Here is a 71,915-nt window from a genome sequence, read left to right on the forward strand (position 1 = left end):
CCCAGTGTTCTCTCATCCTTATTTCTGTTTCCTCATTTTTTTGTTCATCCCAATTATAAAATATACAGTATGATCTTTTTCCCTGAAGGCAAACTGTCTTGAGTCTCACTGAAAACAAAATATGGGAAGTACCGCTCATCATTATTGGATTTCATGCATGCAGCCTCTAGGAATATGATAGCCATTTTGATTTAGAGCACTGTGGTTTTAGCCTTCCTGAAAGGCGTAATAGCTGATAGCCATTTTGAGTTAGCAGAAAATTTGCATGTTTATAACCAAGGTTTATGGGACATTTGCAATATCCCATGTCACAGAAATAATGATAAAATCATGACAACTGACAATGTCTGCTCTTTTATCCTTCTCTTAGGTTGACCTCTCTCCGCGTGATCATTCTGCTTGAAATGTTAATCTAGTTTATATTTTACTACCATATAAAAGTGTGCCTGGATCAGGGAAACCTAAAATGCAATAACCACAATAGTGCGTGTCCCTAAATTGAGCATCCTTCCTTGCTGCTACAGTGCAACTTCATCTGGGGATTTCTGCACTGGATAACTACATGACTGCACAAAAGAAGGTAAAACAGAGCATATGGCTTCTTTGGGATTTAGTTCTAACACTTTCTAAGGAATTACTGTAGCATTTCTTTTAAAGGAAAAAAGTTCTCTTCCTATCACACAACGAAACTGCTGAGAGATTTGTGTAAGCTTATTGCGACTGTCCCCACCTTATTGATCCTGTGGCTGTTCTGTAAGGCAATTGCAAACAGTAAGTCATCATTGCATGTTAGGCACAAGAAAAGAAAGGGGAAGTGAGAGTGCAATCTGAATACAGATTTTGACCTGCTTTCCGTGCCTCTGAACATCAGGATAAATTTAAGTATCACCAGCCCAAACTTTGAGCTCTACACAGTGGAAGAACTATACAGAGATTCAGTTTACTGCCTCATCTTTAATTCTGCTGCATATAGTAAAGCTGTTGCATTATAGTGCTGATGTATTGGAAATGCTGCTGTTTGAAATGCCGGTAATGCTAGGAGTGTAATACAGGACTATGCTTCTACTGTAACAACAAGCAGATTACGTATCAAAGAGAAAGCTTTTTTAAGAAAAGTATGTATGGATAATGACAAATAGAAGCACAGAAGATACTCAAATTTAGGCTGTAAGAGTTTTTCTTTTGCAAAGTATTAGTGTTTTTTGCTCATTAACATTAAGCAAACAATGGGGATATCTGATGTCTTTGCTTGAGCCACCAACGAAGATATTGAAGAATATTGATGTCTGTGTGAAAACAGATCCAAGTATCAGCAGTACTTTAAAAAATCCCAAAGAATCATTCATCGTTTTAACTGATTTCTTTTATACAACAAAACTAGAATAGCTAATGCTATTAAGCACGTTGCATTAGACATTAAGTGATAAGCAAGAGCAAGAATAAAGCACTATCCAAACTTATTCCTGAAAGAGAAGCATGTACAAATACGTGACCTTATCGCAATATTGAGTCTCCTGTTAAAAGCTAGTATATGAGAACCAGAGACCTGTGTTTTACTGCAATTAGAACAGATTTACATTAAAATCATTAAAAACCCAACTGAGTTAGAAAGGACCTGAAGAAGCTTCATCATCTCTCCTTTCATGCTGAGTGAAATCGAGAGATTTGTGTAACTTGTTCCTAAAGACACCCAGTGATGGAAACTCTGCAGCTTCCCCAGGCAATCTCTTCCAATGTTTCTCTAGCTTCAGTGAATACGAGAACAGAAGTAAGTCAGAAGATACTTTCTGGGCACCCACACATGACATGAAATATATTTAACGCAAGAAAGACTTTATATGGTAATATGTTTTAATGAATGTAAATTTTTCCAGTCTCTAGCTACTTCCTTTAGCATGAAATGCAGCTGTTTCAAGAACTCTTTGCCGTAGGAACTAATTAGCACTCTGAAATTTGAACTGCTTAAACGCATGGTTATTTGTATTATTCACATTTTTGCTCCTCCACTACTCCTTTTTGAAAGAAATTCTACCATCGTCACCAACTGCCATGAAATAAGATTTACTGATCGTGTTTCTGGGTTCTCAAGGCTGAACTGTTTCTTTAATTCATATAAAATAAACCATATTATTTGATACAAACCTTATTTGTATTTAAATACCGTTAGATTTTGTAAGAAAGAAGAAATCATTTCAAGCATAATTTGGATAGCTTGTTAGAGTTACGAAGGGCTGTTGATGATACATTAAAGAAAGGTAATTAAAGGAACTGGTGAAGTACTAGGTATGAATGTTTAAATTCTTTATACAGTAAACTCATTTGGGGTTGTAATAAACTTTGTCTTTACAAATGAAATACACCACCTAGTTCAATTACGCTGTATATGTACTACGTACCTATTCGCTGTATGCTCCTGTTTGTTGCTTGAGTACCTTGGAGAGCCAGAGGATAAGGTTATATATGGAGGAAAAGCTGCTCAGAAGAGCTGTGAGAGGGGTCGCCCTCACCGAGGTCTCCACAGTGAGGTGATTTCTGGAAGAGAGACCAGAACTGCTTTTGGAGCGCGCTGAACTGGCTGAGGAGTCCCCCTGGGTCAGCTTTTAAGCAGCTGCAGCGCCCCATGGACCCACAAATAGCTCCCGAGCTGGGGACAGCCGGTGCCGGAGGGGAAGGCGGAGGGCGAATCCCCGCAGGGTGAGATGGATGGAAAAGCCGGACGGTGGAGCTGCTGACAGCAAGAGTCTTCAAGAAGAGGCGAGATGCCGAGGCAGCCAAGCTCGCCGCTGGTCCTGCCCTGTGCCAGGGCCGGGCTGGGCTACGTCCCGGTGTTTCTGTGACAGCAGAGCGATGGGCCTAGGAACGGCTTGAATTTTCAGCAAAACACTATTATTAATATTAATTATTAATTATGTATTACTAATAATAATTATGAATAATTAATTATTAAATCGTGCTTTGGGGGCACCCTTCCCCACCCACGCTGACGCCTGTGCGGAGCTGCAAGCGGGGCGTCCCCGCGGGGGCCAGTCCGCAGGGGCAGCCGGGAGCTGCGGCTGCAGCTTCGGGGCAGGACGTGCAGCTCGGAGGAGACGAAGGCACGCGACTTTCTGGCTGTGCCTGTGGCCGGGCATGAAAGCAAGGTCTGCCATGGCGGACAGTGACATCGCGAGCTGCTGTTGGGACTTACAGGTGGTAACAAGTGAAGCCGTCACGGAAGGTGCGTGAATTTTGGAACCTCCGTATGCGTTTTTGTCATCTGTTGTTGGTGAGAATACCTAACAAGAAAAGGTAAAGTACAGAGTTTCACAGGTATTCAGCAGAGCTAGCAGCACTGGTGGAACTGTAACTTTCATACTCTGTTGGCTGCACAGGTTTTATGGTGCTATTAAAATAGAGTTTTGTATTGAATGGACTTTTTTTTCAGAAGAGACTGTGCGCTGTGTATTGTACCAAGTGGCATTTGAAGTTCCCGCTCACAGACAGAGTGGGTTGCCTCCTCCTGCTGCTGTTGCTGTTTTTGGGACCAGGTTACCAGAGCCACAGCGTGGAAGAGCACATAGCACAGCTCGATCTGGCCTGCGCAGAAGGAATTGCAAACCTTCCTTTCCTCTCCACCATGGCTGCATTAAACTTCCCTTATTTTATTTTTATAAAAAGATTTTTAGAGCATAGGGATTGTAAGCAGCCCTGACATGCTCAAGGATTTCTCTAACCTTTCTTTTCTTTTAATGCCTGTGAGGGAATACTCTCCTGGGCAAGAGAAATCTCTGCTTTTCTCCAGATTTTCTTGCATCTTGCTGTGAGACGCCTGACACTAACCCTCTGGAGACGGCGCACCAGACGGCATGGGCAGGCCTGGGCATCCTGCGCCGACGTCCCCTCAGCTAAGAGGGCAGGAGTCGCCCTGCGTTTGCTGCTAAAACCTCCCGGAGTGCCGCTGGCGAAGCGGGACAGCGGCAGTGCGGGAGGGCCAAGGGCTGCGGGCCGGGAGCGACCACGACCCCTTCTGTATTTTACCAGGCGCACTACGGGGCTTCTTAAACCCGCTCGATGCATTTTAAAGGCTGCTGCCGCCGCCGCCGCCCTGCCGGGACGCCCCAGGCCGGGAGCGGCTCCGCGCCGCGGCTGCCCCCGCTCCGCTCCGCGCCGCGCAGCTCCCGCGGGCGCGGGGCGCTGGGCGGCGGGCGCGGGGGGCGGGGCCGGCGGCGCGGGGGGCGGGGCAGGCGGCGCGGGAGCCCCGCCCCGCGCGGCGCCCATTGGCCGCGGCGCGCCGGCCCCGCCCCTCGGCCCGCCCCCGCGGCGCGGAGGGGGGTGCCGCCGCCGCCGCCGCCGCCGCCGCGATCGCAGCGGGGCCGGGCCGGAGCCGGAGCTGGAGCGCGGCCGCGCAGCGCAGCGCAGCGCAGCGCAGCGCAGGCAGCGCGCGGCGCAAGCGGTGCCGCCGCGCGAGGCGGGGAGGGAGCCGCCGGCCCTGCCCGTGGGGAGCGCAGGGAAGCGGGCAAAGCAAGCCCAACTCAGCCGCGGCACGGCGCGCGCCGCCGCCCGCCCGCGCCCCGCTCTCTGTATTTTGTTTTATTTTATTCGCGGTTATTGCGGTGCCTGCGCGCGTGTGCGCGGCGCGGCGCGGGGAGCGCCCGGCAGACAAAGGGAAGGGGCGGGGGCCGCGCCCCGCAGGAGACATGCGCTCCGTGCGGAAGCGCTGGACGGCGTGCACCATCAGCATCCTCCTCATCGTCTACAAGACCAAGGAGATCGCGCGCCCCGAGGAGCGCCGCGAGGCCCCGCCGCACGGGTGAGCTCGGGCGCGCGCCGCGGGGCGGGGGGGGGGGGGGCCGCGCGCAGCCTGCGCGCCCGCGGGGCGCCCCCGTCTCGCCCGGCGGGGAAGCGCTGGGGTGGGTGGGGTGGGGGAGAAGTGCGGGTCGGCGCCGCGGGCAGCGGCCGCGCGTGTTGCGCGGGGCGCGGTGGGTGCGCGGTGCTGCGCGGCCGCGCGAAGTTTGCCTGGGAGCCGCTCGCAACTTCGGGGCCCCTCGGGGCCGGGCGTGTGCGCGGCCGCGGAGCGGGGCTCCCCTTGCGCTGGGCTGCCGCCGTTGTTGCTCCGCTCCTTTGTTCGGCGGGGCGGGAGGCGGAGAGCGCGTCGCCCTCTCCTGTGCGGGTCCCGGGTTTCCCCCGCGTGGTAGCACGTCGGGCGTGTGTGCGCCTCTCCGTGCGCGCCTCTGCTTCTCCCTTTTCTGTTCCCCCCCCCCCCAAGTTGTAGGTATCCTGGGAAGAAGTTGGGTTTTCAGCCAAGCCCGTTTTCCGCCCGACGGGGACGATCTTTGCGCTTTGCCGCGAGTGCGCTTGGAGGGGCGCGCAAATTCCCCGCGCGCTCGGGAAAGGGGCGGGGGGCGCCCGGCGCTCTCGGCTGCGGGCCAGCGCCTCGGGGGCGCCGGGCCGAGCCGGGCCGAGCCGGGCCGTCACGGCGGGTTTTCACCCTTCTGCCATAAGCCCTCTGCTTGGCTGAGGCGGGGGGAAAGAGGAGGTTGTAGGCGCCCCCTCTCCCCCCCGGCGCCCCCTTCCGCGGGCGCCGGGAGCGGGGCGGGGCGGGGGCGCAGCTGCAGGGCGGCGGGTCGCGCCGCTGTCGGGGCTGTCGGGCGGCTCCGGAGCGGGTCCGGCGCTCCGGGCTGTTCTGCTGCCGCCGGCCCCGCAGCCGCGCTCCTTTCCCCGGGCGCGGGTTGCGGCGTGGCGCTCGCTGCCCGCTGCGCTGCAGGTGCTCGCAACTTGGCCGTAACTTTCCTTCGCGCCGAAACTCGGGGTAAGCGCAGGTTTCGCAGCCGCGCTGCAGTGTCTGTGTGCGTGCACCTGAAGTTCGGACTTTACGTTGACAGGTGCAGGAAAAGGCACGTGAGAGCTAGCGTGTCAGGGGGAATCGGCGTTAACTAAAGGCACTCGTGGCTGTAACGCGCAGTCCTGCGTCGCAGACGAGAGGTAGTCGCTGAAATGACTCAGAAATTAGTCACTAGGTGTAGTCGGTGCATACTTGCAAAGAAAACCCCCTCCTCCAGCTTATGATTTGGTGTATTTGACATTATTTAAATGGTACTAAAATGAACTGAAGCTTTAATATTACACGCAGCAAAATAAGCATATCTACTCATAGCTGCGTATCTCTCTGACACCACTTAAAAACACAAGCACAGTGTACTTCAGCAAGGTCATTTAGAGATATCCGGACGTCTGGTGTCAGCGAAACTTCTAATGCAGTACAGTGCTATGCTCTTTGGCTAAGGATGTGAGAATACTGTTTCTTTTCCCAGGCTTTCTGTCCTATCCCTCAGCAGAAAGAATCAGGAAACGGGAAGATAGAGTCAACTATTACCCTCTGCCACCACTTAGGACTCTAGTCTTTCTTCTGACAGAAGGGCTCACTCGAATGAGTGGCTATTTTTGACAAGCTACATGGGAGAGCGGGGAGACAGCTTTTTGTGGAATGTTTTACTTCCAGAAGTATCAGTAATCTCGAATTCTGAATACACAAGGTGGCCATTTTTGTATTTATTAGTGATACTGCCAGTAAATTTCCGGTTTTCTAGAACAGCTTACTGTATAAGAATCTGTGCCATTTCAAAGCATGTGTTGCACCTTAAATCCCTTATGTTTTCACAGCAAAATCTCTAGGACAATAATTGTAAAAGCCTGCCATTCTTTAACTAGACTATAATGCCCCTTTAAAGGTTATTCAAGTAATGAAACACATGCATTATATAGCATGTAGTCTTAAACTGCATTATCTTCTACTGATAGAAAATACGCTTTTTAAAGTTCTAAGACATTTTTTTTAGTGTTTAATGAACCGTATTCAAGATGGTCTTATTATGTTGTTCTGGTTGGTCACCAGAGCAAAAAGTGATTCAGAGTTCAGGTTGACACTTGCAAGCCACAAGTTGTTGTCACTTTTAATGGCTATCGCTTTATTAACATGAGGGGGGATTTGCTACAATTCTACAAGATGCAAGGTGGTCCCAATTTATTTCACACTGACTTGCAGAATTTTTGGTGTAAATTGAGCTTTTTATGCATCACTTTATTTAATATTATTTTAGGTGAAAATTAGACTACTCATAAAAGGGAAAGGAGTGTGCAATCAAACACCTTTATGTTTGTGGTAGAGCTTTAACACAGAATGCTTAGGACCTTCTTTCAGCTCATGAGAGCATAACTTAAGATTGTTTTTCTGTACCATGTACATAGTTCATTGCAGATGTAAATTGTGAGTACTTGAGACAATTACATTTCCAGTGCTCAAGTACTTTAGCTGTTTGGAACATAATTTGTTGCTAAATTTTGTCACCCGTTTCACTGTTAAAGTGTCGAATGGGTAACTTTTTACTCAGCCTAAACTAGAGACATCTCTGAAATACTCCTATACTGTATACTTTGCCTGATGCACTTCACTTTAGATGCATACACTCTGTCTTGTTGCAGGACAGCGTATGCAATAAATACGCTCGTAACAGTTGTGCAGAAGAGAACGACAGTAAACCTGCTTGCTGAATACCTAAAATTAAAAGCACGGAGAAGCGCGCAGTGAGCACGCTGCGGCGACTCCGCATAGCGGCGCGGGCCGCCGGCGGAGCGGCTGCGCGCCCAGGTGATGCACCTGCGCGAGGCTGCCGGCGTCTCAGTAGGTGGCACTCGGAGCTCTGAGTGCGCGCGGGGTCCCCGCCGCAGCCGGCGGGCGGGGGGCGATGAGGCAGGGACAGCGGCCCCAGTGGCACTGGGGGGGCGGAGGGGAGGGGGGAAAGGCTTTTGTGTGGAGGTCCCCACCCCCTCTTTTTTTTTTTTTTGCGTGAAGCTTGAAATATTCTTTACTACTAACAGGAGCTTTTTGCAATCATGGCACTTCTTGCAAATGAACCACAGGAAGCAGTTTTGTTAATTTAGCCTAGTTAATGTCCCCTTGCAGGTTAGTTCTAGTTTAATCTGCTGTATAATTTACCAAATGCTAATACTTAGATGTACTGTAATAATGTTGCAGTAGCTCTTATAATGGAGCAGGATCCCATTGTTTTAAGCACTTAGAGAGACAGGGAAACAAAGATCAGCATTTCCTTGGAAAGCCGGCGGTCTCTTTCAGAGACTGTAGTGAAACATCTTTTATGCTCCATTGTGTTGGTCAGATATCTGCTGGTCAGAATTCCTTTATGCAAGCCAAGCAGAATTATTATTAGTAATAGTGTTCCAGAGAAGACTTCCTTTCTTAACAGATAAAGAGATTTTTGTGCTATGTATTCCTTCTCAGATATAAGACATTCTGCAATGTTAGAATGTTATACCCAAAGAGTTTGATATATTAAACAATTATGGATTAAAGAGCTATGTTTGAACTCAGAGAGCTGAATGTTGCTCTGGTGTATAAATGGAAACAGTATGGTTGCACATATGGAGATAAAAACAAATTTTAGACCTAAGACATAAGTGCTGCTTGCAGAGTTTTAGCCTTCCTATTACGCTTGTGCGGCCTTATTGGTTGATACGGTTGTGGCTGGTGGCTTTATGGTACTTCATCAGATGTTCAGTGATCATCAGCCACTGCTAACAGCAGTTTTCATTTTTTTAAAGTTACCCTGCCAAAATGTAGGGCTACAATGAGATTGGTGACTAGGATTAGACAAGTGAGCATACACTGTGCATACAAACCTTTCCCTAAAGTCTCAGGGAAACATTGTGCTTTGTATATCCTGAAACTCCAGAGTTCCTGGTGTGAAAGTCTCCTTGGTACCAGTAGGAGGCAAACAGAGTTAATCAGGGCATTACTGTTTAACATGAGAAGTGGCTGGAGGAAGGAGTTAAGTGTTAATTCTTAGCTTAATACTGGAAGTCTGGGACATAGGAGGGCAGAATCTGCCTCACACCCATACTGAGGCAAACCAGGTTCAGCTTCACAATTTGGAGTTTATTGTAATTTTTGTTTTGTTTATTGCAATAAAACCAAAAATACATTTAAGCTTTTAAATTAAGCATGAAAGCATTAGCTGTAGATCTCCTATAGATTTCTCTTAGGTGTAGTTTATTTTATTTAGTGAGTAGAGTGGGTGAGAAAGCAACGTGCTACATTTTGTTGTGGATAAAAAGAAAATATCACTGGTGCTTGTGGTCTAAATTCCTTCAACTAGAACTCGCCTTAACATAATTGTGTCTTTTCTGTGTTGCATTGCAGAGATGGTGAGCTGAGTTTGAGTAGATCAATGATCAATAGCTCTGATAAAATAATTCGAAAGGGTGGCTCCTCGATCTTCCAGCACTCTGTAGAAGGTTGGAAAATCAATTCCTCATTGGTACTGGAGATAAGGTGAGTATCTTAAAGTTCATTTCATATTACTATTGCCTATTATTTTTTTGGCCGAGAAGACTTACCATAATCATTTGATTCACTGTTGCAGGAGGGTGTTTTATAACTTTTTACTTGCCTAGGTGCAATGCTAAATGCAGCTGAATGACCTCAGGCTCCGAAGTAAAGTTGCCCTTCACAGGATACACATACGTAATGTGTTTTCATCTAGTTATGTCAGTCAGACCCTTGAGAACAAGGTCTACATTATGCATGTCTCCATTGAGCTGGTTGTCTCGCGTTTCCTCCAGTCGGTGGTGAGAAATTGGCGCTTTTAGGACATGATCTTGTCTCATCCTAATGTAGCTGCTTAAAATAGGACAGATGAAAATACCCTAAAAGTACCTATATTTGTCTCCTCTCTACGAAGAGATCTTAGACGAATTAGATCTAGGGGTTGAGAGAGGCTGTTGGGTGATAGACTCCTGCCATGAACGTCTGTGACCAGCTCAAGTGGCATTGGTGCCACCGCCACCTGGTGCAGTTCTCTGTCCCTTGGAGGTGGAGGCCAGAAGGTGTTTCGGGTCCATGTGGAGGTGGTCCCAAGGGCACAGAGTTAAGCGGAGCAACATCAAAATTTTATTTTGATGTTTCCTAACAATTACATCAGGGCAACTGTTGCTGCCCTGTTGTCGACCTGCCTCCTCCATTTAGGAGGGTGGCCAGGGCGAGACGGGTGTAGAGCTCGGCTTAGGGGAACGGAGGGCTGAGCCCGTCGTGCTCTGTGCAAGGTGATAGTAAAGAGGTATTTTTCAGCAGCAAAGGCGTAGCGGAGTGGGTTTTTGATCTGAATCTGAGCATTCTTTTACAGCTGAGTAAGAATTCGATCTAATTAAAATGTGGTTTCTATGTCACTTCTCTTCCTTCGATTTTGTATTAACTAAAGGGCAGCTTACGAAACCCTGGAAGAGGCAATGCTTCTGTATATGAGAGACATGGCTTTCTGGAAGAGGGACTTCTGGGTTTATGGCTGCTGTTCTTATGTTCTTCATTCTGGAACAAGTAGAAGATATTAATAGCTCAGAAAGGATTCATGTGTACAAAGTTGTAGTAAAAAATAATCCACGGAGCAGTTATAATTCTTGAAGTTCCTGAGCTATGATGGACCTAGGGCAGCCCCACTGCAACAGGGATAAGGAGAGCAGGAGATTTTGGGTAGCAGCAATAACTGCTCCTGCTGGTACTCTGGAGCCTGTGGCTGCGTCTCAGTGCTGCGTTGGGCTGTGTGATGCACTGCGTTGTCCCGAACCCCTGCTGAGGGACCTGGGGCTGGGTCTAGCTGCGCCCCTTGCACCTGGGTTTCGCACCAGTGAACACCTGGCTCTCACCATAAAATGCAGCTGAGGAGTGCTCCCAGGCCCTGAGGCTGGGGTTTCTCCCAAGACCCTCGATGCAGATGTCACCTGTTCAGTGACACTGTTCAGTACAGTGTTGTGTAAAAGCTCCAAGTAATCTAGGGAAAATAAGCAGAGTTCCTATATCAATAACAATATTTAAGGTTTATGTGGATATTAACTTATATATTTAAGCTGGAGAGATAGTAACTTGAATAGTGCTGAAATTTCAAATCGTGGGGTATAGCTCTGATGAGAGAAAAACCAGCACACAGTTTTGCTTGTGATGTAAATTGATTTATTTTGGAAGTTGTTGAGAGACTATAAACAGGTACCTATAACAACTCTTTTTAGTCATCCCATTTTGGTGAAGAATTAAGTTTAATATTTCAGAACCATTTAAAACCAATATATTCTGCTGCTCAAGCCAAACAGTAAACACATGAGATAGATAGCATCATGATGACTCTTAGGTGAAGTTAAGAGAGAAACCGGAGTTTGGGATACTTCTGAGGTATTCATTTTCTGCTATTTCAAAAGCAAACTGTATCATTCAGTCAAAGAAGTCAGAGAGCTTTACATGCATATTTTTTAGCTTCTTACTACACATATATCATCTCACTCTACCAAAAACCTGAGTTTCAAGAATACTTTTTTTTTTTTTTTTTTTTTTTTTTTTTTTGTTACTATTGGGGCATGCGAAAACTCTCTCTCTTTATAGAGGTACTCCTAAGAAACATCATGAGGTCATTACTTGGTTTTAAAAAACTTAACAGTGAAGGATATTTTTTGGCTCAGTGATACAGTGAAGAAAAACAAGTATCCAGTAAACAGTAAAGATCCCATTTGGTTAAGCATAGAGGTTTTTTTGTAAAGCAGAGTGCATAAAGTTGAGGTTATTCAGATGTCTGCTTTGGTCTCATTTTGAGGTGAAATAGCTACTGTCACGAATGGCAGGTCAGAGGAGCAGATGTTTTCACTGAACTGGTACAAGATTTTAGATTAATGTGAGTTAGGGCCAAAATTTGGTGCCCACTAGGAAGGGAACCAGGGCTACTAGCCAGTGTGCGTCCTTCCCAGAAATCCTCTTGCTAACGTGTGTAGCACACTCAGGTACGCTCCTCAGCAGTGAGGGAGAGAAATTGGGCACGTTTTTTCCTTGCGGAAACCACAAACAACCCCTTGTAATGCCTGTCCCACTCCTGATGCTGACTAAACCCGTGTTCTTCTTTCGCTTTTGCAGGAGGTTTGCTATACATCTTTCTTCCCTCTCGGAGCAGTAAGAAGCAGCTTAGCCATAAATATTTTTGTACTTATAGAACAACCTCGACTATCTTTAAATATATGTAGCAATCTCCTAGAGCGTTCTCATGGTTCGACTAACTGTTGGGTCCTCCAAAGTACATCATATGTGCTGTGTAGACCATGAAGATGATTCATGCTCTGTTACTGCAAGTGTTAATGTGAATAATGTTTGACTTGTGGTGTGAGGTTTGCCATAGCAAATAATGGCAAGAGAGAAATGTGTAAAAAAAAAAAAAAAAAAAAAAAAAAAAAAAAAAAAATCCTGTTGAATGATGTATAAAAAGTTGTCGGTTCTTAGGAGTGGAGAAGCAATTTGTGAAACCGTTGATGTGCAGCATACAGACATTTTGTAAAACTTACAATCATCCTAAAATGGCAGCTACTGTTGTGTCTTGCATCAGCTTGGCACTCACAGTAAAAATTCGAAAATGTGGAAAAAATGTGATAGAGGGTTTTGCTTTCTGCAAGGACAACGTGTTTTGTGCTGTGTCTGGACTTCACAGGTTGGCAGCTGGAACACTGTGCTTTGCTGTTTGCTCTGTTGGCCATGGGTGTCCTCTCCTGCCATTTCATATTTGCTCGGGCTAATGACCGCTTTCTATCAACTGCAGAGGTTTTTGCTATTGGAAATGAATTCTTGAGCAGATAATAGGAATTGAAAGTGGAGAAGCTCGATAACCAGGACCCCATGGGAAGAGGAAGAACATCCACTGGGTGTCTGGTGTCCTGAGATGGTCTCCTGGACTTTGTGACCGGAAGAGGCAGTTGAGGGTGTCTAGCAGCCCCTTTGAGGGTGCCTGCTTGGAAGAAAGAGCGAGGCTTTGCGTGATTGAGGTGGGGATGGTGGGTATCGCTAGCTTATTACTGGAGACTGCAGCAGATTTGCTGCCTTGCCAATCATGACTGCGCCAGTGGGAGAGTGATGTTTTAAATGCACGGTACCTTCTGATCGCTGACAACTTCTTTTAAGGATAATGAGTAATTCGGCTGCCTAAGGAAAGACAAATACTTGCTTGATCCCTGACTGTCTGAGTGGGTCAGTCAGGTGGGAACGGGAGAGAGAGGATCCACCTTCCGTGGGGTTTGGTGTCTGCATCCTTCCTATTGTCTGTGGCAGGCTGAAGATTTTCCAGTTACGGAAACTGAGAAATTTCAGTTCCATTAAAGGCCGTGCTTTCAGAACGGAGAGGTGTGCTGAGGCGGTGTCCACCTGGGAAAGCCAGCTTAGGCAGCACTGGTGCTGTGCCGGCACCTCCGGGGTCTGTGTGAAGTGAAATACAGTCGAGGCTCGAGTGTGTGATTTTCCTTTTCCACTTCTTTTGATTAAGTGGAGATATGTGTTTGCGTTGGAAGGAACCAGCAAAGGTTTTGAATCGCAGGAAGGCAAAATGAAGAAAAAAAAAATGACGTGTGTCTAAGATGTACTTATCTGTTTGTGATGTGGGTGAGAACTTGATGAGTGGAAATTTCCTGTCAGAGAAGTGTGAGAACTTGTAATATGTTAACAGCTTCATTTAGAGGAGAAAAAAAAAAAAAAAAGAGTGAGAGAGAGGAAGAGACTTCTCCCGTAGAAGAGCTCAGACTGTTATCGCTGTTTGTCTTGCAAGATGATACGAAGCAGCCCTGGTACGTCCTTGAAGCGCACGCAGTAAACGCGGAGCTGGCGCTGGGGCAGCTTTGGAGCGACCTGCCGCGCCGGCCAGGCCGTGCCCTCCCGAACCCGCGCGTCTCCGAGACACGCGGATCGGGACTTTCCAGGCCGACTCCGGCGTAATAAACCTTAAAGTTTTCCCAGAAATTTGCAAAGTGTTTTTGCTTCCTTTTGGAGTCTTACCTCAACGAGAAGTTGATGTTCGCTCGTGGTTGGGGGCGGTTAACGCCGCTGACTCTGCCCGTTGCGCTCCAACTTGCTCGAACTCGTTAAAAGCCGCTGTACGCCTGACCTTGAGGTGCTGAGCAGGGGCCAGGCTCGCGGTGTTTCAAAGCCCTCTTTCCCCTTTTGCATGCCCGCTGCAGGCTTGAGGCAGGGTCGGCGACGTCCCCAGCGAGGAGGGAGCCGGGGCAGGCGGCACCCGCTCCGCCGGCCCGGACGGGCGCTGGGAGCACTGGGGAGCCTTCCCCGCTTCATCGCGGCTCTGCGTGTTTTTAACAAATTGACTCCAAATCTTAGCGAATTTTCAAAGTTTAAGTGAGAAGAAGTCAGTGGGAATCTGCACGGGCTTGGGGCCACCGCTGCGGAGGGTGGGATGTTGGTGCGCCCTTCGAAGGAAAGGAACACGCGCTCGGCGATCTCGCCGCGGTGGGAAGCGGAGACCTGCGTGCGACGTTCAGCAAGGTTACTCAGTAACTCCTTAATATTCGCCTGGAAGAGCGCTTGGTAATGCTGGATGTTCCCTGGTTCTGTATTGGAAAGATTTTGTATGTTTGTCTTGCACACAAAAAAAGCAGATAAAGCAAAAAATCCGAAAGTTGAAAAGCAGGGGTTCAGTTTAAGAGTGATCTAAAGTCAGTGCTTAAACTGTTTAGCTACTATCAAAATGATCAACACAGTGTTTTGAAACTGAAATACTTGTGGTAAGTTGCCTTACAGAGCAAATAAAAATATTTGGATATGAGTAACCGTTGGCCTTTCAGTAATCAGCCCTTCTTTAGAAAAACAAAACGTCAATCTCCAGTTCTGGTAGCACGCAAAAGCCCCTGCCTGCAGTCACGTAACACACACGTAGAAACGTAGAGCTGGGGCTGTTAAAGACCGTGGTTAGAAGTCCTAACCGGTCGTAATTTGCCGAAAGCCTTCGGTGGGGCAGGGTGCGGACTAGGTGGCCGTGGAGCCGGCCCTGTTCCCACGCTCGTAGCGGCGTTAAGGCTCGGCGCCCGAGGAGCTCCCTGGCGCTGAGGAGCCCTTCAGTGGGTTCGCTCCACGGCTTGGGCTCCTTGTCTTTAAAAATATTTGCAGTCCTAAAAGTCAAATACTTAAGTGTTTCCCCCCTCCTTAATCTGAACAGTTCTGTGGCAGATATGGGAGAGGTTGCTGCAGGATGATACCGTTGCGTAGTACAACGGCTATTGTACCAAATAAAAAGTGCACAGAAACAGAAAAAAAAAACGTCACCACGTTGCCCCAGGACAATACATCTTTGTATCTTTTGGGAAGCTGCGCAAAGGCAGTGATATCTGTTATGTGTACTTCATCAGAGAGCCAGGAGTTGCGCTTCGCATTTAAGTATTTTGAGCATCTGTTTCTGGTTATCAGGACAAAACCAAGTCAACCACAGATTTTTGGCGTTGCATTTCCGAGGGTCATGTGAGCATGTTGCAAACAGCTGCTGGGCTCCAGCTAACCCCCCAGTGGCCCCTGGAGCCTCACCTGCTCGGGAAGGGCTCCGGCCACCCTGAGATGCTTTCATTCATCAAAACAAAGCTTGAAGCCCACCTCTGAAAAACAGTTTCATCACACCTTCTAGCTTGCGCTTGCAGACGTCCCATCCATTCAGCACCTTAGATTCAAGGTTTAGTGAAAATCATCCTTCTCCCTACATGCACTTCTCTAATTGAGCTATGAGGTTTCTGAATGTGAATTAACATGTCTTTTAAATTATTTTTAATCCACATCAAGACCGACCGAGAAACCCGTGTATGTTTTGGGGTTAGTTTTTGTCATATCCCGTAGTATATTTTTTCCTCTTAGCACCCGTGTGAAAATGGGAAGTACCGTTATCCCCCCCGTGCAGATGAGTCAGTGGTGCAGAGGAACTTAAAACAATGGCTTGAACATCTGCATGCTTAATCACATCTCTTCCCATATTAAAAATATTTGGACACAGTCAAATGAATCAATTAAGAATATTTGAATGCTGGCGTTATTACACATCTCACATAGACATAGGGATTCTTACACATGCTCTAACATCTGCTCATACATTTACCATTTGAGTGTGCTACTCACAACTTCAGATAAAAATATACTGTTAAACATGCGAGAATATACTAAGATTCAGTGACTTTTGTGCATCTCAAAGTTTTAATGAAAAACAAATTCCTTAGGCATTTTTGAAATTTCAGCTGTGTTAATTATTGATTGATTACCTGAGTCTAATTGGTTTGAAGCCCATTGGAAGACTTCTCTGAGCCTGTGTAGACACATAAGCAAGCCCTGCCTGCAGGTTACCCATTCCAAATTAGCGCAGGAAGCCAAGGCCCTAGCTTATTTTTTTTGTCACAGTTTCCATGAATGCACTGCAGTTTGTCATGTATTTAATAATTTCACTTGTTTCTAATGCCGCTGGATCAGACAGTCCTTCTTTCACCCTCTTTTTCATTTTCTAGCCATTTACATATCTGTTGCACAGATCTGGTGCCCACAAAATGAGGCTTATCAAGCCCACAGGGCTTCTAAGGCCGTTTGAACTTGCAGGCTGAGGAAGAGGCTTTATCGCACTTTACAGAAATGCCTTGCCTGGCCTTTTATACCACGTAGCGAAAGCTGTAGGCCTCAAGGTTTTAATATCCTCTACCTTGCTTCATTATTTGGAGACCTTCGCCTGCCTCAGCACAAGACCTCTTTGCCCTGCTGCCGCTCCCTCCGTACGCCGTGGCTGTGGAAGGGAACCTCGGACACCCTTCTCTCTTATTCTTTCTCCTCTTGGTATAAGGAGCAAGAGGAAACGCTTGAAAGCAGTATTTTTATCACATTTCACTTCCCCTCTGGCATGCAAGGTCGATCCCAGGGTGACCATTTTGGATGAGGGGCTGCAAGGGGCCGGGGCTCCTGCTGCTTGTCGATCTTCGCCTCCGGGACAGTTTCCTCGTCACGGTGCTCCGTGGGGCCGCGACTGCTTTTCCTGCTTTGCCCTGAGCTAGGGAAGCTCTGCTCAGAAAACTGATTATGTAAAAACAGCACCCTCTTACTCAACAAAACACTGTGTTTTACATTATCCCCTACCTGCTGGCACCAGTGGAAAATATCAACGTGCCACACGAGGCTGGGCATGTTTGTGGTTCTGGGGGACTGGGGCGATGGCCGGGGTTGTTCCCAGCTTGGTATCACAAGGACAAACATTGACCAGAGGCTGCACGAGGCGCTGGTCCATGCAGAACCATCCTCCTTAAAGGTGTCTAATCTAAAGAGCCTTAGTTTAGGGTTTTTTTTCCTCCTTCCTGGACCTCACAAGCAGGTACAAATTACCATGGCTTAGCTTCCTCAGCTGACATTTAAGCAGACATACTTCACCTGCTACTTGTTGTGGTCTGGGAGCGTGCAAATGCTTAATTACCCCCGTTCCCTGGGCTTGTGCTATCTGATAGCTTGATCGTGAGTGGCTAAACCCCTGTAAACAGTATAAATGCTTAATTGCAGAGATGCAAGCTGAAGGATTGGACTAAACTGATTTAAAGGGATGATAAGAGTTCCCAAGAAGTGTTTCTTTGAGTTCAGCTAACAGCAAGGCTGCATGCTAAGCTGCAGTCACTCAGTTTGCAGTGTAGTTTTAAGCTGATTTTCCCAAATTGCTACAAAAGACTGAGGATTTTGTTATTTCAAGTTAATTAGGATAACTTTGGCTGAGTCTTCAGTTAATTAGGAGCAAGTTAAAGCTAAACTAAATATGTTATTCTTACAGTGAAATAAGACTAAAGGAAAATGTGGTGATTTCTGAACCAAGCTGATTTTTGAGACATGAGAGTGTAATGAAGCATTTATTTCCTAGCTCATAAGCATCTCGTCTTTTAACCAACATATTTTTAGGAAAAACAGCTGCTCTGTTTTTTTTTTTTTTTTTTTTTTTTTTTTTTTTTTTTTAATCTGTGCATATAGATTTGCATCTGTGCAAAGGTTTGTAAAGTATTAATCAAAAATAGTGCTCCTGCTAAGTTTTACAGTCATCTTCTGGTGGTCTTTCAGTGCCTTTAGCTGTATAAAGCGAATGAGCCCTATCACTGGAATATTTGCATGTAATACTGTGATCAAGCCTTTGAATTCTGCCCTAGCAACTTTGCTTTAGCTCTGTTCCTGAGCATGGGAAATGACCTTAGACGGTCTGAAGCTGTCTGCTCTGTACAGCCGGTGCTACTGCCGAATAAACTCAGGGCGAGAGGTGAGCGCTGGGTCTGATCTCTGCCTTTTTGCCGATTGACAGGAAGAACATTCTTCGGTTCTTGGATGCCGAAAGAGATGTCTCGGTGGTCAAAAGCAGCTTCAAGCCAGGAGACGTAATCCATTACGTGCTGGACAGGCGTCGCACCCTAAACATCTCGCGGGATTTGCACAGCCTCCTCCCTGAGGTTTCCCCGATGAAGAACCGGCGATTTAAAACCTGTGCAGTTGTTGGAAATTCTGGCATCCTTCTGGAGAGCGGATGTGGAAAGGAGATCGATAGCCATGACTTTGTAATAAGGTGAGCTCGCGCCTGCTGTTGCCGATTATAATCTGCTATCTGTTTCTTGGACAAAAGCTATGAGAAATATTTTAATCTGAGACACAAACTTCAGGGATTATTTGAAATTACTGAGGAATTTATCCATCTGAAAAGGTACCTTTCCCTGTGAAATTCCCCATATTAAGTATATTCCCATGTGGTTGACAAGAAGAGTCTTTTTTTGCAGTGAAAGTAAAAGAAGGGGCGTGCACGGAGAGAGCAGAGAGATTGAGGTTACTTGTTTTTTTCTGTTTGTTTTTGTTCAACATGCAGTAATTATTCTGACGGAAGAGTTGGTAGGATAAATGCAAAGCCTTTTTCCAAAATATCCCTTCTTAGCTTTCTTGGCCAATAGACATGGCCTGTTGTAAATTACTGTATTATTTAAGTGCAATATGAGATAAAATTTCAGTGCGATGCATTGGGATTGAACCAGATGGCTACCATTAAGGTAACTGGAGGTCAGGCATCTAAATCCCTTCACATTGCTCTAAAAGTGTATCCCTGGAGTTTGGGCAAAAGTGTTCATATGCTTCACCTTTTATTCGTTCTTCACTCAAACATGCGCAATATAATATGTTTGGGTTTCACAGATCAATATGAAATAGCAAGAAATAGCTGGCTCATTTGACAGGCTGACATTACATGGATAGAGCAAACTTTAGACAAGAGATATGTCCTTTTGCTTTTGAAGCAGAAGTTGCAGTTGGTTTGGCTTGAGAAGGGTGAAACGGTGGTGATGGGAAACCATATAGATTTAGTTGTCAATGCAGATTCCTCACTTCTCCTTTCCTCGCCTGGAGGAGAGATAGTGATGAAAAAATATCAAAAGGATATGTAAAAGGAAAATTATAGTCCTTCAATTCATAAATCAAAAGAGGATACACGGCTAAAAGTTGTATTTTGTTTGAAAGGCATACCAGAAATTGGCTACCACGTCAATAATGCACCACTCTTTCATTTTTCTTACTTGTGCTGCTTGTGTCACAGCCAGTCTTTCTAATTAGCACGCTTACTGCAGAAGGAGTCCAACATAAATACTACGTGCTTCAACCATGTTTAGCTATGGGCACGCTTTCATCCTTTCTCATAGGTTAAACGTATTCCACTTAAAGTACAGAAAAATCTAGATAGTGGATTTTATAGATGAAAATTTTCTTTTAGAAGGTAAAGTCAGGACTGCCATTCAAAAAGGTGCAGTGCAGCAAAGCACGTACTTTCACTTAAACCATGTGCTGAATTCCTTTTGAAGTCATCTCCAAACCATCCCCCGTGTTTTAACTAGTAGTGAAACTAGACAGTGAGACCTGATAGGATTGCTTAACTCATTTGAGCCATGAGGAGTAAAGATATATTTCTTAAGAGACTTGTATATGAATAGGAGATGAATGATGTAGCTTAATAGGAACGTCAGGACGTTAAACCTGCTAATCAGCTATTCAGACTGCAGAGACACCTCTCACATGGTGCATGGCTGCCTATAATAATCAATATAACAGTTAATTTGAGGATATTCTGCATAATAGCACATTTCTCATGAGGTTCCAGGAGTAGAGTACCGGACCCTACAGTGTATATGGACAGTTTAATACAGTGAGATTTTTGAATTTACAAAACAAACTTTAAACATTATAGAAGTTCACAGATTCTGTGTAGTTAGACAACATGGTATTTACCTACATATGTATGGGTGGGAGATGTGTAAATGCATTCATTCCACTCAACACCTGATGTGCTTCTGGAAAGCGGTTTCCATACGTATAAACTGAGTGCTGCTGGCTGTGTAGACTGATGAACAAAATTTTCATGATGCTGAATGCATTATACTCAAGTGCTGTGATAAATATGTTGTAGTATTTTGGTTAGATGTATAATTTAGTTGATTTTGATGGTACTATGTGTTCTTTTCCTCTTATGAAAACTGAAACAAAATTGTACGTGTTTGAGAGATTTCTTGGAACAGGAGCATCCTGTGTATGCTAGCTGTAACACTAAAGATATCATTAATTTAATGATAAAGTTGATACTGAAGATCTGCTACAGTGAAGAGGATGTGATGGACATCTGCAAGTATTTGCATTATACTACAATGTATGGAATATCCTGAATTTTGAAGCTTCTTTAAAAGTGATCTGAACATGTTAGCAGTAACTGATAAAGACTCAGAATATATGCTTTACCAAGGATGCAAGAAGATGGTCAATACCTGACACTTTAATTGATTTAAACCTGGTAACATCTAGCAGTCTCTGTGAAAGTCATGCAAAATTACTAATAACTGGCCTTTCCTTGAGATACTGAACATATTCGGTGCCTCTCCTGGACCACCTACAACAGAAAATAATTAGAAGACTTCTATTAAGAAAAATATTTTAAAATAGGCACCTACACTAGAGGCACATAATAAGCAAGTCAACATATAACTGTGGCAGCAAATTTTACAGGGAAAAGAATGCAATTCCTCTCTTTCGACAACACTGAACGTGCTTATATGAGTCATTTTTGCAAACAAGGTTATGTTTGCAAAGCTTAACCAGATTTACTGTATTTACTGAACATTAAAGTAGCTTTTTTGTAAATTACTTCATCACACAAGGCCTTATTTTGTTCTCGTGGATCAGAAATCAAGAGTCTAGGGACATATCTTCTGCTAGGATAAAATGGATTAGTTCCGCAACTTTAGTGAAATCATTCCTCTTTCTTCCAATGGAAAATTGACCCAGTCTAGTTAAACTGGAAAGCAAGGAGAATCTCTTTTCTATTAAAAAGAACTGTGCTGGCTGTAAACTCTTCTTCTCATATCACTTTTCTTTCTACCTTTCGAAGTTTTTACACCCTGTTACGTGACTGCTGATCCAGGCACCCCTAGTACTTCCGTGGGGGTGAGCCAAAGCATGCTACGTTTTGACACAATGTCCAGAAAAGGTTCCTGTAGCATTCCAATAATAAATTAGAAGTGCAAAACAGGAGATAAATAAGTTGATTACGCACAAGTTCTGTAAACGGCCCGACTCTAGGGCAGGAGCTGCTTTCTCCACAGTGCTGCTCTTCTGCTGTCTCTGCAGCTGGTGGGTCAGCTATGTGGTGCTGCTTCCAGCTGAGATGGAGCAGTGATAACGTCTTACGCTCCCGTTGCCGACGCTTTCTCATGGTAGCGCTGTGTGAGCAGTGTTGCCTATATCAGAGAACAGATGAACTAGTTAGAGGAAGTGGTAATTTTTGCAATACACTAGTTATGTAGGGCTTCCTGAAATATTTATAATGTTTTTCTGAGATGTTTTGTGAAATAGTAATAGTAAACATTACTAAGAAATGAGTTTGGGATTCTTGGATTCCCAGTAAGTACTGGAGAAAATTCAGTTCAACTTTAGGTTCAGAGTCTGAAAGGTGCTGAAAATCAGTGGAAATCCTGATTATTTTTAATAGAATTCAGTATACTTGTGGGGAACGTTTCAAAAGCAGCATCAAATAGAGTTTGGGAGTTTTTTAGTAAAAAGAAAATCGGTAAATAAGTAGGAGATTTTTTGTGGTTTACTCACAGTAACATTATTTTTGGAAAAGTCCCATTCGTTTCAGTTGACCCATATGGAGAATAGACATGAAATAGCTGCCATATGTGTTAAGAGAGGCTGTTTGATTAGCAGAGCTCTGACAAAGAACAGCCATGAGAGGTTATTATTTAACTGCTTCTTTCTTAAATTAAAGTACCTGGTTTATATGTTACAGGCCCTTTTTCTTCTCCCAGCAGTCTGTTTTCCTGCTAACTCAGCCAGCATCTGGGAATCAAGCTGAATAGCCTTGCCTTAAAAGTCATCACTAGTTTAAAAAAACTGCTGATCAGATATAGCTCTTATTTTCCCCTCGTCCTTTGACTTTAATTTTTTGATTTGCTCATTCTTGTTGGGCACGATGAGGTTGATGTAGAAAGATCACGTAATAGGTTTGCTGCTCACTGGTATACGGGGAGGAACAGACTCCGTCTCGCTGACGTCGCGGCTCTGCGTGCGGGCAGCGGCGAGCTGAGTGGCGGAGAGCAGCTCTGGTTGGGGTGGGAGAAGGCCAGACCTTGGAACGACGCCGGGGAGATGTGGTGTGGCGGCTGCTTTCTGGGCAGAACGGCTTAAATTTCTGTCTGTCTCCAGATTCTGCAGGTGCCTCAGTCCCTTCTAGTTGTTACTTTCCTCAAAAAAGAAAAAGAAAGTCATGGCATAAACTAACTTTAACATGTAAGCAGAGAAGGTAAGGAGAGAAGCTGCTGCATCTTCTTTCCTCTGTTTTGTTCCTTCAGTTAATGGGGAAAATGATCATGAATTTGTCAGAAGCATGAGATTTGGATGTTAGTGCACTTGTAATCTGGGATTTTGTTGTTCTTGCTGTTTAGTGGGAACTTACAAATGTCAGCTTTTATGTCGAAATACTTATTTAATATGCCTTGCCTGGAGCATAGGCACTGTCACCGTAGAATTGGGTGCACAGAGCTAGCAGATCTACCAAAAGAGAAGCTGCCAGTTTTACAGCCTTGCTTCAGGGTGTGATTCTTACCTGAAAAATGCCATTTGGCTTCATTGGTAGCTCCTTAGACCTTTTTCAACTGCCAAATATGTCTTTTTTTTTTTTTTTTTTTTTTTTTTTTTTTTTGTCCTCTTCCTCTTTTCTTCCTATGAACTGTTACACTACACGAGAATGATAAATAAAATGGGAGCAAAGCCAAAAGATCATCATTTCCAGATGATCTTGCTCGGTGATTTGTTGTACCTCAGAAAGGGGAAGCGTTGGGATGGCTGTTGGGTGTTTCCAAAGCAGTCAGTGAACCTCTCCAAGCTGGCACAAACTAGGTTCAGAAGACTAAAGAAATGGCAATAAAGGGAGACGTCTAAATACCATATAAAAATGACCAAAGATTCCAACGTGTTTCTCAGTATAAATAGATGTCCTGTGAGCATGCAAATCTGGAGCACAGAGGGTTAGCCTGACTCTTTCTGTAATTATCCTGCAAGAAAAGAAATGGAAGTGTAGGTAAAATTCCATTTCTCAAGTTGCTATTTCTCATAATACAGATATTTTAATTCAGTAATTTCCCAAGCAGTTTCTATACAAGAAAGAGTTAACTTTCTTTTCTTGTTAGAAAGTTGTAAACCTGCCAGGACTCTGGATTACACGGCAGGCCTGATTCCTCCACATGGCAAAACCCTTGCAAACATAAGAGACAGTAATCTGCAACCTCTTCTCCCAGAAGTTACTGCATCTGCAGCAAGGCTTCTTCACTAATTCACTTCTTCATTGACTGCATTGTGTGGTTAGGAGGTGTGACTTACTCTTCAGGACAGTCTCAGGTTGCCCTTTTTGTGCTTCTTCATCTTTGCATATTCAAATTATCCCTTTTTTTTTCCTGCATTCCAGATTCACAACCCCAAAGTGCTTCACCAAAACAATGAAAACAGTCATTTTTCCTTAATTTAATGAAAGTATAATCGAAGTATTTAACACCTTCTGCCATCAGGTAGTTGCTGAACTGTTTTCCACACCATAGCAGCAACACTTTTACAGCCCTGTAGAATAAGCCCTTTATAGGGAATAACGTGTAAAAGTACATGCATGTGAAACGGCAAAAATACCGGTAGTCCAGAAACTACTTCTTCCCATTTCTCTGCTTTTCTGTGATTAAAATCTCATTCTCAATATTTCACAGCTGTAGGTTTTTTCCACCTACTATGCAGAAAAGTTTCAGAGAGATAAATTCCTTTCTTTATTAGGGTGTCAAAGTAACGGTATTGGAAACAAGAGTAACAACTCAGTAATTCATGGCTAATGGTGCAGCAAGAACTCCCAATAAAGAGGTAAATCATGAGTGTTGCTCCTGTCTCTAAGTATTTAACGCCACTTAGACCTTCTCTGTCACTTTGTTGTGCTGCCTCAGCTGAGGATAACTTGCATTTCAGTCATTGGTGTTAAGACGTCAGGAAGGAGGAGTTTAATGGTTATGGGTAGAAGTTCTAGTTGGGGAACAAGAGGGAAGCTTATTAGCAGATGATATTACAAAAATGCGTATTCTTATTAAGGTGAAATCCATCACACATTCAGGATTCTTGTTGACAAATGAAGTTTCAGTTCCCTACCCAGATACTTTTTAAAACATCATGGATCTTTTGGAAGAATCTTTTGCAAATTGGAGTTCACAGTTCCAATTTTGATTCTTCCAGGAGTCTAGATGTGAATCTAAACTTTAAAGTTTGCTATCTATTCAGGACAAGAATTTGTGTTCTTGATACTAGTTGTGTTTGTTCCTTATGTTTGAGATTAGTTTTAATAGTATAAGTCTTCCAGCAACAAACTAATTCATTTATTGGTTTCTCAGAGCGTATGTGATTAATATTGTGTGATGGATATTTTTGGCTTTACTCTACAAGGAGGCATTAATGAAAGAGAACACACTTTTACTGCATTTCTTCGTGGCCTGGATTTCACATTGGTTTCCAAACATTTATTTCAACCTGTAACCCTCAAGTACACAGACTGTAAAAGTATTAACAAGTGTACAGATCTGTAGGGCAATTCTTGCATTATTACTGTATGAAGAATATTCTTTTACTTCTCAGTGTCAAATAAAATGGAATAGAGTAATCACTTTTACTCAGGCAAATTTCTATTGCTTTTATTTAAAATTAATTGAAGATGACGACCAAATATGGCTCATAGATACTGCACCTCGGACATGTGTGTGCATATACATGAGCTGTGTATCTATGAGTGAGTTAGCATCTCTGCTAGGTCACTCATACTGCATCTCTGTGGAATATCTGAATTCATATTCAAGTGTACTTTTGAGAGCATGATTTCATGACTTTTAGAGAGCTCTACTCTCTAAAAAATGAAGTATGCTGTACATGTGTTTGGGCCATAAATGCTTCATAGCCAACCCAGGTTGATGACTTCAGTCTTTTCTCCTGACATGCAACCCCAGCCCTTGCCTGATGGACCTAAAAAAGACTTTGAGCCGTTATGTCCCATTGCAGACAGGGGACACAATGGACGGTTTTAAGAGGAGCAGATGGCTCTTTAGTCACTCTGTTTTTTGGTCTGTGTATCTCAGGCACTCTACACACACCCAGATGCCAGGCAATATTTCAGACATGGGCTAATTTTCCACTTTGACTGTGTATGCAATATTTACTTAGTTACCCTGGAGCTCGTTTTGGTGACAGCACCGGGGTGTGCGTGTCCTCCTTGTACTGCTCTCGTCTTACTGCCTGTGGAGTGGGCATTTTCCTCCACCGGAGCTGGAAAAGGTGACCAGCTTGTTCTCTCTGCCTCCTGCTGCATTGCTTTCGGAGGAGCAAGGGGCTAATGCCTGCCGCTCAGGCTGACCAGAGATACATTCGTGTTTCGTTAATATTAACTATCCTTCTGCAGTTAGGGTCGGTAGGGTGGTATTGCCTATGATAACTACCAATCGCATAGATTATGAACCTTCCCACTTACTTAGGCTTTGTCCTAGCAGCCTCTCCCAACTTTACCAATTTTTTTGTACCATCAGAGCAGTTTCTGAGCACTTTTGCTGTAGAAAGAGTGCTTGGAAGGAGAGGAGCAAAAGCTTCTGACAAAAAAAAATTACTTACAAAAAACCCCAGCCTGTTAGTTTTAAAGAGTATACTTACAGAGGTTTTTTTTTAAGGGAGAAAACAAAAGAACTAACTAAACCCATCAATCTTTTCAAAATTTATTTTGCTGGGGAAATCCATATTTCATTAGTTGCTCTGTAAACAGTCAATAGCATGGGCTCAGTAGAGAGTGTTTTACAAACCTTCATATAATGTGATGGATCATTCTCAGTGCTTCTATTTACAGCTATTTACTTAACATGCCCGAGTCAATCTTCAGTGCTATATACAACTGTTACTTCCAACCTGTTTGCATGTTCCAGAGTCAAGTCTGCCCTGCAGCCCACTTGCTTTCCGGTTGCCTAAGGTTAAGGCCACACTGAAGTTTCTTTTAGAAAGAAAGGATGTATCTGTAGTGGTAGTCTGTTGCAGAAAATTGTGTTTTGGAGTCAAATTTTAAATAGCTTTATATTTGCAAGGTATCAATAATGCAGCATGTCAGAAAGAGGAAGCTTAGTAAATGACATTTTTAAATATATTCTATATATTTTTATATATATTATATACATTTAAATATTTTTCCTTCTGTATTTGATTTAGCGATGTCAAATTAATAAAAGAAAAGTACAGTTTCACATGCTGTGTGGAAGTTCCTAGGCCCGTAGTGGCAAAGCCATGGTGCTGAACTGCAGCCTCCTAGTCCCTGTTGTGGACGTATTTGGCGTTCTGTGCGCCCTATCCCAAAAGAGCTGGAATTAAAGAATATAACCAGGGAAGGATATTACAATGCCTGTTCAAAGTTGTTCAGCTAATGGGTTCCTTAGTTTGATTTAATGACAAATAAGAATATGACTGAAGTTAGATATATGCTTACAGATGTCTCAGAATGTTTTCTTCAAAGAGGCCAAAGAACTGAGAGAAGGTCATTGCTGCCCAATAGCAAAATATTTTTTTTTTTTAAGTTCTAACAATAGTATACGGCTACAGCATAGCATAAAGAAATGTTAGAGATTATAAAAGCTCGGAAAGCTTTTATCTTAGTACCAAAAGTACCAAAGCCTACATGCACTTACTCAAGCGTATATGCCAATATACAATAGCTAGTTTTATAGTTTGAGGTGTGAATAGGTGGGAGCAGAAGGAAGACCTTGATAGAAGTTACCACTACAGGCTTTAGAAACTGGATGTTTCTGAGAAATGCCAGAATCACAAGTCTCTGAACTGGTTTATAGCTAGGGAAGAATGTCATGAGGTCTGTGATATGCACAGGCAAATGTGAAATAATAACAAGGATGCATTCAGTTTTGATATGTCTTTGTTAATAAGCTCAGTGCTCAATTCTGGGAAGAAACCTTCCATGAAGTAAGAATATGCAGCTGATGATACAAAGTTGCTATATGTCAACAAATATATTCAGGCTTATACGAATACATGTAGATGTGGAATGCAATTGTATATGCATAGTTTTACTCAAGATGCTTATTATTTTTTTTTCCCGAAGCTTTGGACAATATGGCTAACTGAGTAATCACTCAGTTGTTCTGTTTGACCCTTGCCATTGTTTTATCTGTATATCTTCCCCAAAAAATTTTCAAAAGAAAGACACTCTGAAAGATATTTTTCTATAAAACTTTCTAGAATTCCTCTGGAAATAAAACATCATCTGGTTTATCTGGCAGTGCAGGATAAGTGCTCGGGTGGATTGCTAGCACGCAGGCTCTTGCACTGATGGGCAGAAGCTTCAGAAATCACTGCGCCATTTACTCCCTGCTGAAGAATGTGCTAACTTCAATTGGCAGATATTAGCAGATGTTTTGTGTTTGCCAACTTTAGGGATAAGTAAAGTAAATAGGCAATTTGACATTTTTGGTTTAATGAGCATTGGAATCCTTCTTTGAAGGAAGGAACCTCTAGGAAAATGGGAAGTGGCTGTAACCAGGGTAATTATTTTTACAATTTGGCCAACTACAGCTAACATAGTTTTGTTTATTCCCTTAACAGAGCTGGTAGCTCTGTCTTATGGCATACCACAGTAAAGCACTGGCAGTGCTGAGCGACTTCTTTGAAAACAGAGCCTTTCAACGTGCAGATGAACTTTATTATCACATTATTTCAAACCTGAGTACTGCTAGTAATACATATTTATATGCTTGAATTTTTGAAGGATCAAATGCTAAGAGGTGCTCAGCATTTGGAAAGCAAAATGTCTTACCTGCCTATAATATTATAATCATGTGTCTAACTTGTGACACTAAAGTGTGAAAAATACGACTTAAGATTTTTAATAGCTGTTCGTGGACAACTCCATTGTCACTGAGTGCATTTGGAGTGCTCATTACTCCTAAATTATACTTGAGCAATGTGAAAATGCCACATGTTAAAAATGTATACCGCTAGGTACCTTATGTGGTAAACATTTATAAATTCATCCTTTGGTGCTAGGTTTCTTACCGATGAGCAGTAATGACATGCAAGGTGGACAGTCCTTGTATTTAGTATGCCTATAGTGATTCTTTTTCAGATTCTAGAGGAAATTACATTTAGATGCTGCTTTCTAACTACATATACTTGTAAACTGAAAAAAGATTCAGGCATTGATACAGATCAGAAGTGGGCTGTGAAAGGACATACAGAATCATGTTAGAACCGTATGGCCCATGTTAATGTACGCACTTTGCATATGGCATACAGCTTTTTAAACACAATAGTTTGTATGAGTAGGTGCTTCTACAAGTTGCACGAAGGGAGCGCAGGATTTGCAGTGCCTGGCCCTGTCTCGTGTATGTAAGCAATTGATGCCACCATCTGCATATACGTGGGATTCTGCTGAAAACTCCTGCTGTGCAGAAATCCTTCTTTACACTGAGAAGTCCGTCTTTAAGAGAGGTATTTACCAAAGCGACGGTAACATGCTGAATTTGACTGGTTGATTTTAAGTCTGTTCCTTAGATTTTATACAGCACAAGCCTTTTGACAATTACAGTTTCTAGGTTAATGCGTTAAGTTTTTAAGAAAATTTTTTTTAAACCAGTATTGAAGTTAATGGAAGTTTTGCTTGTGCCCTGGCTGCCACTTCCTAGAAGACAGTACTGTTAGCTGCTGTAGTGCATGCAGGTGGTTTGTGGAACAGAGGTGTAAAGATACTGAAGAGTGTGAATCTGTCTCCTAAGAACGCTTATATCTGCCCACATGGCGCCAGAAACTCAGCAACTTCATCTCTTAGGAATATATAGTATGCTTTATAGTCTTCTGAACGTTTCTTCCCGGAGAAGAGCTGGATTACTTCTTTCTTTGATAATTACAAAATGAAAATAATAGTCTGAGGAAGTAACATTATCATCCCACACTAGATCATCAGTGGATGTTAACCAGCACTGCCCTGCGGAGCAGAGGAGGATCTGGCTATTACGAGATTCTAGTGCATAAATATAAGTAAAAGTAGAGTTTATTATGTTAGAAAAGATTTGGAGAACAAATAGGATAATATTAGATTAGGATTATAATAACATGCACATCTTTTGCAGGGCCTAGATCTGACATAACTTTGTACCTCCCTTCACCTTGCAGGATAGCTGGGATTGAGAAAACAAGTGCTGGTCTTTGTTGCAGATTTCTTGGATGACCTTGAGCAAAACACTTAATGTCTCTGAGCTTCGTAGCAATGTTGTGAAGATGCATTCCTTACTGTTTTCAGGATAGCAAACCACAGAGATGCTCAGAACTCTGATAATCTATATGCCTGTTATGACATTTTATAAAACCTGATTTTTTTTTTGAAAAGGTTATAAAATAGAAATTAGGAAAACACTGATGAAACAAAGAAGCAAACAAGAAATTCCCTGAATTAGCTGATAGCTTGATTTTGGGGTATGTGCATGTTTGTGTTGAATCAACATGGGAAATTTGATTTGTTGTAAAAGTAATTTAAAAATTTAAAAATCATTTACATTCCAGAACTGATTTGCAGTATTACCAACTTTATGACATATGGTTGTGTTAGGAAAGATTCCCTTAATGGCAAAAATGTAGTGCATATTAGAAATTTAAAGAACTATATTCTTTTATCTTGATGTATGATTTTATATATATGTGTACATATTTATATAACTGAGACAAAAACTTTGGTGAAAAAGGCCTGAAATGGCTTTTTACTCAAGCTTAGAAAACAACACAATGTTCCTGCCAATTAAACAAGGTTTAAAAGTGAGAAATGATGGAAAAAAGAAGAAATTGAATACTTTTTTCCAGAAGTTTAATTTCAAAATGCAATGAAAATACTAAATGTCAAAACATCTGGTGAGATGCACTGATAATCTAAAATGCCAAAATCCATTTAACATTGGCTAAAGTTGATTTGTCAATCACATTTAAATACTATATTGTAAAATTAAAAAAAGCAATACGTAAGCTGTGTAAATTATACCTTATTTGACTGGCATGGCTTTAAGAGTTTGAGCTGTTCCCGGGAAATGCTAACAAGCTGAAGATAAATGAGCACTAATGAAAGGTATTAGGTGTTAGAAGGCATCTACTCTCACGCGTAAGTGCTTATCTAGCTGTTGATGCATTGAGTTTGTTAAAGCATGATGACATGATTTTCAAATGTACAGAAAAGTGTCTTTCTCACAGAGTTATTTACATGTAATGTTATTTAAAACTGTCTGAAGAGTGTTCAAGCTAGGTAAAATGCTGTGTGATATCACACCGGTTACCACTGGTATTTTTTTCTCACATAGTATGAAATGGGCTTGCGTGTTCATTTTTCAGCTTTTCTTTCATGCATACATTTTTCTGAGTTAATGTTTCATATTTATTTTCATTTTTCCATTAATTTCTTCCTCTTCAGGTGCAATCTAGCTCCTGTGGTGGAGTATGCTGCAGATGTGGGAGCTAAATCTGATTTTATTACCATGAACCCATCAGTTGTACAAAGAGCGTTTGGAGGCTTTCGGAATGAGAGTGACAGAGAAAAATTTGTGCATAGACTATCCATGCTGAATGACAGTGTCCTTTGGATCCCTGCCTTCATGGTCAAAGGCGGAGAGAAGCATGTGGAGTGGGTTAATGCATTAATCCTTAAGAATAAATTGAAAGTGCGAACCGCCTATCCATCACTGAGACTTATTCATGCTGTCAGAGGGTAAGTGTCTGGAAAAGACTGGTCTGTCCTTGGCACAACGGGACTCGTGTAACTAGGCTTCCTAGCAGACAGAAAGAAGCTCTAGTATACTGTTAAAAGGGGTATGGTATTTCCATTCTTGTAGCAATGGATTGCATTTATGATGAAGTAAATTTGTTGGGTAATAAATGTCGTCCACTCTTTTAGCCTGCTCTAAAGCAAACAACTGGAATGCATTAGTGCTCTAACTTCTTGCTTCCGCTTTTATGTACAAAATGTTTTTATTGCCATTATAATGACAAATTGTTGAGAAAACAGACTGAATTCAGAGGATACGTGGGAGTCTTAGCACAGCAGAGGACAAAGAAAGTGCTATGTGGCTTCCTTTGGGCAAGACTGTGGAGATAAAAAATAATAATAATAATAATAACAGTAATAGATTTAGAAAGCAGGGGGGTTAGGTAACAACTGCGTAAATAATGAGGCGATCTGGCAGATCTGAAAATACTGAGCTCCTTCCCCAAAATGTCCAAGGCTTTATAGCATTCTTTCTCATTTTGAATTTGGCCAGATGCTTGGACAATTCAAAAAAGTGATCAGAATCACTGAAGCGTTCATGTCGCCAGTTGTTATTAAAAAATATCCATCTGTGCTTAGCGAGGAGCCCTTTTTTCAACCCCATAATCAAACATGACTGTTAGATGAAGGCTTTTCATGCTATTGTCACTCCAAGGCTAGAGTATTTAGGGCTAAAAAACACTCAGAGGATGACGGTGGTGCAGCACGCATTTGTTGGGGAATTACTGCAATGTGAGTGCGTTCAGCTCGTGTTGCTCGAATTGTGCTGTCCTTCTGGGGGGCTTGGGGAGATGCTGTGAAGTACTGGCGTTGGCTTGTACGACCATTAATAATTATGATACTTGTCTGAAAAATTGCTTTTTACATCAGCAGAGAGAGGGATTGTTAGAACTGATGCCCGAATATAACAGATGAGAAGAAAATCTAAAAATATATTACTTTTGAAGATATTAGGGCTTTTGAATATGCTGCCCGCTTTCTGCCATGACCAAAATAGATTAACTGTTGTAATCTTCATGTAATATACTTTGGCAATAATACACTCTGCCCCTTTCAGATTTTATTTTTTTTTTTAAACTTTGTACTGAGTTGTTCAGTTTGCAGGTAGAAGGTTGTTTTGTTACTCAGTTACACTTTAGTTACGTTTTGGGCTTTCAATATGTTGAATTTTTCAAGTATTCAAAGTGCCTAAAGCACACAGACGGATGCGATTGCTTTTGTGTATGTATATAAGTCAAAAGAAATAAGTTCACTTTCAGTTTAAAAACAGCAGTTCTCATTTCCAGCTGCTAATCTAGCCAGCGTCGTCTAATGTGAGCGGTAATTTGGGACGCGCAGTCTTTCAGCTGGCCAACTGGAGGTTCCTTCAGGGCGTCTTGTCTTACAGAACGATTTAGCACCTGCCTTGTCTCTCTGAAAGAAAAGCAGCAAAAGCTCTGCCAGCGAAATTGCTGTTTGCTTCTGAAGTATAGATTAACCATTGGAGATTACACCCAGCAATATCATATGAAGCAGCAACGCAGATTTGCTGGGCTGTTGAACCTCTCCTCTAAGCCTGAGGCTTTCTTTAGACTTCAGAGTTGAATCACCTTGTCTTCCCTTTCCTGCTGTTGCAGGAGGTAGCACAGTGTCAGCACGTATCCTGCACTGTTCATTTTTTGCAATCTCAATAAGAATTCACCAAGGAGTCAAAAATTACAAGTCAAATTTATCCTTAGTCCAGCTCCTGAATAACAAAAGGTGATGCACAAAGTGCATACAGCTTCATGAGTCAATTTTGGAAATGATATAGATAGAAGTAAAGCACTTGGAACAAATTTTCTTTAAATTTCTTAGAAGGCAGACCTAAAGTATCAGCTCATAATAATGAGGCTTGTAAATTTAGGGAAAGATTATCATCTCTTTACAGATTTAAATATCTTTAAGATATATTTGGTTCATATTTCAAATGGAATGCAGTGGTAGAGAAATTGGTAAGCAAAAGCTATTCTTAAATTAAAATGTGCCTGAGCTAAAAATTGATATTCCCTACAAATAAATAAAATAACTTGACAAATAAAGTAAAATTTAAAGCTGCATAATCTGTTTACCAGATCAGCCCTTTTGGAAAAGTAAGGCTTGGGAAAGTTTAAACTTGTCACAACTGCCAACTTCAGTACTGGTTCCAAAACAATGGACTGCTGGTTCTGCTGCCATTTAAAATGGTGTGTGCAAGTTTGCCTACCCATATTTTTAAGGAAAAACTTAAAACTATGTTCTATGTGCAGTTATCTGTTCTGCTCTTTTTTTTTTTTTTAATTTTACATCCACTGTAAACTGTCTGATGATTTATGAGCCTGTTAAGAGACATTTTCTAAAAGGAACTCCTCTAAAATTCCCCTTGTTTTATGAATCTGAGCGTTTTTTTGTATAACATTAATTTTGGAAATTTTCGATTGAGTACAGGGTGCTTGCCAGGGTAAGCCTTCGTGACCGTGTTAAGTAAACAGGGGTAACCTATTAGAGAAGGGTAGTGCTGCAAAACAGGAAGGGTACAGTAAAGCAAATCTGAAGATTGCTGGATGAGAAGAGACAACAGGAAACCTCCCCACAAAGCTGTTTGTAAAAACCTGCAGTAAGACCTGTGCAGAGCATCTGGTCCCCTTCGCAGGGTGGTGGAGCATGCTTGCCTCGCTGGGAGAGTGCAAGGTTTATGCTACATCTTTTGGTGCCTAAACCATAAGAGGAAATAGACTTTGAGATACTGATGAAAGAAAGATAAGGAAAGCTGAATTGCAAAAAGTGTTTTTTGTAGCCTATTTTATTTTACACTTGCGTATGCACTGCATATGCAACCTTTATTTTGTAGAATATCAGCACTGCAATAATTTTCCTATCTTTGCTCTTGAATGTAGCTCAGTGGTTTTCATTAAACATAAGTGTAGAGCACACACATGGGACTGTAGCATTTGCAAGCACTGTCCTGTGTTTGTAATGTCCCCAAACTCCTTTTAACCTCCATACAGCTAAATATTCACTTCTTTTGTTCCACCCCTTTTTTTTGCCTTGATATTTTCAAAGGCCATACAGCTTCACTCTTTATTTGAGTATGCATGTTTTACATTAAATAGTAATTTATATGAAGGTAGTTAGAGCTGTTTTAAATTAGACTTTAACAACAAAAGAATCAGTCAGGAAAGTCGGTATGGCTCTTATGTTGCTTTTTATGTCTTGAAATCCTTCCAAAGTCATAATAACTGAAACACTGAGATTTTGTTAGACCATGCCAAAGACATAATACCAGGAGGATCTACTGAAGTAGTGTCCTGAACTTGAAAACATATTCTTATGGAGACAAATAAAAGGTGCAGTTTTATGTTTAATAAGTTAAAAGAGGCAATTAAGCTGTTTTGGGAGACAGAGATTTTTATACTGTGGCGATAAGAGGCTCATTGCCTCTTCTGCAACCATGATGCTTTTTCCTTTTGAGGACCACATCATGTCCATGGCATTCTGCCAGGTAAAAGGAGACTCTTATTTGAAATTTAAGCACCTTGTTACATTGTAACTACAAGTCTTCATAACCTAAAATTAAAAACCTCTGTGTTATAGGGCTGAAAACTGCCTAAAAAAGAGGTGATATCTATCCTGAAATGTTTACCATTATAACATGTTTTTGAAAAAAAAACCAAACAAAACTTTGTCTTTTGCCAGTGCAAATTTAAATTGATGTCCAGAGTGCTCTGATTAAATGCACCTTGAAACTTTATGAAAAATAGGAAAATGTAGGGTATTGTGAACTAAATGATTTTATAACTAATCTTTATATTTCCATCCTGACATGCTAAATAGTAACAGAGAGATTCAATGCTGACGTGTGCAGGCTGATGACCATAAGGTATGGCAAGAATTGTCCCTCTTCTTTTTCTGTGCACCTCACTGCTAAAGTGTCCAGGCAAATTAGTTTTTTCCTTCATCATTCTTTACAGCATAAGACAAAGACAGGACATTACACTGCTATTCTGATCAAGTCTGGCCGAATTATGTACTGTTTTACATACCAGCGTGGCAGGTCTGCAGCAACTGCATATGGCACTGAAATTCTCCCTCCTAATTTTTCTTTCTCATGTAATGAAAGCAATGAAAAGCCTGTAGGGTTTGGGGGTTGCTCTTACTCAGATAGTAGCATGATGACTGTATTCTAAGGACATTTTGAAAACTTTTTTTTTTCCCTCCCCCTATCCATTTATGCACTTTTTGGGTCATAAAAGAGGTAATGTGGTGTTCAAAAAAGAGATTGCTTTTCTTCAGATTTCATGCCCTATTAAACTTCTGTGAGTGATGGTTACGTCTCTAAAATCTCAGGGGACTCAAAGTTTTGTGAACACAGATTTTGTAAATACTTTGTAAAGTCCAAGATGATAACTACTTTTTTAACCAGTAGCATATCTTAAGTTAGATCATTCATATTTTGACTTAAGTAGGTTTTTGTCCAAGAGATCAGGTGATTTCAACTGATAATCTGTATTTTCAAATTTTCTTTGTACTTTTTGGTCAAAGGGTTTGTAATTTCTTCTCAGAATCTGGGATTCTGAACATGATTTTGGGGCAGTTTGCATGACTTTCTAATGCAGCATTTCTAAAAGCTTTTTTATGGAACTTTTAATGTAATTGTGCACACGTTATTGACAAAATAATTTAGGTAATCAATGCTTAACAGTGTTCAAGATGAACGTAGAACCTGTAAATGAAGAGCTGAATTGATTAAAAGCCTTTCATTGCTCTCTAATGCCACTGGCAGGAAGGTTCATTATAAAGTTATTCTAATGAGCGAACTGCACAGCATTTAAAAATAAATGGAATTTAACAACAAATTTCAGAAATCTTGACTTATTAACAGACCTGAGATTTCACGCCAAACTCTTTCATTGGGGTTATTTTTATTAGCAATCTCCAGTGACTGGTAGCCTTCGAGGCGGGGGCAGTGGCCGCGCAGAGAGTCGGGCTCAGCAGCGGGGGCCGGGCTCCCGCCGGAGCCGGGGATCGAAGCCCCGCTCTTGGTTTTTATTCCCAGTGGCGGCAGGAAACCAGCACGGAGAGCCGGACCGAGAAACGTTTTGGGCTCTTGCAGCGCCCGGGACGGAGGAGGGCTGCTGCGTTAGGCGGAGGCCTCCGTTCCCGCGGGGAGATTTCCCGGGATGTTTGCCGAGGAGGAGTAACCGGCCCCGTGCGATACTGCTGCCGTGTGCCGTTGTATTCGGGCAAGTCTTGTCTCGGGTCTCCTCCTCCAGCTCCGCGAAGCAAAGTTCTCACGCTCGTCTGAACGTGCAGCCGCGTGTTCTTGGCCTTCCCTCCTCCGGGCGCCGTCCCACGAGCCCTCCGTGTGGGACTCCTTCCAGTCTTTTGGGTAAAGAGCAATCACACGGACGTCCCATGGGACTTCCCTGTGCTAAGCTTACTTCCTCCTTGCTACGGCCGGCAAAGGGCAGCAGCAGACCTGATCCTTCGCTAACTGTGGCAGAATCCCCGCTGAAATCCGCGTTCTGCCTGAGTGAAGAGTGTGCTGTGCCTATTTATGGCCCCTTCTCGGGGCAGACTCTTTCTTTTTTCGCTTAGTGAAAGCGAACAGCTGTTGTTTTGAATGGAGTGACCTTTTCTACAACTTCAGCACAGCTCCGGTGTCCTTCGCTGCGGGAAGCGCAGGCAAAGTACTTGGAGAAACTCAAACATGCAGAAGTCAAATATTAGCAGCTCTGTGCTAATAAAAAAAACAATCGCTGGGAGCAATCAATACTGCAAACACTTCTTTTTGCTAACGCTTTACTTGTTTTTTAGTGCTAAAATATATTCCTTCAGCAAAGGCAGTTTGGACTACATAGATGAATAAATAATCACTGCTGAAACAAAAAAATGAAAATGATGGCCATTCAGCTAAGAATCAAATGTTATATTAAATATAAAATGACTGTGTCTTTCCAATCATGTCATAAAAAGTCTTCAAATTATGAAGGAAAAAATTCCACGCTTTTCTCTGCTTTCCAATGGAGTACAATCTTATTTCTCATATATGTGGATGTTAATACAGAAGTTCTGTGCTATCCTACCTTCCTCTCCTGATGTAGCACTTCAGTAGAGCTGGCTGTGTTTGCGAAGTTAGGCAACCAAACAGGATGCCAGTTAGCTTGGATTTCGAGAATTACGTGTGGTGTCAAGTCTTTAGTCTTTCTTTGGAGCTTTGGTCCCTTGTGAACCGGAGAGGAGGAGGTGCCACTCGCTCCGTAAGCAGGGAAGTCATCGGAAGCACGGAAAGGAGGATGGCTGGAGGGAGAGTAGTAGGGCAAGAAGGGGGTTTTGGCCACGCCATCAGTGCTGGCGAGGTGGAGGTAAATATCCAAAAGGTGTTGGGGAAAGAAGGAAATACGGTAGCACAGTCCCTTCTGGAGGCTTGGGGTTGTCTCCTGGGGTTGATGGAGCTGGGCACGGCGGCAGGACTCGCGCCACACGGGAGCCTCTCCTCGGGCTGGAAGCCTTTCTTTCCCTTTACACAACGTCTCCTCTTTTCTTGTGGTGTCTGAAAGATTTAGCAAGGTAGGTCACTTTTTGAGAGGAAGAAGCACTTTTTCAATGGGAGAAAACCTGGCTAAAACAGTGTGTGCGGGGAGAGGAGAGGGAATTAAACGTGCACTAAACTGTCTGCTTTTTATGCAGCTTATTTTACATAGCCTCAATCCTAATACATTCGGCAAAGTGGGTCATGAAAGGCATGATTTTAGCAGGGCAGCCTTTATTCTTCTTTTTATTTATCTGGTGATAATAGAATTCTTTTTTTTTCTTTCCCTCTTGCTGTGGCAACTGCTTTGTTTCTCATTATCACAAATAGATATAATTAGAACTTGTAAAACTTACTTTCTTAATGTTAAATTTCAGGCTTCAGCTAGAGGAGAGCAACAGAATCAGTCATGAGAAAAATAGCAAGGAAATTGCTTATTTTCAGAATTTTGCAGCTTAGTTTATCTACCATGAGTGACAGCACTGTGCCTAATGTTAATGACTTAACAAACTAAGCAGGGAATAACACGTAATTTATTTGTACAGTATGTTTTCAGATTTATATTTACATTGACATCTATTTGGCCAGTGTCTTAATATTTTTCAATTGGAGTTTTTTTTCTTCGTTCTCTTGAATAAAAGCCATTATTTTCAGTGTTTCTGAATAACCGTTAAAATGTACAAAATTAATTTGCTCTCACTGGCCGTGTTCTGTTCCTGTAACAAAAACTGTCGCTCTGCAGCCGAGGAGTAGACCAGATGTGTTTTTCATAGACAGTCTTGGAGGAGCAGAGTAGAGAGAACTAGAGTATTTTGAGAATAGTGCTACAAATAGTGGTGTTCATGGGATGGGAAGTAGGTTCTCCAGTTTTGAGATGAGTGAGTTGAGCCATCTTTTGGCCTTGTATGATACATGTGTGTGTGAGGAAGTCCCAGTAGGTTTACTTCTATTTTTATAACGGTGTTTCTAAGTTCAAACTTTTAATAAAAACAATTCTGATATTTTTTTTTGTCTGAGAGCGACTGAGGTTGCTCAGAAGACGTATGTAGTTAACTTTTGGTCTTACTGAACTTTTATGGTGAGGAGCAGTTGTGTTGAATATCCAGCCAGTAATAGATTTCTTCAGATCATTAGTTAATTATTGAAGTTCAGTGGAAATCAGGAAACACCTACAGTTCTGAATGCTCTGACTAAGAACGCCTTTCCACCTGAACTTTTCAGCAAAACTGGAGAGCTATTATAATGCCATGTTACAATACATTAAATTGTACTGGTTCTAAATACCAGGTAGATATTTATAATTTTTTTTCCAAATCCCTTCATCTCAGGAAAGAAATAAATACTCCCAGGAAGAAAATTTAAAAAGGCAAATCTTTTTTTCTCTTTTCAAGTCTTTGTTACGTATTTTGAGGAAGAAAACAAAACAAAAGAGAGAAGACAGAAATGGATGTACATACCTGTTATTGTTCCTTTTGTAGCTTTTTAATGCTACGCTTCTGGCTGTCACATTGACTTTAAACAGAGCTAGATCGAGAACAAAAGTGTGAATTTTTCTGCATGGGTGACCATGAGATATAAAAAAGATGATGCCGGCGGGCCCTGACAGTTGCTTTTTACTCCCTTTCAAGTCACAGGGTTGTTTATGGAACTGAATAAACAGTAGTGGGTGTCAGTGTGTGAAGAAGCCGCTTGGCTTAGTGTCGTCTGTAGCCTCCCTTTTTAGTTCACACGAGTTTCTTCCAGCACGCGTTGAAGGGTTTCTTTAAAGTTGCTGGGTTCCTGTTCAAATGCGGAGAAAGACGTGGGTGCCTCAAGTTAAGACTTGGGCAGGATTTGGGTATTTTGTGTCTCAAGTTAGCAAATGGCGTGGCTAGCGGTTAATTTGCCGCAGCCCGTAGCTAGCGGGGGAAGCGGCCCGTCTCCTCCTGCGCTGGAGTCCAGGGCTCGGCGTGCCCCTCGGCTGGGAAAGCGAGGGAGGCATGTCTGCTCCTTCCTCTTTCCCAGGGAATGCATTTGTTTGAATATTTGCTAGATCAGCCGAGTGTAGGCCTTTCAGAGACCAGGGGAGGCTTGCTAGGCTTTTCCACTTTGCATCAGAGAATTAGAGGCTCAGTGAGTTAGAAAGTGAGAAGAGTAGTGAGCCTGGCTGTGTTTCAGGCACTGCGGGGGTAAAGAGCCCGAGTGGTTTGGTCAATGCTGTAATGCCCACCGTTAGTTTTAAGCAAATAACGTATTTTGAAAGGAAATGATTCACTTTGACCTGTTTGGAAGGGGGTCTGGGTCGCGCTTCCTCAGCGTTGGAGATGCCCCATGGCTGGGTTAGATGGTGGGTGCCTGTGGGGAGAGAGGGGGTGCGATTTGAATTTCTCACCTGTCCTCGTTTCCTTCCACGGGCTAGATCAAAGTCTCTGTCTTGCTGTACATCCTGCCTCACGCACCTCTTTCAGGAGCGGCTGGTTTCTGCGAATCCGGTTCTTAGGTGCCCTGCGCTTCCCATGCCCATGGATAAACAGTCCAGGAGATTAGCACTGCACGTGCATTCACTCTGTGAGCCTGAGGCCACAGGAAGAATTAAGAATACCACCTCCCTTTGTAAAATGTAAAAACTGTTACTTTTATTTTTTCATTTTTTTTGCAATATTTCTGTACTGAAATCATATTTGATAAACCTCATGAGCACAGTGGAGACAGCCTATTTGCATCTGTCATTCCCTTTTTAGCAGGAGCGAAGAGTCATATTATTTGCATTCTTTGAAGCATGCATTTAGTGAAGTAGTCAAAGAACACTGGCTTAGAGAAAGTTATTGCTAGCACTTGTTTTTCTCTTTAAACTTGGTTGTGTTTTGTTAGCTAGCAGTGGGTTGTGGGGGAATTTCCAACCAGAACGAGCAATCATTTTCTCTTACAACTTGCAAGCAAAGAAGACCTGCAAAAGGATCTGAGGTAAGACCCTACTGAGAGCAAGCGCAGCTACTGGTTTCAGAATATTTTGGAGGCTCATGAGGTGGTTTTTATGTTTTTTTGTTTTTCTATTTCAATCTGAACGTGGGCCCACTCACCGGAGGTGTTGGCAGAGAGGAAGTAGCGGGTGTATCGGAGTCGTACAGAAACAAGCAGGTGGCACAGCTTATGCTTATGTCAAAATCCATAGATTCAGATGAAACATGTAACATGCAGAAGGACTAACAGTGCTGCTGCCTTGAAATAGGCACCATTTCCAGCAGGGTAGTGTTCATTTTGTATTGCTTTTATAATGTAATATTCATCCGTGGGCTTTGGAAAAGTGCGTGTTTGGCATGAACTTTCCAAATGATGCCTTTCACGCCTTTGCTCCTCAAGGGACAGAACAGAAGAGGGTGCAAGGAACAGAAGGTAGACCACAGCAGACAACCTTCAGTGACAGGAATCCTTCAGGAAATAACCTCAGCATTTGCTTTTTCCTTCCTTAATAGAGGTAGCACTCAAACATCACTGAGGGGAAGCTCTGAAGGCAGATGAAGGCTGGTTCCTTCCAAGGAGCCCTTCCTTCAGTGCTGCAGCATCTTCTCCTTTCTAAACAGCGAGGTGGCCCCGGTGTGCCTGATGGCACGCTTCTGGGGGGACTTGGACAGGAGAAGATTTGGAAATCTCCTCTCTGAGGTTGTCCATAGTGAACGTCTGTCCTTCCTGCTACCGAAGCCTCTGGGAGTTGCTGTAGAGACGAGGAGGCTCCTCACTACGCAGGGTGATGCAGGAGGGCTGTGGTGGAGCACCAGATTTGCCTGAGACGTTCTGATTTTAAATCATGAGATTACTGAGCCGTTGTTGCTATTTTGGTATGGTGCTCATCCTCCAGCATAGGGGAAAAAGAGAAGAGGAAATGCCTCTATGTAGACGGTGCTTTTTTTTCTGTTTTTATTCTTAATTTCTATAAACTTGTTTGTAATATGTAAAACAAGTTCCGGGCATGAAACATCTGGGAAATGTGCCAGTATGTAAACACACTTGATTTCTATGACACTGATGACTTGAAGTTGAATAGCTTGAATTCAAACTGAAGATCTCACTTCAAATTAGTATTAATTACATGGTTGGTACAGCATTGTAGCTTAGTAAAGCCATTGGCATTATACCATGACTTTCAACTTAATATTCATTCATTGAATAAGACAGTTCATTTTTTGCTTAAAGGCTTTAACCAAGAAAGTGACAAATATTCCCTTTCCTTGTGAAAGAATTTTTAAAAATAATTTTACACAGCTTATTTAAAAAAGAGGGGGGGAAGTAATCTCCTTACAGTTCACTGAACTGGCTAGCTGCTTTGTTTTGAATGTTATAATTCGTTTCTTCTTTGTTTGATTTACAACAGCAATAGTAATAGTAGAGAGCTGCTCACCTGGACACCTTTATTGAACATTTAAAAGTGGGTGAAGCCCCCCCCCCCCCCCCCAGTAAGAAAATAAGGCAAGTTTTACAATGGGCGGCACACATCTCTAATACTCTTTGACAGAAACTGGCTAATCATGACAAAAGCTTATGACCTATTTCTCTATATTCCATTCTGAAATAGTAGAAGAGAGAAGCAGATGTAGGAAGCTGTCAGATTGGCAGCTCTGGGAGGAAAGTGAGCTAAAGATGGGAAACCTTTCTTAAGAAAAAGCGTCCTTTAATCTCGTTGCTTGAAAACCATAGGAATTTCTTTTGAGAAGTCATTGCTTGGGGAATTAGCGGGATCTGGAGCCTTTTGCATAGGTATCATCTATTTGCCTCTGACCTAGTGTAGCAGTGACCTAAAATTGTTTTTTCTCCATCTAGACCATGCCCTTGTGAAAGCAGTTGGTGGGCTTGGCACAGCTCCTTTCCCATCACATTGCTGCTAATTGGCATCCTTGTTGGCGTTGTCTGCAGTGGAGCTAAAGCCTAATAGGATGTGAAAAGTGAGCACCAGTGGCTCTTTAAAGACGTGGGTCCTTTGGCATGGCAGCATGTGGCCTCCAGTCTGTTGCTGAGGTGTGCTTGGCATATTTATGGGCTTTGTAAGACGATCTCTCGCTTCTGCTGAGCGCGGCGTTCAGTTAGCTTGTGATGCAGCAAATTGTTCCTATTCAGTCGTGTTCGTCAACACATAGGCCTAACGCTAAGCACATGCTTTAGTGCCCTTTTTCTTTTCTTTCTTTCTTTCTTTTTTTTTTTTTTTAACTGTTTAAAGGTTTTATGAAATCTTGATCCTAGAGAACAATTTCTACTTCGTTAATTTACTGGAGTAGTTTATTTTTATTTCTGCACAGCCTGGCTCTTCTGGTTAATGCAGTGACAGCTGTGGGATTTATTACTGTAAAATCAATAGCTTTTATATCTGATTAATCTGCTCTGATTCATTGCATTGATCAAATCTAAGTGTTTGTAATGGATATTCCATATAATAATCTCTAAAAGGGAGACCAGAAATTGTATTGATTAAATCAAAATAGGTCAGATTTTCCTCTGTGTAACAGACATCGGTCTAACAAATAACGTAACGTTGAACATGTTGTTTTAGTGCATTTATCAGGAGCTGAGATTAGACATTATTGACTTAAGCCTTCAAGGGGAGATGGGCAGAAGCTGAAAGCCGTTTTAAACTGTTTATCAGCCCAATGAGCAATGAGCATCCTGAAGATATGTTCAGGTTCACAGTCTGCAGTTTTCAATATCAGTTCAAGTATCAGTGCAGTTAATAGACTGCTGTGTGGTGCAGGGCATAGTCCTCATCTTGGAGTCCTCTAGGTGAAGTGCCTCCTATTAGAGGGACACCAGATGCTCAAGTGCCACAGCAGAGAGCGGCATGTCCCATAGCTGTGTCTTTTTAAGGCAAATTTAACATTTGATATAAGGTGTTAGAAAACAGTCTCTTGAGAATAGGGGATCTGGGAAGCAAATGTTCTGGGGATCTAATCATTTATTTCATGGTTTTCTGAGGTGACATAGACTGAATTTAATAAGTTTGGTAGTTGCTTCTGTTGTTGAGTTCTTACTTCCTTAACATACTGGACATTGCATTTTATTCTAATTTCTCATGTATTTCTTTCTTTTTTTATGGCGATTATAGCATTGACAGTGTTTTGAAAGTTTGGGGGGAGAGCAGTGTCTGTTGTAGAAATACATTTACTTGGCATTAGTGTAAGAACAATCATTCATACCAGTAGGAAGCACTAGAACTAATGCTGAAATGTAGTTTAGTAGAAGTTAACTTTAATTACACCAGTCCAGTAACATGCTGATGCAGTTTCAGAGGAAGAAATATTAGTGGATTGTAATTTGCAGTAATGCTTTCAGAAAATATCAAAAATCCTGTGCATTTTTAATGCATATTTTATAGATTTTAACTAGTATACTTGGTTACAAAGCACTTAGCTCTGTCGACTAGTCTGCTGCACATTACTAGTATTACAGCTTCACTTTTTTTTTTTTACTACATCCTCCTGCTTCCCTTATGAGGCTTTGTAGCTGAATTGCCATCTTTGTTCAAACAAAAGCTCTTCCCCTGTTCTTCCTTTGACGTGGCTTCCCAGAGAAGCAATGGCTTGTATGGTTAAGGAGTCCCACCCATGCACTCCTGCTCCTGTATTGTTAAAACCAAATTCCTTTTCCACTCCATTTGCCCATATTTGATGCGGGAAATAGCTTTGCCCAAGGTTAATGAGCATTTTTTCATGCCCTCGCAAATACCGCTCCCCAGAGGTCAGGGCCCCGGCGCACAGTTCAGCCAAGCACCTAAGTTCATGATTACCATGAACCTGCATTAGTTCAAATGAAACTGAAATTCAAAGTTAGGATGGAACATTTTGCTACTTAACGTCTCTGGCAGCTAAGACATCATCTGTAAAATCAGCATCACATAACAGTCACGCAGCAGGAAAATTCTTGTTTTATGAGTTCAAGTCAATCCTGAAGTAGGTCAGCCTGGGTTTATTAGAGGAACTGTCATTATGGTGCAGGATATGGGTCAAATTTGTTTCTTGGCTGTAGTGCCCTTGCTGACTGCAGCCGTTGTGTAGGCTGCTTGAATGACCTTTCTGGGGTAAACTGTAAAATAAAAGCCCTTTGGGGGGAGAAATGTGGGTGGGAAAAAGCAGGCTTCTTATTTAATCCTCTGCATGGTCTCTGCCTGCTCTAACTATCTCAGTGGGGCAGGTGAAATTCAGGGGCTACAGTTTCCTAGTTTGAGTCCCAGCAACTGTATTTCCCAAATGTAAACTGACCATTACCTTTCCTGACAGAGAGACTTAGGTTTTTTGCTTACAGGGTCAGCATACATAACTTTTCTAGGCATCCTTTGCCTGTGTTGAATGGGTGATTTAGTGGAATGGGGACATAGCGGTGCTCCAGTCTTCAATGTCTGAAGATCTATCTTGAAGTGTGATTTAGTTCACCAGTTAAAATGGGTTTAGGGGTTTCGACGTAGTCCCTAGCGTGTGTTTCACCACATAGGAAAAGGGCTCAGCTCAGCACTGTTTGCAGTCCCCGCTCTTGGAGCAGCAGGCAGGTCTGGAGTTGCAGGGACCTGCTCGCGTTGAAGTGCCTCAGCAGAACTGTGTGGGCAAAGCAGCACAGCTCCTTTCCCCCGTTACACTTTGCTCGTGACCGGTGAACGTGCTTTAGTATTAACTCGGGTTCTCTGGCCATGTTGCTGTCTCCAGTCACGAGTGACAGAAGGCTCTTGCTATCATCACTAGCTGTTTCTATAGGTCTGTAAGACTGAGTGATGCAAGTGCTGTTCCAGGCAGGAAAGCAGCTGCCACACTCTGCAAAGCTTTGCTGGGTGTTTTGTCCCCCTCCACCCTGGCTGTAAAGGGAGCGAGGAAGAGAAAGCGCGGCTTTTCGCTGGGCCCTGTGGAGCCCAGGAACGGCTGAGGTGAATTCCCTTCTAGCTCGTACACGGACTGGTTGTCCACCAAGCTCCAACCAGGTGTTTCTTTCTGGTTGTGTTGCAGGAAATTGGGAGATACTTGTGTAACAGAGGGCACACTCAGGCTTAAATTCTTTACTTCATTAGTGAAAGTGTGTCATGAGAGAAGATTCCCGTTAGATCTCTGGATGAAACCCCAGCCTTACTGAAACACAAGAGAAAACTCCCATGGTTCCCACTGCACCCTTCGCAGTAACCTTGCTAGGGGTAGCAGTTGGTGCAGGGAGAAAACTGAGGACAGGGAGGAAGAGAAGCAAGTAAAAACCCACTAAACTAGTGCATTTGCAAGTCATGAAAAGGTAATGAATAGGGTCATTTTGAAACTGCACTTAACACGTAGGAAAATCGTTTCTCTTCCATGAATTCATGCTGAAGGAATGAGACAACGGAAGGAGGAGGTCTGTAAAATGATGACAAATAGTTGCTTGGGTTTGGTATCCAACTTGTTGGTTTTACATTTTTCCTAGTTAATCAAATGCTTTATTTTTGTGCTGTTTTCTCATCATTACTGCTGTACTTTGCTACAGACATCGTGGCATTTATTTAGTATTACCTAAGAATTGACGTGTTTTTTGAGCCATCTGAAAAGATCTCAGATCTTCCATATTAAATCCTCATAAATTTACATACATGCTTTTTGATCATCACTTTTATCCTCAGGATATTTATTGAGTAAGTCTGCTTCATTCTCTTCAAGTGTTGTCTGTCATTTTTAATGGTTTTATTTAAGCCCTTCATGCTTCTGTATGTTTAAGCAGTCCCATGAGGCAAGAGTGAAATATATAAACAAGAGCTTGTGGGTTCAGAGTCTTTTTTAAGTATTGGAAGTGTAAGGAAGAAAGACCGCACTAATGCCAGCAACTTTTAACCAATGTTAATAAAAAGTTAATTTACTTGATGCAGTTCAGTCTATATTAATCAAAAATAGATTGGTTTGAACTTTCAAACTGACACATTGACTTTGATCCTCTAAGTGTAAAGATAACCTTTTCATTTATAGTGTGTGAGGAGGGAGTAAAACAAGAATAAATTGCTCTAATTTTATTATTTATCACTGTTGGATTCTATTTTAGACCCAAGAAACTGAAGAAATACAAGGTTTTTTGAGCAGGTCAGAATCAATTAACCTGAAGGAAGCATTAACATGTGTTCATAAAATTATGTATTTTGCCATTTCCAGGTATATGTTGTTATCTAAATATGGCACAGAAGTAAGGTAAAGTGGAACACCCACTGTGAAAAACATTTGCTTCCACCAGATATGCGGAAGGAACTCATTTACCAAAAAAGAAAATCTTTTCTACAGAAGAGTCTGCATTAGCTTTGTTATTTTGTAGAATGTATTCAAGATCTATTCTGGAAAGGCCAATGCAGTGTTTCTCTTCTGTGTTCTCTAAATGAGTTGGAAGTGAATTCTTTTGACATGAAAACATTTTTGACTCTTAAGAATTTTGTGTATGAGTTGAGGAAATGACAGTTTTAAGTGAAAGCATGTAGTGTGCTAAAACAAGCGCCAGCTTATGACCTCCGTGGCGCTGAAGCAAAAATAAGTGTTTAGGTGGCCATGCAACAAAAGACAAAGGTATTTCCTTGCAAAGGCTCAATACTTGTTGGCATAAATGAATTTCTAACAGCTTAAATGATTTTTTAAAAATTATTCATGTGTATTATTTGCTATTTGCACTAGTTATGTAAGTAAACAGCCTCTGTTCTCCCTCATCCTCCTGTCATGTGGTGTCACCAAGAATATTTCTAAATACCCAAGCAATAAATAAATGTTTCCCAGATGTTTGGAGGGCAGGAGGGAGACACCAGTCTGAGTGCTTGGAATGGTAGGGACCAGTGACTGGTGATGGACCAGTGCAGAGGTAATGACTTCATACCAAAATGATACCTGCAAGAGGAGCTCTGGTGGCCTGGCCTCAAACAAAAGGTCATTTCTACAGCTTGAAAGTCACACAGTGAAATTGGGAGTGATTGAAGTAACCTCCCAGAAGGTTAAACACTTTGAGGAAGGAGCAGCTGAAAAGGCACTGTGCAAACTAAAACTTTTTTTTTTGTGCAAATACTGAGCTGTGAAGCACAGCCTGAGACTAGGATTGTCCCATAGATGTCAGCAAAAGATTCGCTTAGTAAACATAATTTTAAAAGCTCTCATGAATATGACATGCTGTGAAGAGAGTAGACTGAGAGAAGCTGCAGCTTCTTACAGTTATTCTCCTTCAGCTCATAGCTGTAGTGGTCATCTATGACTAGCCACATCAGACAGTGAAGAACAAATAAATGATCTAGAGGACCAATGATAAGCAGACATTGGGGAAAGAAAATCTTTTCTACCAAAAATAAAAAAAGAGAACAAAACTAACCTTCGGTAGTGGAAGTTTTTAAGGGAGTGCCAAAATGGCCTGGAACCTAGGACCTGAAAATTTCTAGGATAGGTTCTGAGATACACAAAAAAAACTTGTTAAAGAGATTAAAACCCCCAATATTTAAACAGTATAGGATATGTATGTCTTCCAGCCTACTCAGTAAGGCTATGAGAAGGTGGTTATTGTGAAGTGAATACAGAGACCTTGTGGGCATGGTGATCCTCCTGAGAGTAATTAGTGAGAGTAGATGAAGCTTAGTCTGTTAATAACAGCATTGTGTTATAAACAGGGTTAATCTTTAAGTGATCTTCTGTATTTCCAACCTGCTTCTCCAGTCTGGCTCATCTTTATCACAGTATATTTTAAATATCATTGTTATATTGCTTTGATTTGTGTTCTTCACTGTCCTGAAGAAGCAGCTAGTTCCTAAAGGATGTTCCTCTTCGAAGCTGACATTTCATTCGCTGTTGTGTATAAGCACACACAAACTCCCACTCCTATTTCTTGTTTTTCTCTCTTATTTACTTATTTCGATCTTTATAATGGCAACCAAAGTGTGACAATGGGAAGTCAGGCTCTGCTATTGTGCTAACGTCATGTTACAGTTCATCTTTCCTGATGAGCTCCAAAGCTCGCCTCTGTTACCGAGCAAGGGTTGTCACGTTTGCTCATGATCGCCGTTCTTGGCAGTTTTGTAGTCTCTAGGTAGAATCAAAGGACATCGCTTTCATTTAAAAATAGAAAATTCATCTTGGTGTCTCAAACACAGCAGGCCAGTTCTGGTGAGACTCCTCAAGGAAGAGCACACGCATGTTATCGCGGTCTTCAGGAGAAATCCTGGGGACTGTTCCTGCTACCATTTAGGTCAATAATTAACTGCCACTGGGTGTCTGTAGTTCATGGGTCTACTTTGGATATGGAGTGCAATTTTTAAGTAAATGCACTGATCGTTCTCATTTTCGGTATTTTATGTCATAGAAAGGTCTTAGAAACTGAAAATAAACCGGAGCAGTCTCATAGCACACCAAGTACACTGCGACTGCAAAGGGGCTCTCGCCCCGCAGTACCGGCCAGAAAATACCTGCGGTGTGTGTGGTGTGGCCATCCCCTACTCAGCACCATCCATCTCACCCTGCAGAGCAGCTCCCCATGGTCCCCACCACTGGCTGACGTAGGTCCAGTCACTAACTGTGTGTGGAGCAGAAAGCCGGGTAACTTTGGCATCATTTTAAATTCTCTTTTGCCCTGCCCATTCTGTATTTGGGTGGTGGTCCTGTTGCAGAGCACTGTAAGATAGGTGCAATTCTAAAAAGTAATTTCCTGCCTTTTGCTGTAATATCGATTATGTTGTAGAAGTAAATATAACGCAACCCCAGTTTAAAAAAAAAAAAAAAGAAGAAGGAAAGCAAGCCTTGCTTTATGGGTTCACGGTCATGGCTGATTTTAAGGATTGCTTTCTGGTATAAGGTATTCTGAGACAACAGTATTTGGCTGAAACTGTCTGTTGACTGAAAGATACTAGTAATGCATTTGTTAGAGGATAGTATTCTATAGCTTTTTTTTTTTCCCCCAATAATTTAAATTCAGTTATTTTTTTAAATGTTTGATGCTAAAGTATTTATGTGTCTTAGGACCTGACTTCAGAGACATTCTCTGCATTAAGGAGTACTCATGTAAGAGTTTAAACTATCTTGTCAAAAAAAATCTCTCAGTTTCTAGCAAACTAATTGCCAGGGATGTTTCAGACTGAAGTCTGAGTTCAAAACATCTGGCAGGCTGTTGGTATGTAAATACCACTGCAATTCAAAGCATTTGCTCATGTGTAATCTCCTTTGCAATCCCATATCCTTCATCTTTAAACACAGTGGTCTTTAAACACAGTTTAGTAGCTGTGCGTAAGTCAACTGCACACGCACGTGAGATTTACCTGTTGTCAGAGAGGTTACAGAGGAGGCCCTTCACTGATACTCCCTTTTAAGGGAAATCAATATGTACCAAATTTCAAACCATGATTTGTATATCAGGATTTTCTGCTGTATTTAGGTTTTCAAAAGAGCTACTGATGTAAAAAAGATCTAGAAGTGTAGTAAACATGCTTATTTCTTGCTCTCAAGAGTACCTACGCTTGGATATCGGCTAAATAATGTTAACAGTAATATTTGTATGAGTAACCAAAAAAGTTACGTTGCCAGCTTGATCATTAGGATATTGCTCGTGGAATAAAGCAATACACTTCCAATTACACATTAGCTGTCTTTTGAAAAAAGACATCACTTTTTTGCTTTGACATGTTTATCATTTTGGAAGTCGCATCGTTCTCTTCACAGAAGCACTTGGAGACATTTCTTGCTAGTGCTATGCATAACTTGCTATTGCAAAACAAAAGATACACAGGCTGGGACTAGGATCGCTACACTCCTGTTGTTTTTACTTAGCCTACGGATTGAAATTTAATGTTAGATGTTATTTTACAGTCTGGTTCTTTAGGGGCCTTCTAGGAGAGATTAATACACTATTATTTACATTGATGCCAGCTAGTCTCATCAGTGAAATCTGACGTGAACTAGCTATTAAATCATAGTTTCCTTTCTCATGTAAAGTCTTTTGCAAGAGAATTATAACTGCCTTTTAAAATATACACAGATAAGCATTCCCGTTGTCTCTGTGGGTTAATTGCAGACCTTGGATTGTGTTGTACTGAATAGCAATAAATAGGTATTGTTTGTTGCTTAAATGTGGGTTCATTTTATTTTCTTTTTTTGTTCTTTGAGGTTTGCAGCTCCTGTTGCTTAAGTAGGGGGTTTACTACCTGAGTGAGGCTCAGCTTCACAGGAGGGGGTTTCTAACAGCAACCTCAACATTCCTTGGAAATTTCAGAGTATTGCTTAGAAAGCTTTTCCTTCTTGACTGAGGGTCACTGGTCTAGCTACTCTAGTAGGTTTTGAATAGATTTATATGCATGTGAATATTTAGGCATTTAAAATCTTCTGTAAGAACAAAATAACAGACAAAAGTACTTTAAGCTTTAACCCCCCCCCCAAAAAAAAAAAAACTTTGATTTGTGAATAGCATACAATTTTGTTTCCACTGGTTATTTCTGAGGCCTGAAAGAGCATTTGCATTAACCATTTTCACAGATCTGTACCCCATAATAATGTGGAGACAAAAGAACATTTACAAGTTTGCTAGCTAAGTTAGAGCAGTGATCTGGCTGCAGCTGAAAGATCCCTCATACAAGCAGTTTGGTGCAGAGATGTAAGTGCTTAGGGCAACTCCATAGATCTTTCTAAGATCTAGGATTTTTGGCATAAATTTGGCTTTTGTTGCCATTCCAGAATGCCTCACGCATGACAGCGGCGAGCAGGGTGCCACATAGCTCTCTGCAGGCTTTGTGGGGTGACGTTTTCTTCTCCCTGACTTGTCAGAGAGCTTGATCTAGTAGATGTGCTTTGAGAAGGTCCTGGGCCTGTTAAAAGCAGATGCTCCAGCTGCTGCTGCTCTCTTTATGGTGTTCCTGAACTAGAAGGCAGGTGGTGGCCCCCGATCTCCTTTTGTACCACAGCACAGAGTGCAGGGTCCTTGCAGAGAACAGGAGAGCCTGAACTTACTTCCTCTCCCTTCTGAGAAGGTTTATGCCCACATTTTCCACAGTCAGGCTCTGCCACGTATCGGAGAAAGGGCCATTCTCTTTCCATCCTGCTAGAGTACTTTTTTAAAATCAACAAAATTTGTGGGCAGTTCTGGAAGTGCTTGTCTAGGAAAGGAGGGTCAAGGGCTCTGCAGCATGGACTGATTATGTGATGGATTTGGCTTGTGGCTGTGGAGGATTCCCATTGTGACACCAAAATCTTGTGTTTGGCTGAGCAAAGTGTTCGTGTGGCTTAACTGGTCTTAACTGTGGCAACCTTTCTTAATTCACGTGCAGCAGAAGGCAGAGTTATGCTCTATCCTGGAGCCTTCTTGTGTTGGGCTAATCTTCCATACATTGATTAAATCTGCTTTAAAGAGAAGATTATGCTAGAGCAACAGTGCAGAGCAGAATAGTCTCCTATAGCAGGGAAGCTGGGCTCTTTTATTTTCAGACGGTTAAAACTGAGCTTCAATATGTTTTGATTTATTTTGCCACAGCCAGTAGATGGTGCTCGTAGCGGCTTGCGTCCTCTGCAGTGGTGGGTGCGTTGAATGGCCACCTGCGGGCCCCGCTCGTGCTTAGCTGTGGCAGTGCAGGGTATGGATGTACCTGTACCATGACTGTGTTTGCTCTTGGTGTCACGGGTTCTAAGGAACAGAAACGTTACCGTGTAGAGTCCCATCTCTCGAGTAGTCTTCAAAATTGGTTTTATAAACAAGAATGTGAATTTACTTAGCAGAGCAAAAGGAAGAGATAATGGGAGAAAAAAGTTTACATCTATACAGTGAATTAAGCTTGCTTAAAGGAGAGTGACAATTTTAGTAAGTGTTTCTACTCTTCATAGAGTGCATTATTCTTTTTGATGAAATAGTTGTTGTGTATACTGTTTCAAAATATTGTATATTGAAAACTACAGAGTAGATATTATGTAAATACTCAGCAGTATTTCTTGGCTGGCAGTCACTCTCTCAAAGTAACAGTTCACAATTCAATTTTTTCATACTCTAGCTTTCCTATACTGACTCCTGCATAGTGCATATCTCAGTAGGGACAAATAGATGGACAAATAGAAATTTTTAGCTGCTACATTCACATAAGTTGAGAGGGTCAGATGAAGGGTTGTTCATAATGTTCACGTGATTAATTGCACTAAAGACATGGAAGTGTAGGAAGGCAGAACAGGGCACCAGAGGATGCTTTATCTTTTCTGAATTTGAAGAGGTTATTTTAGCTGACACCTTACAGGCAACTAGATAAATTGAATAGGGATCCTGCCTCACTGAAGACAGTGGAAGTTTAGCCTTTGGCCCCAGAGGGGTCTGAGTCAGATCTTTTGTGGTCCAGCATTTCTGACTCAGGCGTAAATATATAACAATATTGACAGTCACAGCATAGTTTTATAGTGAGATGTACAGTGTTTCTGTGACTCTTTCTCCAATGTCCTGTGCCATTTTTGTGTATACTCTCTAAAGCAGACACTGGGTCCAAGATCATAAAAGTGGCCTTTTGTGTTAGACTCTTTGCCTGCACTTTCTGAGAGTGATGGGGGCAATATGCAGTTTCTATCTTCTCCCACCAATGAAGGTTTCTTGAGGTCTTCTGTCTTCTTTCCCACAGACTTTTCCACATATTTTACTACTTGTTTATGCTAATATTTTAACTTTGTGTTTATTGTATGAGATTTCTCAGAAAGCTCATTTAAAAAGTACTCTCTCCATTTGGTGGCTGTAGAAGGAGCAGAAGGCAAGTTTGTATGAGTTGAGTTCACATGGAGACCAGCCTGCCTCTCTGAGTACAGATTGGTATGTAATCGTTCAGAGCAATTCAGAGTTAAAAACACGTATGTGCTTTCTCGGATTCAGTCCTGTCCAGGTGAAGTAGTTAAAAGTCTGTTGAAATAAGGCTCAGCCAGATTCAGATCTCATTTGTACTGAGTAATTCTAGGGAAGCTGATATGCAGATGTGATAAGTAAAGATTTTATATATGCTAGATTGTCTGATTTTTGAATGTAGCCCATCATGGCAGAAAACACATATCATTTTGAGTACAGCCTTGGGAAAGCCCATATCATGTTTTAATTTAGTTAGAAGTAATATGTTCCGCCTTACCAGGATAAACAATTGTCATTCAAATTTCCTAGTATCCATTTAATACAATGATGATTGACACCAATCATTCCCTATATTACTCACTGTAATAGAATCTTGTCATCTTTTTTAAAACAAATTTTTTGATTTTTTTTTTCTGTGTTTACTTGAATTTAATTTTTCAAGAGCAACATGCTCTTGAATAGCAACAGGCTATTCAATTAACATTTCCTCTGAAGTCGTGCTGATAGTAGTATGTTCCATTTTATAAATGTAAAAGTATCCTGCTAATTGTAGGTGGAAGGTTGCTGGTTTTTGACTGAAGATAAAACCACAGCTAATATTTTGATTTGACAGAAACAGGTTACGTAGTTTTACAGCCCAAAATGTTGGGGTACCATAAACATTAAGTGTCAAAGCAGTGTCATTTATTAATATTGATTAATGGGTGTGTAAATTTGATATATCTCACATTCATTAGACCAGATCTCTTTATATCTTCAATTTAATTGCTTTTCTTACGATGTTCTTCCTTGCTGCTCTGGCTCCTTTCCTTCATAGTTCCATTCATTTTTCAAGATCGTTACAAATTACTCTAATTTACTGCTTACACAAGCCTTAAGAGCAGTGTACAGTGCACCTGCTTTGCAACTGGTTCTGCATCTGTTTTAACTGTTTGAGGGTCCAGTAACAGAGAACTGGCTACAGCTATTGAAGTGTTGTATGTGCAATTGGGGGTAATCATTTTGTCAGAAGGTTTTATTGCCTGATCAAAGAAGGAATGTTTTCTGTTATATTCAGCTTACACCCTATTTTTCATTTGGCTTCACTTTATTTCAGATTTCTTACGTGCAGGGTTGAGTCAAATAGAGCTGATCTTAGGTTAAGAAAGATGAATGTTTGTGAGGACTGGAAGACATTAGTAAAATTTCAAAAAAAAAAAAAAAACCTAGAAACGTACTCAAATGTAGATTTAGAAAGTCCTGAGATTAGATAGACCGAGCGACTTTGTTGACATAATTAAGCAGAAACTCTTAATTTCTAATGTAATTCCATTGATCCTGATGGGGGTGCAGCAAGTGTGGGACAGGAATTCCCAGAGAGGAGTTGCTTCCAATTTCTGCTTCTTCACATGGAGTGGAAAGCCCATCACAGCTCCTGGGGTGGCAGGAGTTGGCATGCACATCTCCCACATTACGGATGTGTTACGATAAATGTATCGGCAGTTTATCCTGTTGGTTCACACGCAACTTATGACCGTTTCCAACCTCCGTGTGCCACTCTGAAGAAGTGGCACCTCGCCAGTTTTCACCAGCCTGTGCAAGTAATTAGCTCTGTGTAAGCTGTGCAGTAACTTACATTTCCTGTTTTTTGAATTGTATCCTCTTTTTTTGTCCACTCTGTCAAGCTTATGTTATGTTTTGAGTCAAAAAAATTTTAATGTCAAAAATGAGTTTTAATGTCAAAAATGTCAAAATCTTTTCATTTCTAACAAAAGCAATTAGAATTTATTGTTTATTGTCAGTGTGAATAAGAACAGGACGCGATCTTAGCTTTGCTCATTCCGAATTTGAAAGGAACTTGCGTTATGAAGAGAAAAGTGGGCATTTTGACCATGTTCTACTGGCAAAACAACCGAGCATTTTGCAGCCCCTCTCCCGCGTGTGGATGAGGGGCCACGCAGTGGATGCCACGCACCTTGATTTCAGCAAGGCTTTCAGGACCGTGTCCCGCCCTATCCTTGTATCAGGGTGGGCCAGCACGCGCCGTAGGAGATCCAGCATGGGAGTGAGGTGGCATCTCGCGCGGGACAGGAGGGGCGGCGGTGGTGGCGGGGGCAGATTAGCTGTGAGAAACAAAAGATCTGCACAGATTTATGGGTCTGTGGCAAGTTGCTTCTCTTTGTTATCTTAGTTTTACAGAAAACAAATGCATTTCAGATAAATAGGAAAGAAGTGTATCATCAGGCTTAAAATTAGTGTTACAACAGAACTCCACAAACTGGAAAACAGGTGCAGAAATGTTTATTGGTCAAAGCATTTACAGCATCGAGGAATTGCTAAAAATCTGCCTGAACTTGTTTCATATTAGAGTAGCTACTTGAGTTAAAACAATTATACAGATATTTCAGGACCAAAATCACAGCGACTTACTACGCCACACGGTCATTTTATCAATTCAATGAGAGGGTGGGAGCCAGGGATTTGCACTGATGAGATGTGCTGCAGGAAGGTTTAAGTGTCAGCCTGAAGCCTTAAATGCCTCTAACCAATTCATTCAATGCATTACTTGGCTTCTTTTTATCTCTATCAGAACTGATCTCAAGTTGCCAAATCTCAATAGTAAATACAGCCAATACCATGCTTTCAGTATAGTGTTTGGGTATCTTCTTTATTTGTAAGAGAAACCCAGCAGCCACATTTCTCCTCTGTATGATTTCTGAGTGTAACAAGCAGTAGAAGAGTTGCTTTTAAAGTACAAAACTGTGAAAAGCTCTAAATGTACTGGTGTTTTTCATGACATCTTTAATACTTCTTCCTGCACGCAAATACTCAGTAAAAAGTTGTTGTAATTTCCTTTTCAAATGTTTTGATCTGCCTGTTCGTTATTAATTTAATTCTCAGCAGTGACCAGCCTATTCCTGTAAGATTGAATTCACCGTGGATGATACTGGTTGTGCGAGGTCACTGCCGTAACGGATGTGTCAGGTCTGATTACTGTTTGGCTAGAGACAGTCACGTGGATGGCTGACTGCATGTACTTACAGTGTTTGAAGAGGCAAATATCTTTCTTCTAAAATTAAGTTACTGGGTTTCAGGTTCAGTCTTTTCTGCTTTATGTGTCATAGGAAGTTCCAAAAGTGGTCAGTTTAGTTTTTCGATAACTTTTCTACCAGCAAAAATGGGTGGGGGAAAAAAAAAAAAAAAAAAAAAAGGGAAAAGAAAGATCTGAAATCAGAGTTTCTCCTTTGGCTTGCCTTATTTTAAAGTGCCAGGTCAGTTTTCTGAGCTAAAAGCAAACTGCTTAGCATTATATCTCAGAAGTTTCTCCCATCTGGCAACTTCTGTTTATGTAAACACTGAAAAAAAATGGTGTGCAGTACGTTTGTCCTGTGCGCACTTAACCCCTCCCTATTGTGTTTGCTTTATTCATATGCTTTTACCATCCTGCTTTTTATGGCCAGACAAAATTCTGAGTCATTCCCACTGTTGGCTTTGGAGAAGCAATCTCGCAGCCTAGAACTGCTTCCCGCTTGCGCAGTCCTTCAGCTTTCAAAAAAAGAAGCTGAGTACGGTGGAAAAATTTTCTCTTTCAGACATACATGTTTCTATGATTCAAAGACATCAGCGTTTAGGCAGGGTGGTTTTGGCAAGGTGTGAAACTGGGAAGGCCAGTTTCAACAGGATAGTTATTTTTAGTGTTGTGCACTATCTGATGCTTTCAAGACACTTTAATGCTAGTTTGACTGAAGATTTATTTTTACCATCCTTTCTCATACTGATGAATAGATGTTCCCAGGAATCATCTTGCTGTATCCCTAAATGCCTTTAAAATAACACAGTTGTATACTTACAGCTCCAGCCCTGTGGTCATCCTATTTAACGCAAAGACCCTGGCCTAGTGAGGCTTATTTCACTTGGAAACTTCCCTCTCCCCCCAAGCAGTAGTAGAAGCAATTCGGAGCACACAATTAATTAAACAATGATTTAAGTGTGGATGGTAAAGGATTTGTTCATCTCCCGTACCTGCGCTTCTCCCCCTCCCCGTTGGACCCACTGCAACGGTGTACATGGCTGCTCTTTTAACTGCATCGGCAGGATGATCCAGGTTCATGTTTCTAAACACCCGTCTTTATTTCTACAGAGCGTTAAGAAACTATTGAATCAGATTTAGGAGGAGTGCTTCACCAGTGCTGACACTGTTTTAATGAAGTCTTATTTCTAAGGGCTGGGGACATAAAATAGTGTTGGTGCAATTTCCAAGGTGCCGATGTGAGTTGCGTGCCAGGACCCTGTGCACTTCCCACATGTCGTATGTCCACTGTTTGCCTCTTTGGAAACTCCCTGAGGTTTCTAAACTTATGATTAGACATGTTGTCCTTGGCTCAAGAAAACAGTAGCTTCGGGGGGATTTGTGTCGGTGCAGAACCAAACTATTCTGAATTTAGTAATTAAGGTTTTGCTTTTGCAGACACTGCCACTAGCATATAGAAAGGTTTAAGTACCTATTCGCAAGCAAAATAAATAAGGCTTCAGGCTTTTTTACTTATGAAAGTTATATTCTTATGTATTATAATATTATTTCCATTCAGTTTCTATTTAGATGAGTGATCTGTGAAATAATTACTATGTTAAGCAAATACCAGCTGATTTGATGAGGTTAATTGGATGTAGTGAGAGGCCAAGGTTTTTTGCAAGAGTTTGTGTTCCCTGATTGCTCAGCTGAGGGGATGAACTACCCTTCTCCTGCACTTGCGAGTTCTTGGTAGAGTGAGAGCTTGAACTTACATCCTCATTTAGCTAACTAAATGGTGACACTAGCATTGGCACTATTGAGGGACATAGCAACGGAAGTAAAGGGGAACATTTTTAATGTATAAAATAAGTTCGTAAGTAAATGAATAGCTAAAACAAGTTTACTTCACATGGTTTATTCACATCAAGTTGTTGGCATGTCTTTTGACGTACTTTTCTTGGTTTCTTTGCAGCTATTGGCTGACAAACAAGGTCCACATCAAGCGACCCAGCACCGGTCTCCTCATGTATACACTTGCCACCAGATTTTGTGATGAAATCCACCTGTATGGATTTTGGCCATTCCCAAAAGATTTACATGGAAAACCAGTCAAATATCATTATTACGACGATCTAAAGTATCGGTACTTTTCTAATGCCAGCCCTCATAGGATGCCACTAGAGTTTAAAACTTTGTACGTACTACATAACAGAGGAGCACTTAAACTAACAACAGGGAAATGTGTACAGCAATAAAGTACATGTAAAGTACAATAAGAAGTCCAGAATATGCACTTCATCATGAGGATGTTGTGGAATGGCAATGGGATCCCAGTGAGGATATATTCCAATACCCGCTAAGCCATTGGGAAACGGAGTTTTATCAGAAGTACATAACCAGCTACTATACCTGTAAAGTGCTATAAAACTAAGCTATCTTGACTACAAGGGTTCAAGTAAGTGCCACTTTCACTAAGAACAAAGCTTGAATGTATGCTCAGTAGTGTTTACAGGATCCAGTGATATGTTCACCATGAATTAAAGAACAGACAAGTAACCTGCTTATTGCTGACTTGCCGCTGTGGCGGAGAGCGTATCGAAGAAATCCCCGGTGCACGGGGCAGGTTCTCGAGGAAATAACGCCAGGCTTCGGCAGAGGAGATCGCGATGGGATTGCGCGGAGAGAGCAAGGTCCGTCAGATCACATAGATCGAGCAGATGCCTTCAGTCAGGGGACTGTTTCTGATCTTGTATTATAACCTCAGCTTTTGTTGCTGTTTTTCTTATTGCTGTTGGTTGGGTTTTGTTGCTCCTGGGTACCGGAACCCTTCATGGATTTTGAAGATGTTATAAATAATTAAAAGTATGTATCTTAAGGGATTGTCTTAGGAGAAAAAAAAAACTTGTGAGGGAGGGGGAGGGTGGAGGGAAACGTCAAATACGTTATCAATCGTTATTGTGTTGTAACCTGCTGTCGCACAACTCTCAACTCCCAGATTGTTCTTCTAGCTACAGCTGTCAGTACCCACTACATGGAACCACTCCGAGACTGGTCATTTTGAGTCTTTTTTAAAGAGAGGTTTTTCGGTTTTATTCAGATCTGAAGACCCACTTAACAAAAAGGTGCCCTTATTTTTGGTACCAAAGATTACTCTTATTTTGTGTGCACATTTTTTCCTTTTGTTGAAGAAATGGTGTACAATTCATATGGTGTTTCTTTGCTGCTGAAGGAAACATTTTCTGGATCTTTTATTTGCAGTAATTTATATTGTTTAAATTGTTTGCGTGAAATATTTCAAACAAAGCCTCTTTACTGACTTTGCCTGTAGAATTTTATTCTGCAGGAACAAAGGGATTTCAAATATGTATGATTTTTATTCCTAATTGAAAGGAAAACTAGAAGTCTAGAACTCAGCTGACATAATGGATCATGCTAAAAGAAAAAAGACTAAGTCAAATTAAGTGAAAAATAGAGGAATTGTAGATCAAACAGTTCTCTCAAAACTTAAATTTCTCATGGTGTTGGGTAATACATCTCTCCAACATACCTCTTTTGTATCAGTGTGATGTAGGGATGTGTAATGGACTGAAGTAACGCAGAGCTGTGTTATCTCATGTTGATTTTTCTGAGCAGCGTTCCTTTTGTTTATTCACAAAACCAGCGACGCTTTCACTCTCTCCGTTCAGAAAAGGGAAGAAGAAATTGGGGGAGGGAGGGGAGGGCAGAGTGTCAGTGCGACATACTCGAAGGTACAAAACCTCTGCGTACGGTTTGTTTTAGCTCCACGGGAGAAGATGAAGGAGGGCACCTGCTTCCACCGTTCTCATGGCAGGCTAGGCTGAGGAGGAAGCTTGCGGGTACAACATATGAGTATTTTCCAGTTATGTTTCCAGCTCTAGGATAGGTCCTCATCTGCAAATACTATATCTGCTATACATACCAAATATTGAGGTAGCTTGGAAAATTTCATGTGTAGCACAAAACCCATGAACATTTAGCAGTTAAAAAAAAAGCGCCACTTTTTGCCCATGTTTCCTCTTACATTCACATATGCATAACTAGAGGTCTGGGATAATGCAGATTAGTAGCCTAAATCCCCGACTTGCAGCCAGTTTTGCAAGAGGCTGCTGTGAAATAGAGTCTTTCTGCCATAGCTAAGAAACAGTAGCAGTCCCCTGTCCACCAGTTTCTCCCACCCAGGACGAGTTTGGCTGCATGCTAATGTGTGGGATATGGTCCTTCCTAATCTGATCAGCATTGAAACCAAGGTATCACTAGGAACAAAATAGCAATACAGACTGGAATTAGTTGTTGATCAGCCAGAGAGTGTTATATGTACACTGTGGAAGCTCGCAGTTTAAGGCAAGGATATTTGCTTGGAGAAAGGTGTGTGTATTTCTATTCTTTCTGTTAGGGTTTTGCTGCTGTTGGTTTTTTTTTTTTTTTTTTTTTTTTGCATACTTTGTATACACCGCTTGACTTTTTATTGAGATAAAGGGTTCACGGATGTCAGTCTCACAGTGCCTGTTTAGCTTTATCTGTTCCTCTGGGAATGTGCTCTCTTCTTCGCTCCGCTGTCAGGCCATCAACAAAAAAGAATTCATGTTGACTACAGTGTGAACTGACAGGTGTTTTTTCACCTCAGGGAAGGTTTTAATACACCAATATGATTATTTCTCCGAGAGCAAAGTAGATGGAGACACTATAATTCTTCTGATAGTTAAAAAAAAAAAAAAAAAGAAATTTGTAATTGAGTAAATGAAAACAAGGAGATGTTAATGGTGAGAGCTAGGTGAGAAAAGCTGCCTTTGAAATCAGCAAATGAAGGATGGAGAAAAGACCGTGTTGGCAAGAGTCGCATCTGATTCTCTGTGGGTGAGCTGAGCTCTACTGCACAAGCCATGGTGTCCAAATTCCCACCGTATCACTAAGACTGGTCCAGTGGGGCAGCTCAGGGCAAGTTTTCTCAGACTTGGTTTTGCGCAGGCTGTGACAGCAGCACCTTCTTCCATGGCAACAGTAGCTTACCCAGACCTTCTCAAAGCCAGCCCTTGCCCTCGCTTCCTGCCTGCTTTCCACCCTCATATTGCACAGAGTTGGCACTGCCAGCTCCAGCCCTCGTTCCTGACCCTTGGCCATGCTCACCCTCTCTTCCGACCGGGATCTGGTCCGATTTCCCTGCTGAGAACAGATGCCCCCTCCCTGACCTGTGGCACAGCTCAGGTGTGCTTTATTATAGTTATCCCTCTTATCATCCAACACTATCAGTGACTAATACAAAATAGCTAGAATAAAAAGAAGGATCCCAAATATTGTAATTATATCTGCTTTGGTGTGGATCAACTGAGGAATACCCTTTGACTGAGTATTCCTCAAATTTATCCTCAAGAAAGTCGGATCAGTTGCCAGCCGTGGTTCGTAGAAGTATGCTAAAAATTAGAAAAGGGAGCTACATCAAGACAGCAGACTGTATGTTTTTCCAAATCTCTTGGCAGCTCTACATTGAAGAATTTGATTTCATTCAGGTAAATTTATTGTGAATTGTTTATTAACATACATGTTAATATTTCTGTGGCAGAGACTCTCATATTTCATAAAAATTCTAGATAAATATACTTGATGGTTAAGTTTTCAGCTTTGGGACAATTCTTTCTCCCTCAGCTCTGAGCCATGCTACAGATTTAAGATCCTTTGAACCTTTCAAGCTTTGGCTGGTTTACACAATCTGATATGTAATAAGAAACCAGGCCTCATTTAATAAATACCATTCTTTTTTAAAAAATAAAATCAACACCTACTTGAGGTCAGCACCTTTTTTCTTAACTGGCTGCAATTTGAAGAAAAGCTGATGTAGGTTCAGTACGTTTTTTAGTGTTTGATCTGGCAGTGTTGAGCACTCCTTACTCATGGTGGCTTTACTGGGAGTGACATGTCCAGAACTTAGGTAGGCATCTAGATTGGCATCTTTCAGGATCTGACTTAAATTGCACATTATTATTTATTTTTAAGAGCACTGTTACTTTGTGTAGGGAAAAGCACAATTGTTCTAAATGTAGATAAAATAGAGAGAGTTTACAGAGAGCATCATTCCTGCACAGTACAATTGCTACTGAGCATATGTAATACCATTTCTGTGATATAAAGTATTGATATGTATTGTCAGGATTGTCATGTTTGACACTGTTTAATATTATTTCATGTACAGCTTTTGGGTATTGTTTTATTATTTGTACACTATAAAATAAACAATTTTTTCATTTTTTTCTGCTATATTCTGTTCATATTTCTTTGTAACTCAGTTGTTGGCATTGACAATCTATTGTTGGCAATAGATTGTAGAATACAACATTTCATGCTATACTTTAATGCCTGTGCAATCAATAGCAAATTTCTAAACCTATACCAGCCATGCTGCAAAAACAAGTATACAACTCTGCCCTGTCTATAAAAACAAGGGGAAAAATTGCTGTTCCATAATGAGTTTGATATTTTTATTCTATAATTGCAGATTCAGCCTTCACACACTGCTAGAACTAGTGTATAATTTGAGAACGCCATGAAAGTCAGTATTTTGCTGAGCTCTGTTCTTTTCCATGGCACAGAAGCAAGACACTGTATTTTACTGAATCCTGCCTATAATTCTCTAATGTTAATTAGATTATTTTAAATGGCTATCAGCTTTTATTGGGAAAGTGCTGTCTTTTAATTACTTATTGCTGTGACAATATATGCATATAATTCACAATGAGTAACTGTGTTCATGCAAAAAACTCTTGCACTGTAATGAAGACCTACTTATTTACACTGGAAATCTTCAGGTTTTTGCTGTCTTATCCTCTGTCTTTCATGTCCCCAAACACATATGTAAATCAAGGAGAGGCTTCCACCATTCTCTTATTGCAAAACTTTAAAGACGTTTGATGTGATTTAAGTGCTTCTTCTAAGTCTTAAGAAATCTGAGTAACAATGTGAAAGACTATTCTTCAAAAGAGTCTGGCCAAAGGAAGCATAAGTTTCACTTCCAGTTTAATTGTCCATTTGTGGCACTCAGATGATAGAGCTGGCCAATACTCGGATAGGTAGATTACACAGTGGATGTGCTGTGATCCCGAAGGGAAAAAAACCCCACATTTTTCTGGAGGCTGAAATGTATTTAAAGGAAAGTGCAATGAGAAACATAAAACAAGATGCAACAAGAAGGGTCCTCTCTCAGATAGAGATCTTGTTGGGGGAGTCCCTGTGCTCTTTGGTTATCTGAGAGCACACAGGACTCATCTCTCCTGGAATATAGTAGTAATTTCTGTGAAGATCAGACCTGGCATATGGTCTAGCTGGCTGGATTTTGCTCACAGTTACACTGAGTGATAGCAGAAGAAATGCTATTTACATAATACCGACCTATATCCATTGACTGACTTTGTTGTTACAGCAGCCTGTAAGGCGTGAGAAGACGTGCCTATGGATTACCAGGCAGTCTCTCAAAAAAATCGTTCCACATATCCTGTGCTTTCTACAATTTGGTGTATGTACTTTAGATCTTCTCACTTTTTTTTACTCATTTTAAATTGTCATAGAGTGAAAATTGAAGGATTTGATTCTTGTTTAGAGCAGTGTTTAATATAAAGCCATAATTTAGTCTTTTTTAAAAATGAGGAAAAAAGTCTATAGGCACATGTTAGAAATTACATGAACATCAAAGACTCGAGGAAAAAAATGCAGTCTACATCCTCTTGTCTAAAGTCAAATGGGAAGTTTTAACCCCTTTATTCTCTACAGACGAGTGTCTCTTGTGGGGCTCTGAGGAGCACCCTCTGTCGAAGAGCTGAGGGAAGGCATCTTACAACTCATCTGAGAGACAACGTGCAGGCTGAATTTCTATCTCAGAGTGAAAAATGCAGACAGGTGCCCAAAATACAACGCCCAGAAAGCCCAGGTAAATGTTACAGAGCAAAACATTTCCACTCAGGAGCAGCAAAGTGCTTTGTTTGGACTCCAAATGCCTAAACTACTCATATAGACATTTCCAAACATGATTTTTAAAATTTTCACTCTCTCAACTTATCACCTGCTTCAGGAAAAAAAAATGTGTATCTATATTGAAATACTGTATTTTGTCTAAGAGACAATTTTTCATTGTGTATTTTGCGAAGAATTCAGATTTCCCCTTTTCATATAACAATCCTTCCAGTTCTAGAGAATAACATAAATAAGGCTTGTATTTTTTCTCCGAAGGAGACCATTTTGCAGGTCATCATTATTAATGGCTCATTTTCCCCTCGATTTACTGTGGCTGAACAGCTTTGAGTGTTGCTATTATGTCAATGTGCAAACAACAGGCAGAGAACGATTAGGAGCCCACTGAAGTGAAGGTGCACTCTCGCCTTTCCGCACGCTGCCCTGCTAAAGGCCACGCAGAGGCGTTCCAGGAAATCCCCCTGCCAAAAGAAAGCCCGTGAACGCACTGGGCTACTGGCCAGCAGCTAAGCCCCTCGCCAGCGTAAAGCCGGTGTCAGAGCGGGCACGGAGGGTCAGCCAGGACATAACGCCTGCGAGAGACTGTCTGACAACATGCTCTGTATACAGAGTTAATCCTTCCAGATAATCGCCATCCTGCTTAATATTAATGCGTGCCTCTCACAAATGCTTTAAGGAGATGGCTTTTTTTTGTAGTTAGCCTTTTGACTCAAGTTATTAAGCAATCAGCCAATTTCTGAAATCCTGAGGAAATCGATCTCACCAAGTGTTTCACTAACAGAGAAGGGCTGGCATGGCCCATTTCCCTGGAGGGTAGCAGTCAGGCAGGTGCACGTGCTGTGCTTACTGGTGCACACCTCTTCAACCGGCACCCCAGCAAAACCACCTTTGCTGTGAGCTAGCTGTGCTGTCCACATGGTGTTTCTCTGGCTTCCTTTGCTTCCTTATAACCTCTTGAATATTATGCTCAGGGACTTTCATTGCTTTCAGAGATGCACAGTTGCTATTAAATCCAACTCATCTACCTGCATTTCCTATCAGATCTCTCCAGCTCGTCTTCATGACTTACCAGCTGCTCTGGACTTGCCAACTGTCAAAACAAACCTTATCTCTAACCATTGGACTAATGCCTCTAACCGATGGACTAACAGAAATCAGCCTCAAGTCAGTTCAGCAGTGTTCTTGGAGCGGTTAGTTAGTTCCCCCATTGCTTTCCTATATAATCCTCTGACTGAAGGAAAGCAACAAAGTTGTTAGGTTAATAATGTCATACGAGGACAGCAATGAGAAAACAGTAACTAAGTGAGAGCAGATGCCTGCAGGTATCCTTCTCAACCCCAAAACGCACAGCATCACTTTGTCCTTTCCCCAAGCTCTCTGCTACTGCTGCTGAATCGCTGGCAAGCGCAAGCTGTTTCTGAAAGCTGTATGTGAAGGGAGACTATTTGAAGCCCGAGGCAGTGTTATGTCGAGATACACCAGCCTGGAAGAATAGCTGTTGTGGTATGGTACTCCATGTGGATGAATCGCTTCTTTTAGGAAACAAACGGAGTAGCCTGGGCAGTGCATCACAGCAATGCTCTGTGCTCTGCCTCTGCAGGGCAAGGCGTAGAGGAGCAAATGTACCAGCAGCACCCAGTGCTGTTGATGGCCCTAACACTGGGCACGAAACAAGCTGTATGAGAAGCAGAACGTGTGAAGCCTCATTTCACACACAGTTGTGCCCTGAAGTAACCCCAGCTTCTCCCAGGGCAGCTGCATTAGAGCCCAGTTCCCTTCGCCCCTTCCCCACATGTCTTCCCCAGTGCTCCCACCGAGCCCACTGGCTCCTCCAGTAACCTCAATACCCCATCTGCTTTGGCAGCAAGGCAGACATCTCTTTTGTGAAAGCAATGGGAGCCAGCTTGCCAGATGAGCAAAGGTGCCTATCTATAATGCTAGTCTGCACCCATACAAGGGCTGATAAGCCTTTGCTAACGAGCCAGTCCCTAATTAGCAAACTCCTGCTGCTGTAGGAATACAGGCTGCTGCTCAGCTCCCTTGCAGCAGCAGGAGGTGCTCACTCTCCCTCTTCCTATAAAGTTATGGATTTTCCTGCAGTTTCAGGAATTTAATATGGTCATATTAGCTGCTCTTCTGTCAAATATGGCTGACTTTTTGGTCAACGGTTTAGTAAGTTATTAGGAGGGACTGACAGACAAGATACATGATTGCATGAGCCTCGCTATCTCCGCAGACCAGGCTGAGGTAACATGCAGGTAGCAAAGGCAACGCTACAAGATTGTAGCAAGGACTGAAAAGCAGCTGCCTGAAGAGGATCCAGGTATTCCTTTGTCTCTCAGTAAGTGTAAATCCTAGTTCCCAGCCTCTGCTACTTCTCCCAGTGTTTGAAACCCCTCACTTGTTGATACCAGGTGCGAAACCAAGGCAGGTGAGTAGCAGTTAAGTCCCTGTTCTCCTCCTTCTACCTTCAGTAGCTTCCCACCAAGAGCATACAAATAAGTTTGGAAAGACAATGCAGAATTCCTGATATGAGACGTAACTTGTTTTTTAAGGAGTATATGAGAATTACTGTTCAGCCAGGGTGAATTTTATTCCCAGGCTCTCAGGATGCAGTAGCCCATGTTGTAGTTGTGCAACCTTGCAATGGCATCTGGCTTGAGCAAGCTTTCAGCTGACTGTGTTGAAGTAAGTGACTCTAGAGAGGCCTGTGTGTTGGTTACTTTCATATTTTTTTAAAAAAAAGATATCAATGGAAAAATCTAGCAAAAACTTATGACTTCATTTTGATCTTTCTTTTCAGAGCTATATAGAGAAATAAGCTTGAAAGCTGGCTTGCATGACTTACACTAAAAGAAGATGATGATTTTGGCTTTGCTCCAATTTGCTGTTGAAACAAGTCATACAGAAAAAAAGAACTTTGTGGTTTGAATACTAGCAGCTCTCTAAAAATAGGAGAACTTGTTCATCTCTGTGTCCTCTTTGTGAGATTATTTCAATAACACATAGCAGTAGAATGTATGTTAGTAATTATTTGGTAAAGAAACAGTTCCGATAAAGTACATTTCTTAGGGGTTACTTGACCTTTTTTTAATCTCGTATAGAGCCAAGAAATTACTAAATTCCGATTTCAGTTCAAATGTTATTTTAATGAAAGTCAACAAAAAGACAGACAAGAAGTAGTTGAGTTGAGATAGATGTCTTTTTTGTGTCTTCTGTTTATACAGTACACATCTAAATGAGGTCTTGCTCACCAGGTAGAGGATCTAACATGCTATAGCCATGTGCATAGTTAATTAAAATTTATTATTGACAATTTTAAGATGGTGCTTTGACTTCATTGTGTCTATCTTTTTTTTTCCCCCCCCCCAAGGGAACTTCTTTCTAATGAAAGAACTTTCCTCCTTAGTGTTCTTGTTTGCTTGCTTTTCTGATGTTTTTTACAGAACATGCAAGACCTATATCCTGTGTTTACCCACTATCAGTGAGAGGAGAGTTAGCAGGAGACCTTGCAGACCAGCATATGCTTGTGTGCAGCCAAGCAGCCACTGCACCCTCACCCTGCCACCTGTGCAGGACCTCAGCTTCCCCCTTGCTAGAGCCAGGAATACAGCAGCAAGACAAGTAGGTAATGTGAGGGCAACATTTAAGTAGCAGTGATCAGTGCATTATTAGTTTACTCTGCAGAGGTAGTTTCCTACTCACAGCTCAAAACCCTGGGGGGCGGGGTGAACATGCATCCAGTGGGAAAGAAGTAATAAAAGACCAACAGGAAAGGAGCTTGTTGTTACTGCAGTCTTTGGGCTCCCCAGGAGGTGATAGGACACTATCTGGCGGGACTGTGGCTCTGTTAAAAATTTCTGGTCATAAACAGTGTTCTTAGCTGGTGAAGAGAAACTCTTTTAAACTAGTTCTTCCTGACTTGCTTTGACTAACAAACATTTTACAAAGCAGAATCAGTAAGACGTATAGACATGTATTTACTTAATTTACAAAGCATAGAAATACTGCTGACCTTCTGAATTAGTTACTATGCCTTTGAAGCAATAAAGCTGATAAACAAGATTTTTAAGCAAGCTTCTAATTTGCAAAAAGGCATTATTAAACTGTGGCTTTTGCCCGCAGAACGCACTGCAAATCAAGAAGGAGACATGATAAATGTGACTTCAGACTGAGCTCATTAACAGAGGTGTATTTCAGAGCCGTGGATTTTGCTGCCTTGCTTATAGCTGATCTCACTGTTGAAGTGGCTGGAAGCGACTCCGATGCCTCTGGCAAAGAAGGTGTTTGAACGCTTTTCTGTTCTCTTACGTGACGGAGACGCAATCGGAAGCGAAAAGGAGACCAGATGGAAAGTAGATGTGCGTTACACCAATTGCAGAGCAGAAAAGTCGCTGGTAAGCCTAGGCGCGTAGCTCCACTGACTTAGATGAACAGCCTGTGCGGGAGGCCAGCTTGCCTAATGGTAACGCACGCTGTGGGAGTGAGCAGGGCTTCCGTCCCCTGGGTTTTATGCTCGGGCGCTGAGGAGGTCTGCTCCACGTCTGTGGCTTGGCTCAGGTGAGGCTCACGGGCCGCCCTGAGCCGCGATGGCGGTTAACGTTGCACGTTAACGTGCATAGCATACGCACGGAGAGATGGCTTAGGTTTAGATGTCTGAATGTGGGTTGTGTTTCACGAGAGCAGCTTTTCCTCGATACTTCAGGTAGTTTTCCGTGCATCTTGTTTCACACATGCGCGCATGCACACGCACGCAAAACAAAAGCCGAGTGTGGACACTTGGAAAAAATACTGATAAGGACCTTGATAAGTATGTTAACAGCTTCTCTTTGGCAGTGTGTAGGGTAGGCTGAAGTATTTCCTGCCGCCGGGAGTTTACAGTGGAGGAACAGTGCAGTCGGAGCAGGGGCGCTGCTCTGAGCCCTCCGTCGTGGGCCGACGGGAAACGGATGCAGCAAGAGCCAGGCGGCTGAGCGGTGGGGTTTGGCATGCGCCCTGAGGAGGTAATTTCTGCATGGATTAGTCTTGTTAAGGGGTAGAGATTTTTTTTGCCTGAGGAAAAATCATTCTGGAATAAAGATTGAAACCATGGGCAGAAATGAGTAAATGAGAGGAAAACGCAGTCCAGGAGAGCGACGAGCACTAAGGAGGTAATGGCCACATGAGGAGGAGCATAAACATGACAAGAGGGAGAGGCAGCACGTGTTTAGCAAGTAGACGTTAGTTCCCTGTAGCTGGGGAGGTTTGGGGGGGGGGGCAGCTGGCTGTGCAAAGAGGCTCCCCAGGGTCTGAGGGGCGAACGTGGGTCTGGGGACAGAGCTGGGGCTGGTGGTGCCTGGCTTGTCCTGAGGGATGGGAGGGTTTGGGGTGATGATAGGGAAGCTGGTTCTGTCAAGTGCTTCCAGCAGTCATCTGGCGCAAATAGGTTTTGGAGCAGCAGCACCATTGAGCCATTTGGGTCACTTAGGAGAACGGGTCCTCGTGCTCCTACCTCCTGGTGGCAGCTGTTTGTCAGCAGCAGATACTGAGGAAGAACAACGGACCTGGCCTCATTAGAGCTGCCAGTTAGGGATGAAGGCTTAGAGGACTGCAGACAAATGCTTTCTACTTCAGGTGCCTACCTGAGATACCCACTGATGGCTGAGGTTCGGTTAGGTTTAGTCTCACTTTCTTAGCAGTGCCTCAGCTTCTCTGAGGTTCATTGATTTGAATTTGAGCTTGAGGTACTCAGGCTGTTTGAATCTTAATCTGTTAAAAAAGAAGTTCGTTAATGTTGAACCTTTCTGGTCATTTTTGTTTGCTGGTCCTTGAACACTGGTGCTAGTTAAAACTGTTAATGTTACATAGACTGATTGAAATGAAAGAGCAAAAAACCCACTCTTTTCTATGAAGCTACTTTGGACAAATCACAACAATTCTATTCATACATTATCACATGTCGTCAATCATCCCTTTCTAGTCTTTTATTTTACACGCGCACACACACACACACACACACACACATATAACCTATATTTTAGGCTTAAGCAACAGCTAGGGTCAAAATTAATCGATCAGCTCCAGAGCAAGCACAACCATGTCACTACTAATAGCTGTCAGGTTTTCTATTTGCCTTAAGAGCTTTCCTTCAGCAAGCCAGGAATTAGGAACTAGAGGTAGCCGATAGCTGGAAGGTTTCTAATTCTGTATAAGCTAGACATAAAAAGCAAAGGAGTATTTGTGTTTCCTTCTACTGTTGGAAACCCAGCAGGATGCAGTAATAATCAAGATGAGATAGCATCTTGCGTGTACAGTTACACAGGAAAAATGGCAGGAGCTAAAAGGAGGGGAAAAAAGTTTTAAAAAGCTAGAACTGAAGCCAGCCAAGTAGCAGTGGGAAGTAAATGACCTCACGTTAGCAGCACGGGTGGTTAAGAGCATGTGTCCAGAGACAGGATGGTGGCCTGGCCAGGATGAGCCAGACCTTTCTAGAGCAAATGCTCTACTGAAACTGGCAGAGAGGGGAAAAAAAAAAACAACGCAGGGTCTAATAGGCCTGAAACAAAGCTGCTTAAATTTTTTTTTCTACTTTTTTATTATCAAAAACAAGTCTAATACACTATTCAGATCAAAAAAAAATTTCCCCACTTTACGATAAGGATGTATGAACATGTGCACCAGATCACTGTATCTAAAGATGCCTCAGGGTTCAGCAATTACAGCCTGAGGAGGAATCTGCTCCGAAAGTGGAATAAACTTGGAGCGTTTCTCGTGTGCCGAAGAGCCGCGCAGGTCTGCAGCGCTCCCCATGCCATTGCAAGAGCCGCGAGGGAGCAACTGGGCATGGCTGGTGACTGCACACAGGATTGTGGCCTCCTTGACCGGCAATTCCTCTGTCACGAGAAAGGTCTTCCCGCAGGAGGAACAGCACCAGGAACTGTAGTGTGATATTTCTCCTCCCGCTGCCCCAAGAGCTGGACAAGGGCATAAACAAAAGTTAAATTTAAAGGATCAAGATTCTTTCAAATTTAAGTTCTATCATCTTTGGCTCAATCAAGTTCTTGCTCAGGTGAGAAAGTGGTGGCTTCTCCATTTCATGTGGTCTTTACGGGAACGTGTATTTTTTAAATAGTGAAGAGCTACTGACCTCAATATAGAAATAATTCGGAACCCAGTGGTATACTAAAGCCCTTGTAGCCTTGGAAGCTCTACAGAAGACAATTCGCTGCCTTTGGCACTAAGTTTTGTATCCACACTTGAGGTACAGGATGTGACACCAAAGCTGTTCTGTGTTACTCTAGCAGTGCCAAAAGGCTTGGGGTGGGAAAAGAGTGAAATGTATCTTTCTTAAGGACAGTCTGGATACCTAATGCAGTGTGAAAGATGTAAATGTGGATGAAAATCAGTCTTCCTTCCCTAGGTACTTTTTTAACAGATCCTAGGAATTATGAAATACTGAGCCAAAAATGAC

General features: G+C 42.1%; 1 protein-coding gene across 1 annotated transcript; it reads left to right on the forward strand.

Annotated features, from left to right (window-relative positions):
* The first annotated feature begins 4,399 nt into the window (after positions 1-4,399).
* ST8SIA4 (ST8 alpha-N-acetyl-neuraminide alpha-2,8-sialyltransferase 4) lies at positions 4,400-59,366 on the forward strand. The gene is made up of 5 exons (XM_062600196.1): positions 4,400-4,789; positions 9,194-9,325; positions 18,138-18,395; positions 30,861-31,154; positions 58,464-59,366. The coding sequence occupies exons 1-5, from the start codon at positions 4,677-4,679 to the stop codon at positions 58,744-58,746; spliced, it is 1,080 nt and encodes a 359-aa protein (XP_062456180.1). The 5' UTR covers positions 4,400-4,676; the 3' UTR covers positions 58,747-59,366.
* The last annotated feature ends 12,549 nt before the right edge of the window (positions 59,367-71,915 follow it).

This window comes from Rhea pennata, chromosome Z (genome assembly GCF_028389875.1).
Source record: "Rhea pennata isolate bPtePen1 chromosome Z, bPtePen1.pri, whole genome shotgun sequence".
In the NCBI taxonomy this organism is placed as follows: Eukaryota; Metazoa; Chordata; class Aves; order Rheiformes; family Rheidae; genus Rhea; species Rhea pennata.

What these genes read in the sequence shown, in the direction of transcription:
- ST8SIA4 (XM_062600196.1), top strand. Translation starts at nt 4,677, where the DNA reads ATGCGCTCCGTGCGGAAGCGCTGGACGGCGTGCACCATCAGCATCCTC. An exon ending in TCATTGGTACTGGAGATAAG is followed by an intron (nt 9,326 to 18,137) that starts GTGAGTATCTTA and finishes GCCGATTGACAG; the next exon opens with GAAGAACATTCTTCGGTTCT. An exon ending in AGCCATGACTTTGTAATAAG is followed by an intron (nt 18,396 to 30,860) that starts GTGAGCTCGCGC and finishes CTTCCTCTTCAG; the next exon opens with GTGCAATCTAGCTCCTGTGG.